The 72,089-nt window shown below is 38.8% G+C and overlaps 5 protein-coding genes across 5 annotated transcripts; 2 read left to right on the top strand and 3 right to left on the bottom strand.

Moving 5' to 3' along the window:
• Window positions 1-41,301: 41,301 nt before the first annotated feature.
• Window positions 41,302-43,034, top strand: K441DRAFT_702061 (trimeric LpxA-like protein). Its single transcript, XM_067653387.1, has 3 exons — window positions 41,302-41,458; window positions 41,811-42,102; window positions 42,251-43,034. The coding sequence occupies exons 1-3, from the start codon at window positions 41,405-41,407 to the stop codon at window positions 42,562-42,564; spliced, it is 660 nt and encodes a 219-aa protein (XP_067510525.1). The 5' UTR covers window positions 41,302-41,404; the 3' UTR covers window positions 42,565-43,034.
• Window positions 43,035-44,692: 1,658 nt separating this feature from the next.
• Window positions 44,693-45,970, bottom strand: K441DRAFT_532957 (uncharacterized protein; the record flags this gene model as incomplete). Its single annotated transcript, XM_067642257.1, has 4 exons — window positions 44,693-45,198; window positions 45,253-45,685; window positions 45,737-45,866; window positions 45,918-45,970. The coding sequence occupies 4 exons, from the start codon at window positions 45,968-45,970 to the stop codon at window positions 44,693-44,695; spliced, it is 1,122 nt and encodes a 373-aa protein (XP_067510524.1).
• An 892-nt stretch (window positions 45,971-46,862) lies between these two features.
• On the bottom strand, window positions 46,863-48,015 carry K441DRAFT_533176 (mitochondrial 37S ribosomal protein mS38; the record flags this gene model as incomplete). Its single annotated transcript, XM_067642266.1, has 2 exons — window positions 46,863-47,626; window positions 47,685-48,015. 2 exons carry the CDS (start codon window positions 48,013-48,015, stop codon window positions 46,863-46,865), a joined length of 1,095 nt encoding a protein of 364 aa, XP_067510523.1.
• Window positions 48,016-48,277: 262 nt separating this feature from the next.
• Window positions 48,278-50,143, bottom strand: K441DRAFT_650584 (guanine nucleotide binding protein, alpha subunit). Its single transcript, XM_067647058.1, has 5 exons — window positions 49,939-50,143; window positions 49,694-49,878; window positions 49,477-49,634; window positions 49,168-49,426; window positions 48,278-49,109 (listed from the first exon to the last, which is right to left on the bottom strand). The coding sequence occupies exons 1-5, from the start codon at window positions 50,066-50,068 to the stop codon at window positions 48,762-48,764; spliced, it is 1,080 nt and encodes a 359-aa protein (XP_067510522.1). The 5' UTR covers window positions 50,069-50,143; the 3' UTR covers window positions 48,278-48,761.
• A 4,906-nt stretch (window positions 50,144-55,049) lies between these two features.
• Window positions 55,050-57,025, top strand: K441DRAFT_710698 (uncharacterized protein; the record flags this gene model as incomplete). The annotated part of the gene is made up of 3 exons (XM_067653894.1): window positions 55,050-56,126; window positions 56,186-56,617; window positions 56,774-57,025. 3 exons carry the CDS (start codon window positions 55,050-55,052, stop codon window positions 57,023-57,025), a joined length of 1,761 nt encoding a protein of 586 aa, XP_067510521.1.
• Between the last annotated feature and the right edge of the window lie 15,064 nt (window positions 57,026-72,089).

Below are 72,089 nucleotides of genomic sequence, written 5' to 3'. Positions count from 1 at the left end.
GAAGCTTAAGTTTAAAGGGGGGGTACTATTATAGGATACCCCCGTAACACCTTATATACATTTATCTATTTCTACTAACTTAGTAACTATTACGGCTTGTATAAATGCTTCTAAGCCAAAGCTTGTAGAATACTATATTACGAAGATACTAAACTAAGGAGAAGGAAAAAAGGGGGTTGCTAAGACCGATATAAACAAATATATAAGGCAAGTCGCTAAGGCGCTAGCTCTAGGCGAGCTAATCGCAGGTTAGTAGAATATGGCAAAATTTGGCAGGTAATATGCGATAGCGCCGTTACATCACCCCCCTCTTTAAAAGAAAGCCTGCCTTTAAGCTTAGTTAGAGATAAAGTAGCACTAGGCTTATAAAAACATAAGATTATAGAATATAAGATAAGGAGGAAAAGGGGATATAAGTACGTCCGGACTAAGTATAAAAGGCAATTATAGGTTAAGTAAAAGTGCTAGGCTAGAAAAAGTAGCCGCTAAAAGTCTTAGCATGGATCTAACTAATTAAACAACTTTAACCGGCGGTTAAAGTTTCTAAATATCTAAAGTTTTATAGTACTAGCAGAAAACGGCAGAATATAGCAGAATTTAACAAACAGCTGTATTAGGGCTTTAGGGCATTCTTATCCCTATACTCCTTTAGTAACCTATTATCTTTATTATACTAATATTCTATTTACTTATCTAGGTACTTTAGGGGTCTAAATATATTAGGGTATTAGTTATAGAACTCTTTAAGCTTCTAGGGGTAGCCTATAAAGTTCTATATAAGGTACTAGGTTAGGTCCGGGTTATAGCCCTTCTATTAAATATAGTATTTTAATATTCCCCGTACTATCTTATAGGCCAGTATTTTATTAACTTCCTATTTATTATTACCGTTTACTTAAATTAGTAGGGGAGGCTCATTCTTTTATCTGGGCAATAGATTATTTATAGCTTTCTATAGCTTATCTAGCAAAAAGATAGGGTGCACCCTAATTAAATCTAGGAGCTTTACCTTATATAAGTTACCTATCTTCTTAAGGACCTTATATAGCCCTACTATCTAGTAGTCCAGCTTACAGCTAGGTCGTTTAGTTTTCTAATTCCTTATTATAACCTAAACTATATCGCTAGGGGCAAAGTTAGGCTCTTAGTAGTATTTATTTGCCTACTATTTTATTAATCTTTAGGCTTTTTCTAGGTTCTTATAGGCTACTATTTAGGCTTCCTCTAAGCGCTTAGCGTACTATTAGGCCTCACTATAGGATAACTTTTCTTATATAGTTTAGGGTTCTTCCAGCCTTTTCTAGTTAAAGCTTATATGGGGTAAGTATCCTATTTCCAGCTAAATTAGGGCAAACCCTATAAAGTTATAGGGTAGGATTGCTTAGGCGTAGTCTATTAAGGGTAGCAGTTTAAACCAGTTATCCTAGAAGTAATTAATAAAGGACCTAAGCCTCTAGTCCAGGTACTAATTTACAATTTCTATCTAACCGTCTATCTAGGGGTGGTAAGCTATAAAAAGCTTTAGCTTAATACCTAAAATCTAAGTAAACTTATTTTAGAAGGCTAATATAAACTATAGCCTATAATTAGATATAATTGTATTTAGTAATCCGTAAATTTAATAGATGTAGTAAATATATAGCCAGGCTTTCTCTTTAGTATTAATATTCTTATAACAGGGAATTAAAAATAGGCGTTTACCAAAACGGTTAACTATAACTATAACTATATTATATCCGTCACGGTTTATAGGTAGTTTATAAAAGTTTATAAAGATATACTACTAAGGGCGCTTTAGTATTAAAAGTGGCTTAAGTAGTCTTAGGGTTTTATCTTATAGGGTTATAGCTCTCTAGCAGTCCTCACAGTTCTATATATATTAATTAATATCTATAACTATTCTTAGCTAGTAATAGCGGCAGTTAATAATTTTACGGGTTTTCTTCTTACTGGGGTATACTATAAAGACTTAGTAATAAGCTTTACGGATTAGTTTTATCTATAAATTATTAACGTTAGGAATTATAAGCCACTCCTAGTATAGGAGCAATCCTTCCTCTATCTTAAAATTAGGGTCTCCTTTTATAGCTTAATCGCGAAGGGCCTATAGGGCGTTAGCCGTGCGGTTTATAGTTAAAAGGCGGTTAATTAGCCCTATTAGCTTATCTAAGGACTCTTCTATTAGTGCTAGCTTATTTTACTAGAAGTCTAGCTCCTTAAGGATCCGTAGGTTAAGCTATTCTAGATAAAGGAGGGCGCGTATCTAATATTAGGTCTTTAGCTTATCCTAGAGTCTTACATCTTATTCTCTTTGGGTTAAAGTATTAGCCTTAGAGTTTTACTTACTAGAATAATATATAATTATAAAGAAGAATTAGGAGAGTATTTTAGCCTACTAAGCTTATTATCTAATAAGCTGCTTTATAGTTATAAAGTACTCTAGGGCTTTATAATCTATATATATCTTAATCCGGGAGTTTATACCTTTAAGCTCTACATACTATTATAAGAGTAATTAAATAATAGCTAGTATTTCTTTATTATATACTTCGTAGTTATACTTAGCTAAGTTTATTATCTTTAAAAAAAAAAGGTAATAGGGTACCATTTGCTGTCTAAATATAACTATAATAGGATTCCCGCTATAACCCTATTAGAGACATCCGTTTCTAGCATTAATTTAAGGTCTAAGTTATAGTAATAAAGGATTAGGGAAGAGATAAGCTAATCCTTTATCTCTTTAAAAGCTTCTATATTGCTATTATTAAAGATAAAAGGCGTATCCTTCCTAGTTAGTCGTATAAGAGGTTTTACTATAATTCCGTAGTTATAAATAAATTAATAGTAGAAGTTACAAAAGCTAAGGAAGGATTAGATTTCTTTTACTATATAAAGGGGCTTCTAGTTATAAATTGCCTTTACCTTTTTAGGGTTAACCTTAATTCCTTTTATAGTTATAATAAACCTAAAGTATTTTATACGTTTTACCCCAAACTTATATTTCTTAATATTAACTTATAAGCCTATATTCCGTAGTCTCTCTAAAACCTTCTTAATATAAACTTAATACTTAAGTTCGTTATCCAAGTATATAAGAATATCGTCTAGGTATACTATATAGAATTTATTAAGGTAATTAAGAAGAACATTATTTATATACCTTTAGTATATAGCTAGTCCGTTTATTAGTCTAAAAGAAAAAACTTTATATTTATAGGAACTATAACGAGTATAAAACGTTATTAAATCTTTAGATATAGGGTTTATCTTAATTTAGTAGAAAGCTTAGCGGATATTAAGTTTAGTAAAGATCTTTACCTAGCTTAGATATATAAGGGTCTTATTAATTAAAGAAATAGAATACTGGTTCTTTTAAGTAATAGCGTTTGGCTTTTAATAGTTAATATAAAAACAAAGGCCTTTATTAGGCTTTTTTATAAATAAAATAGGGGAAGTAAAAGGGGCTTAACTTGGCTTAATAAACCCTTTATCTAGGTTATTAATTAAGTACTACTCTATTACTTTTAGCTTATTCATTAATTAATAGTAGAGGGGGCTATAGCCTAGCGAGTTATTGGCTTCTAATTAAATCTTATAATTATATATCCGGTAAGGGGGTAACTTATTTAAGGCCGCTTTTAAAAATACATCCTTATAATCTATATAAATAGTAAAAAAAGGCATTTAACTAGTTCCTTATTAATAATAATTTATTGCTTAACGTCTGATTTGGATCCCTATTAGGCCCACGCAGACTACTCCTTATATACATATAGGGAGAAAACTCTATTTAAGAAAACCCCGTAATCCATCTCCCTGCCTTTTAGGACTCGCCTATAAGGCGCCTACGAGGCGCCTGCAAGTTACCTGTAGTGCTTCTACTACCTTACTTTTTAACCTCCTTAGGAACTACTGCTGCCGTAACAAGCCTACGGATGCGCTAGTATTATATACTTTACTCTACTACTATAGAGTTATTAGNGGGCGCCNNTTNCTNGCCNCNNNNACCCTNTATTACTATTTCCNTTATAACCNNGAACTNGTTTAGTATATTTTAGCTAATAAGCTACTAGGTAACCGCCTTAAGGCCTTTTTATATTAAGAGCAGTATATTATAGTTCTCTATACTAGCTATTAAAAGCATTACTCCTTAATTAGTGCATAAGGGGCATAATAGTATTATATATTTTGGTATCTATCTTAGCTAGCTACATTTATATTTTGGGCTACCTACTAGGATACCCACCGAGTAAAGCTAGTCTTTTAGTCCTATTATTTCTATTCTTAAAAGTATTGCTATTATATTTTCTGCCTTTATTAGGCCTTCTTAGAGCCCTAGGGTATTTACCCCCTATAGCGTTAACTATGCTACGGCTTAGGTTCTTCTTGCCTTAGTTAGCCTCTATACCTTTAACTCCTATATACCTTTCTAGCGTTAGTCTAACCAGTATTATATTACAGTAGATAGTTTCCTAGTATTCTTTTATACTCTACTTTAGCTCCTTTCTTTTTCTTACTATTATCTTTACTAGCCTCTTACGCGTTTCCCTTCCTCCTTTATATAGGCCTAGGCCCTAAAGCAGCACCATTTTTATTTAACTTTCTTTACTTGTTTCTCTAATATGTCTTCCCTACTTTAGGGTTGTTAGTTTATTCTCCTATAGGGCGCCCTAGGGTCCCTTTACAGTTTATTTAGGCGTGTTTTAATATACTTTATAACATTAGAGTTATATTTATTTTACGCCCTTTATATTACAGCGGCTTTAATATATAGTTATAGGGGGGGAATATTGGCTTCCTTCTTAAGCAGTGCTATGGCTGTTCGCTTATATGCGCCTATTATACTCTAAAGGCAGGCTATTTAGACCTTTTAGAGTGGTTTAAGGAGTAACTTAGGGGGGCCTTTCTTAAATTCTTTAATGGCCTAAATACTAGACCTATACGTTATGGTTGGCCGGATAACTACTATATATAGTAGGCGTGACCTCTAAAAGTATAGACCCTATATAGAATTAACGATCCTGGATAATGCGATATACTATACTTGGCCCTTATAGGCCGCTTATACCGCATATACGCTTTACCAGAGCTTACTATTAACCTATACTTCTAATACCCTTAGGCCCTAAACTGGTTAACCCCTAAAGCCTTAAATATAAATTATGTGCTAAAGATCTGTAGATTAATTGCGTTTTCTTATAAAATAGATTAGCTAGTATTTCTCTGGTAAGAATTAGACTCTATATCGTCTTACCTATTCTATATAGGTATTATAAGCTTTCTCTAGTATTCTGCAATTCTCTGCGGCTGTTAGCCCGTATATAATTAGGTTTATATTATTAATAAAGCCTATCCCCTAGGTTGCCCCTTTCTTAAAGGAGTTAAGTAGGTTGCTTATAAAGAAAAGGAAGAGTATAGGCGAGAGGGGTAATCCTTATAGTATTTCTGTTACAACTGCGATAGGGGGGCTTTAGTATCCGCTAAAGACTAATAATATTTCTTTCTAACCTATAAACCCTTAAACAAATTATATAATCCATTCTAGGAAGCCTTTTACCCTAAGGATATATAGGAGACGCTCGTGGGGTACGTTGTTATAGGCGCCACTAATATCTAGGCTAAGTATTAATACTATAAAGTCCCTTTGCATCGCCTATGCAGATTTAATGGTAGTAGCGAGTAGCATAAGTGCTGATAGTGTTAAGCGGTTCTTTCTTACCCCCATTTAGCTCTATAGTAGTAGGGTATATTCCTTAGCCGTATCTGCTATATAGTCCGCTATTACCTTTTTTAAGATCTTGCTAAGGGTGTTTTCTAAGGTAATAGGGCGGTAGCTTCCTAGAATTAAGTAATCTATTTTACCTTCTTTTTATAAGACAACCGTTATTATAGATCTTCTAAGTTATTGGTAGTAGCCTATAGCAAAGTATACTCTAGCTATATCTGTAAGCTAGGGTGCTATAAGTAAACCATAGGTCTTTAGGGCCTTATTTAGAATCTTATTTAGTCCTAGTACTATATTATTTAAAAGGCGGCTAATAGTTCTGGCCATTTCCTCTATTATTATATCGCTGTTGACCCACAGGCGAGTTACTAGTATTTTACCTATAATGTTACTAAGGTCTACTAGAGCTAGTTAGGGGAAGAACCTTTCTATAAGAATCTTTACCTTCTTATCATTATTATTAGTGGCCTATAATTTCCCTGCTCTTTATAGGGGTGGTAGGTATAGGTCTTCTACTAATTGCCCTACCTTTTTCTTTGCCTATTTTGCTATAGCCCACAGGCCCTTATTATAGGGGAGGCTTAGGTTAAAAGTATGCTTATTTATAAATTATCTCCAGTTATTCCTTGCTTCTTTTTTTAGGGTATTCTTTAGCTAGTTTCTTGTATCTTTATATCGTCTCTTATCTTTAGGGTTGTGGCTAATTAAGTATTTCCTTCTTACTCGTTATTAGCTAGCTATAAGAACCGCGTATTATGCGGACTATACGTGTCGCGTATAGGGGCCCGGTCTTAAGACCGGGCAGTGCTCTTTTAACCCATTTTTAATTGCTGCCTAGATCCTTTCTAATCTTTAGTTAATTTCCTTAGGGGTAGCTAATAAGCCTTACTCGTTTAGTATTAGGTAGATTTCTTCTAGGTCTTAGAGTTATTATTTAACTATATTAAGGAAGCTATTTGCCTTAAGCATCCTTATTATATATCTTTTGCTATTTAGTTACGCCTTAATGTTTAAATCTAGCTATATTTGGATAGGGATATGGTCTAAAATAAGTGCCTATTCTTCTTTAGGGTTATACCTTTTAAGTCTTTAGTATAGGCCTTCGTCTATAAATATAAGGTTAATTATACTTCTAGCGGATCCTTATTGCCATGTAATTACTCTAAAGGGGGTGGCCAGCTTAAGGCCCTAGGTGTTTATAGCTTTTAGTAGGCACTTTACCTATCATTTAGCAGTAATGTAGATACCCCCCTACTATAGGTAGTGGAGGTTTATATCTCCTAATAGGATAGACTCTATACCTTCGGTTTTAAGTAAGCTTATTACTAATATAATGTTCTCTATTTATAGGACCCCTTTAACCCTAGAGTTATATATATTAATAATTTATACCAGTCCTCTATATATCTAGATTGTTATAACTATAATATCTAGATTAACTGCCTGCTATAACTATAAGGATAGGCTAATAGTCTTACTAATTATAAAGCACACGCGTATGGCTGCTTTTAGTTCGTATAGGAGCTGGAATTCTTAGGGGCAGTATGTTAATTATATATAGGTATTATAGTACGGCTCTTATATAGCAAGGATATAGTATTTCTCTAGGTTTAAACTGTCTAGTAAGGGCCTTATAAGACGGTAGTTTGTATTGCCACAGTTATACTATATAATGGATAGGTGGCGGACCCCCAGCGAGGGTCCTTTGCCTCTTTATTATTCCTTACTTCTTCTGTTTCTACTTTCTCTAGGATATTTAGAACTTCTATCTCTTATATCTGCACCCTAATTACTACTTATTTTGTGTGGAGCTTTCTATTCCCATATCTTATGTTCCTACTAGCGCTTCTATATCTAAATCTGTTATTATCTCTGGTTCTTCCCCTGTTCTTACTAGTTAGCTATACGCCCTTTAAGAGTTGGCTATAAATGTTATGTTTGCCGCGTTAAGTCTAATTCTTAATTGTCCTGGTCTTAAGCTTACTATAGCTGTCTATAAGGGTCTTCCTACAGGGCGTCCTCTCCCTTATGTCCCCTGTGACCCTTATATTTCTATACAGTCTAGTAATATTACGCGGCATCACTTCTAGCCCGTTAAGGCTTGGGATGGCTAGCCTAGCCCCCTAGTGTTAAAGGTAGGAAACGCTAGAAAGGCACCTGCGCCCCCCTAGCTTATTACCTGTTGTTTTTATTCGTATAACCTTATATATAGTTATTCCCGTAGCTGTTAAGCCCTTACCTTCCGTCTCCTATATTTAATGCAGTTTTCTCTCTCCTACGCCTTATATATGCTTTGGTGGCAGTTTACGCATTTTATTTAGTCTTAATTTAAGCAGTGTCTTGTATTATAGGGGCCTGTATAGTGGCCGCAGCATACCTATACTGTGTATGTGGATTAGGTATATCTAGTGCTTTTATTAAACTAAACCCAAACGGTTTAAACTATCTTATTAGACGTTTAATTAATATCAAACTGAGTTTATTTAGTTTAATAACTATTAATTAAACCAAACCCGATTGATCTAGTTTGACAATTAATTGCTTATATTACTCTAGCTATAAGCCTATAGCTATAAACCTTCGTATAGGCCTGATTTTAATAGCATAAGCGCCTCAATTATATTAGGCTTGAGGCTATTGCGCTTATCTGTAAAGATATTAAGAGCGTCGCTAAACTTGCGCTCCAGGTTGCTACTTTCTAGCGGCGCTGCAGCAAGATTAAGAGCTATTAAACTAAGTATAGGATACTTATTACGATGGTTAAACCACCAGTTAATTATATTAATATTAATCTTTATTCTATCGCTTCTTACTAGCCTCTTTATAACTAGGCTATTAAGATAGCAATTAATCTCCTTAGCAATAGGATCTCTTACCTCCTTACCCTAATTAAAATTACTGTCTTTGGGCTGATACTTAGTATAAGGCTTCCGCTTGCGTAGCGAGCTGCGTATAGCTATTACCTTTAGTACAGGAGGCCTGCTCTTAAGTGAAGCATAAGTAAACTCTTTAAAGTTGTCCTTAACAGCTTCTTGCCATTTAGGCCTTAAAGCCTAATACGTCTTAAACTACCAAAACTTCTTACTAGGATGGAGAAGAATAGCTGCTTAGTAAGCTAGTGTTACATTACTAAGGCTATAGTAGTAGTTAAGTTTCTCCTATATAAGCTCTACTCATCAGCATTTTGTTGGGGTGCCAAGATCCTGGAGGCCTCCTGACAGGATTTTGATTGTCCTGGAGGTCCTGGAGGTCCTGACAGGCTCCTGACAGGCTCCTGGCAGGATTTTGATTTTCCTGATCGTCCTGGTTGTCCTGACAGGCTCCTACCAGGATCTTTGACTTTCTGTTAGGGTCCTGTTAGGTCCTGACAGGAAACTAGTATTTCCTGATCGTCCTGTCAGGTTCCTGGCAGGATACCCCTAAGCGACACCCCTCCTAATACCCCCCCCAAAAGCGACACCCCCCCCCCACCTTAGGTGCGCGCGCGCGCGCGACACATATTGCTATCGGGCGCGACACACAGTGCTATCGGGCGCGACACACAGTGCTATTGGGTCCCCGCTATATTCCCGATAGCCTACACGTGCCTCTGCCAAGTTACCCCCTTTGTAGCCACCTTATTTTTTACCCTTCCTTACATCCTCCCTACCTTAGGAGGCACTAGAACAGCAGCCAGTAGAGGACCGTCGCTAGAACCAGACGACCGTCGCCAGAACTAGACGACCGTTGCCAGAACCAGATGACCGTCCTAGAGCCAGACGACCGTCCTAAAACTAGACGACCGTTACCAGAACTAGACGACGACCTTTCGAACAACCAGCCAGCGAATACCACGAACGATTCAATTGATTGATCGATCGAATTAAACCAGAGCTTCGATATCGGCCCATCACCGAATCGAATCAAGGCCTCCTAGGGAGGCACCCTAGACGACCACCGTTCGAATGTACAGCTAGCGAACGGCCATAGAGAACGATCTAAATCAATTAGATCCTTCGATCGGGCCAACCCCTCCCCCGAATTGAATTGGATACTAACATAGGCAGGCAGGCAGNNGGCAGGTAGGAGAGGACCGTCGCCAGAACCAGAGACCGTCGCCAGAACCAGAGACCATCGCCAGAACCAGACGACCGTCGTTAGAGCCAGACGGCCGTCGTCAGAGCCAGATGACCGTCGCCAGAGCTAGACGACTGTCGCCAGAGCCAGACGATAATTGTTCGAACGACCAGCCAGCGAACACCACAATCGATTTAATTGATCGATTAAATCGAACTAGAGCCTTAATATCAGCCCGTTACCGAATCAAATCGAATCAAGGCCTCCTAAGGAGGCACCCCAGACGACCACCGTTTAAACGTACAGCCAGCGAACGCCCATAGAGAACGATTCGAATTAATACAATTAATCGCAATCGAATTAATATGATTAGTCGAATCAAGCAGAACCTTCGACTGGGCCGACCTCTCCCCCAAATTACAGATACAGACAGATAGGCACAGACAGGTAGGCACGAACAGGTAGGACGGTAAGACAGGTAGGACGGTAAGACAGGTAGGACAGGCAGGACAGGTAGGACAGGCAGGACAGGCAGGACAGGTAGGACAGGCAGGACAGGTAGGACAGGTAGGACAGGTAGGACAGGTAGGACAGGTAGGACAGGCAGGACAGGTAGGACAGGCGGACAGGCAGGCAGGCAGGCAGGCAGGCAGGCAGGCAGGCAGGCAGGCACTAAGCCTAGTTAGGAAATCAGCACACGGCCGGCGGATCATCAGGAACACCGCCAATCGACGATTTGGGGCCTCCGCGAGAGGCTCCTCAGTCGATCGCCCGACGCCCGAGCGATCGTAGAGCTCCTATAACAGACGCAAAAGATTGATTTGGATTATTTAGATTATATAATTAAATTAAATTTCTATTTTTTGACTAGCTGTAAATACTGGAGTGTTAATATACCCTATTTTTAAATCTAGAATTTTTATTGTTGTCCTGATGGTCCTGATGGTCCTGATGGTCCTGGAGGTCCTGGTAGTCCTGGTGGTCCGGGCGACCTCCTGACAGGTTCCTGACAGGATGCCGAGTGTGAGTGTCTCCTGGAGCTCCTGACAGCCCTGACAGGAGCTGTCAGGAGCTGTCAGTACTGTCAGGAGGCACAAACATTTTGCTGATGCTATGGTGATAATATACTTGTTCGTATACTTATTAGCTACTAGCCTTACTTTTTACTTCTCCATAAAGGTTAAGAGGCTATTAAGCTTTATAAGCCACTGCTAGAGAGAGCTAGTATTACTATAAATGCCACGATACTCTAGTTTAAAGGTTTCTTTAGCTAGAGGCTCTAATATCTTCTTAATATTATGCAGAGCCTCCTAGTAATTAGGTAGGAGTTAATCGCTAAAGATACTATAGTCGGAGGTTAATTTCTATATTCTGGTATACTTATTAATAGTAGGGCGTAAGCGGAGACCTATTTAAAAGAGATTCTATCAGTAAGGTCTTAATCTATCTCTAAAAAACAGGCTTAGTATTAAGGCTTGTTATAAAACCTAATTAATTAATTAGGCTTAGCTTTAGAAGGTAGAATAGCGGCTATTAATTATATAGTGCGTATTTAAGTTAATCTAAGTTACTAGCTAGTAACTTACCTACCAACCAGCCTTCTTACGCACTAAGATTAGGAGCTATAGCTAAACCTTATATTAACCTTTAAGGGTAAAAATAAGGTCCTAGTGTGTTCTACTAGGCAGTTTACCTACCACATTTAATTATCTTATAGGTACTATTCCATCTTGTAGCGTTCTCTTTAATAAGTAAGTATAGATAAAGGCCTTAATCGTTATTTGTGGCCCTTTAAGCATCGCGAAAGGCCTCCCTACGTTATAGTATTATTATAGCGTGGATTGCTAAGTTATAAAGCATACTAATAGGACCTTTCTAACGTTAGGCTTCGTGTTACTTTTAAACAGCCTTCTCTTCTACTTATTTAGTATGTATCTCCGCTATAAACTGCTCTGCTTCTTTATTGCTATACGCATACTAAAAAGCTGCTTCTTCTGCGGAGTATAAGGAAGCCTTTATATATATATTACTATATAGGCTATTCTTTACTGCAAGGTTAATTATATAGCAGCTATATTTGTATAATTACAGCACCTGGTGTACGAACGCGTAAATACGCGTTCGTGCACCAACTACCTACGTGCTGACTAATTAGGGGGGAGGCGCATCAGTATATAGACCACGTAGTCTGCTTCATACAATTGACAGTCACCATCCAAACAAGCATACGATACTACATGTATTTCGTGCCCGTGGATACGACTCACTCGTGCTATTAAGTTAGTACGAACAATATTAAAGCCGGAAGAGCTTCTAATTCTTATCTAGATAGTTATAGAAGTGCTATACAAAAGTGTTATTGTTTAACATATTATCTATAGTAGTATATATAATGTGGGATGTAATATTATAGGATTCTATAGTAGCAATTACTATAAAAGCGATATTCTTACTAGTATAAGGTCTTAGAAGCATACAGAAGGCAATTAAAAGGTTCTATAGCTTCCTATTTTAATTAATAAAATGCGCCTTAATACTAAAGAACGTAATATAGTTAGGCGATATCTAGATATTAAGTGTAAGGCTTATATTAAAGGTTGTAGTATAAAGAGCGTGTTTAATGCGTTTACTTATAATCTTTACATCTTTAATTAGCTATTTAGAAACTATTGCTAGCGACGTAGGGTATAGGCTTATAGCTATAGGGTTAAGTAGGCTAATAAGGCGAATAAGGCGCTCTAATAAGGCTCTAGTAAAAGAGATATTGTCTAAGACTATAAAGGTAATAAGGTATTCGCGGTATTGGTAGAATTTAACTTAATAAGTAGGTAACCCTTTGGTTATAATAACGTCCTCCTCTTTATAGAGTTCTTCTCCCTACCTATTAAAGCCGTAGGTATTAACTATATGGCTAATTGCGTGTAATATGGAGGCTGCTAATCTAACTATAGGAGGGATTACTCTATAGCCTTTCCTATTAGTAGGTTTCGTATAAGAGATTATAGGCTTATATCTACAGCAAAGCCAGTACTACTACTGCTTTATATCTTATACTAGAGTACTATACTACTAGACCCAGGCTCTACGCCTATAAGAGGTCTTACTATTAAGCTATAGAGTAAGCTAATAGCTAACTGTATCTTTAGGCCTAAAGATAAAGCCATCTACGCCATATATCGGCTGCCTTAGGTGTAAACTGCCCTCTATAGAAAATAGCGAAGGCGTAGATTAATTAGAAATATCACTAATTAATATATCTAAAGGTATTAAGTGGGAAACCTAATTAACTAAGGTAAACACGGTAAAGAAAGGGGCTGTAAAGGCAGAATAGAAGAGTCTTTAGTAGGGAGGCTGCATAAGGCTTGAAGGATTTTGACGCCTCTAATACCTATGGCTATTAGCTCTCTACTATCCTACTAGAGCTTCATTTTTACTAAGAGATTAGTTCCTAAGGCAACTAGCTTATAATAAGGGCAGGAAGGCTATTTTAGCAATTTATTAAACTAATAGACGATTAATTTGGTCTAATTAGTTTATTTAATTGGTTTAATTTATATTAAATAAACCTTAATTAAACCAAATTAATTAAACCAAACAACCGTCAATAAGGGTCCGGTTTAATGAAAGCACTATAGTATATCCCCATTATGCGCAGCGATAGCATTATTTTAGGCGTAGTCTATAATTATAGAGCCTTATATTGTATATAAGGCCGTTTATAATTATTCCTTTTTAGATAAGGAGTTTTTGCATTCCTGGTGTATATATACTAACAATAAGGGAGCTATATATTTGTCCGGCGTCTCCCTAACAAGTCTTTAGCAACCCTTATATTCTTTTATTATTTTTATTATTTACTTAGTTTATATTTTCCTATTAAAGCTATTAGATTTAGGTGATCTTAAGTCCTAGTATAAAGCGTTCCGTTTGTCTTACTATCTCCTATATAGTTACTGTGTTATCCACCTAGCGTCCCTTTTTTACTTTAAGGCTTATAGGGACCGCTAGGACTTTAACTAGGTAATCCTCGCGGAGTACTTTTATGCTAATACGTTCTCCTAGCCTATCCCCTACCCTTACGGCTCATTCCTTTGCCTATTGGTCCTTTAGAGTAACTTTAATATCTTTACTCCTAAGGTGTTGGACCGTAATAACGTTATAAACCTCTTTATGGATTTTTATAAGGACTTTTATTTCTAATTATCCCTTAAGCCCCTCTGCTTTTTCTATATTTGGTTATATTATAATTATATACCCGGTTATTATTTTAAGGGGGGTAAGTTCCCTATACTGTGGAAGCGCAGCTACGGTAGCCTAGGTACGGTTCGCCGATAAAGGGGGGTTTTATTTATTTTTAATTTTGCTTAGCTATTAGAGGATTTAATTAAGGGTTTATTAGAGAGGCACCTAAGGTTTACTAAACTAGCGGAGCTATTTTACTAGCTGCGTTAGATTGTTATGGCTAACAGTTACTCCCCTATAATTCTAGGTACTAGACGCGTCCAATAGGCTTTATATTTTATTAGATGCCTTCTTAATAAAGGTATTTCCGCTTTATAGTATAGCATTCGCCTATCTTTGTTGTAGAGGGCCATTGCTAAGCGTGGTTCTGGCGGTCGCGCGCAAGTATAAACCACCGTCGTTTGACGTGTGCCTCCCCTGCGATGTATGCATCTTAGGGGGATTCTCTGGGTGTTTTACAGGGTTCTTTTGGTTGGTTTTAGTCTTTTTTGGGCCGGGTGCAGCAAGAGCTCCAAAAAGTCCGTGTTTTTTCGTTTTAAATAGTAGGACTACTAGTTCCTTATTAGTTTCCTTAGCTAGCCTTTCCTCTCTATTATTAATAATTTAGTTAATTTTATATAGGCTTATTATAAAGACCTTATTATTCTTCTAGTATATATTAAAGTAAAACACTATAGCGCTAATTACGGCAATATCTACGGTAGGGGTTACCTAATAATAGGGGTATACGTAACTTTAGGGACTTTTAAGGTACTAGCGTTATTATTACTCCTTTTAGCTCCTATTATATCTTTTAAAGGTTATCCCTTATATCCTATTAATATATTCTTTTCTATACTAGTTAAATCTACGTAATTTAGATATTATCTATATTACTATCTATCCCACTTCTATATATAGAGTCCCCTTTAAACATAGCGCTTTAGAAAAGTATCTTTATTAGTACGGAGTTCTTTCCAGCTTTATACCGAGCGTCTCCTTAGGTAAAGGCTAAGTTATAGGCCCGGACATCCTACTAGTAGGTAGGGTTAGCCCTTACGGCTAGTATCTTATAGTTAGTTTAGATCTCCCTAATAAAGAAAAGTAACCTTAGTCTATCCTCTAGCTAAACAAACTGTCTTTATTATATATTTAACTAAATATTAAAATAAGACATCTATTTTTGTCTAAGGATTATATTATAGGACCCTAGGTCTAGGATATAAAAGGGGATACTATATTAGAGTTGTCCGTTAAAAGCAATATATAACTTTAAGACGTAGGTAATAGGCTAACTAGCTTAGCCGTTATAGCCTTTTACCTAGACAGGCTTCTCTAATTAGATAGCTTCTATATTTAGAAACTTAGTAATATTATTTATATATATAACAGAACCTTATAGCAAGGACTACGGTGGGCTCGTTAATAGGCTAGGTGTGTAGGTATTATAAGTAAGTTAACAATATAATAATAACTGGTGGAGTGGTTGCCTAATAGATTAACTCTAATTGTATTCTAAGAATTACTATAAGGAAGGAACTATCTAGGTAGGGACTAAGGGTCCTTAAATATATAACTATACTCCTATAAAATCCTTCTTATATATAATATACGTGTTATATATAAGGTATATAAGTTCCTTTTATTCCTCTTATTTAATATATAGAATATTATATAACTTGCTTACTATTCTTTATTATATAGTTCTACCGGCTCTATTCTGGACCGTACTTATATTAACTAACTAGCTTTCTCTAACTCTTCTCTAAGTAGTCGTAATATTATACTTAAAGCGTCCGTAATACTATCTCCCTCCTTTTTATCTTCGTCCTTAAAGATTCCAAATATCTCTAAGTTATTTACTAAAGGTATAATATCCGTCTAATTAATTTAGTTAATATTGTTACTTATTATACCTAAAGCTTCTTCTTCTTTATACGCGTAATATCGTGCCCGCACTATTACTGCTATATTATCGCTAGGTAAAATTATACTATTTCCGTGTTCTTATTATGCGAAAGAGGGGTTAGTTTATATTGCGCTAGCGAGTCCCTCGTCTTAGCAACTATTCTCTTACTTGGAGTGCACTAAAGCAAACATTTGTTCCTTCTATAACGTTTATTCTACTTCTAATACTAAATATACGCGTCTTATAACTCTTAGTAGTCTCTAAGTTCCCTAAGTAATTTATTATAGGGTCTTATGTTTAATTTACTACTATAAAGCTAGACGGTAACCTAGCGTAGGCCCTTACTAAGCTTAAGCGTTCTTAAGATACGGAATAGAAGGCCCTAAATGCTTACATCGCGGCGTTTACTTAGCTACTTTATCTTAAGAAAGTACGTAAGAAGGTTTGTTTTAAGGAGTAGAAACTTATAGAATAAGGTCTATAGGAACTTAGTAATAAGAGAACTAACTCTCTTCCTATAAAGGGAACAACTCTAAGTAGTTCAGCAGTCGCTCTTCCTAGGTCCCCCTTAGGTGACTCTTTCTTTGGCGATTCTTTAATATTACCTAACCTATTTTCTTCCGATACTCCTATACCTTTCCTATAACGTTCTTTAAATTTTCTAGTAGCTCCTAGGTAGTCTTATTATAGCCTATCTACTTTACCTTATACTATATTTTATTATCTACGTCCTTATAACTAATAATCTTTAAAACTTGCTATTTATCTTCCTCTTATCCTCTATATATGTCTGCTTTATAAACTAGTGGCTTAATATTCCCGTATACTAGCTCTAGCATTATAATGTGCTATATAGGGTAGATCTTTATCTTAGCTAGTAGGTTTAACTTAAATATAACTAGTAAAAATTTTTATATAATTTTAAAGGGTCTTAGTCTAACGTGGTCTAATTTCTTACTTAGTTGTTAACTCTTGAAATTTTTATATAGTAGCTATACTTTATCTCCCTCTCTAAGATCTAGTCCCTTAGATCTCTTAACATTATAGTATCTTTTTATTCTTTATTATACTACCTTAGCTGTTTCTATAAGGTCTATATAAAAATTTATTAAAGTCTTTATTCTTTACTTAGCTGTACTATTTATCTTCTTTACTTAACGTGGCGATAATAATGTTCTTAGCTTATATCTATAATTCGCCTTAAATAGTAAAGTGCCTATTTCTTTTTAGGGTGTTGCATTATATATAAACTATATAACTAATAATAGTAATACCTAATTATTCTATGCATAATTAATATAGTACCTTAGATACTGTTCTAGTATCTAATTTAGTCTTTCCGTTTAACTGTCTGTCTGCGGATAATATATAGTGGAAGTTACTACTCTAACTCCTTACTTTGCTAAGAATACCTCCTAAAATACTACTACAAATCTTAGATCTTTATCTAATATAATCTTGCTTAGTACTCTATGTCTTATAAATACTTCTTTAATATAGATTCTAGTAATATCTTCCGCTAAGATTTCTTCCGTATATGCTATAAAGTATCCCTACTTTGTAAGCTTATCTACTATTACTAAAATCGCGTTATAATCTTATCCTATAATAGGATCTCTTAATTTTAGTAACTTAATAATAAAGTTCTATAATATAACCTCCTATAGTCTCTCTAGTATTTTAATAGGTTATAGCCCTCTATACGGCCTATGCCTTATTAGTTTATTCCTTTAGTAATTTAAATACTCCTTAGTAACCTTTTTAGCTATCCTCTAGATTCCGTTAATAATATACTCCTCTTAAAGTCTTAATACTAAGCCTATAGCTTTGTTATATCCTTAAGTTAGTCCCTTATAGAAGTCTTTTATAAAGTGCTCTGCTATACTTCTTAGGATATACTTTACTTTTTGGTTTTTGTATATATCCATCTATAGATTTTCTAGCTATACTTTTAGAATTCTTTATACCTAAAAGCTTTCTAGTATCTCGTAGACTTTCTCTAACTTATCTTCTTAAGTTACTGCGATTTTTAGATAATTATACCTAATTAGTCTATCTGTATCCCTTTATAGTAAAGCCCCTAATAGCTTCTTATTATTTTATAGTTTAGCTTTTTAACTTAATGTATCGGCTTGCGTGTTATTTATACCCTTAGTATACTAAATCTTAAAATAGTATTCTATAAGCATCTCTACCCATCTAACCTGTTTTTAGTTAAGTTCCTTTATTATTAGAAATCCTATTAGGTTTTTATAATCCGTTTTAACTATAAATAGTTTCTCTATACCTTATAAGAATGCTCTCTATTCCTTTAGTACTATAACTATACCTAATAACTCCTTATTATAGATGTTATAGTTTAACTCTAGTAGTATTATCTTCCAACTATAATATGCTACTAGGTGCTATCTATCTAGATACTTTTATATAAAGTATACCCCTAGTATAAAGTCTAATACATCTATTTCTATAACCGTCTCTAGTTCTAGTTAATAGATCTTAAGAACTAGCTCCTAGGTAAATAACCTTTTAACTTCCTTAAATAGTTTTTATTATTCCTTTCCCTATAACTATAGTTTCTCTTTCTTCGTTAATCGCGTAAATAGCTTAATATCCTTTAACCATTATACTATAAACCTTCTACAGTAATTATAAAACCCTAAAAATAATTTTAACTGCGTAATATTCTCTAGTTCTTACTAATTTACTATAGCCTTAATCTTTTTTAGATCTATACTAAGTTAGCTTAGTTTAATAATAAATCCTATAAAATCGGTTTTCCTAGTAAAGAACTTGTATTTTTTTTATTACTACTAGTATCTGTTTTTCTTATAGTCTCTTTAAAACCTATTTAATATATTCTCCGTATTCTTCCTTAATTATTAAGTAGATAATAATATTATTAAGGTATACTATAATAAATTTATCTAAGTGTTCTCCTAATATATTATTAATACGCTTTTAAAACGTTGCTAGTATATTTATAAGCCTAAATTGCATAACTAATAGCTTATATAGTCCTTCCTTTAACCTAAAGGCTGCTTTTTATTTATTGCCTTCCTTAATTCTAATCTAATGGTACGCCCACCTTAAATCTATCTTTATAAAGATTTGCGCATTACTTATCCTATCTTAGATTTCGCTAATTAAGGGTAAAAGGTACCTATCCTTTTTAGTAATACTATTTAACTGTCTATAGTCAATATATAGCCTTAGTTTGCCAATTTTTTTAGTATAAATAGTACTAGATATCCTGCTAATAACTACAATAGTCTAATATATCCCTTTTATAAGTTTTTCTAAATAAACTCTTTTAGTGCTCTACCTTCTTCTTTAGTAAGCTTATAGATTAGAAAGAACCTTAGACTTATTCCTAGTTTTAATTCTATCTTATAGTCCTATACTATATACTCTAACAGCTTCTTACTTTTTAGTAACTATAGTTTCTTACTATACTTATAGTATCTTTTTGGTATATAGCCTAACCCTTTTTCTATTTCCTTATAGGTTGCTTTTACTTAATACTATACTAACTTAGCTTATTATTATATCTTACGGCGTTAAGTATTCCTAATATTGACCTAACCTATAATCTAATTAATCCTTAGATTATATTCCTATAACTAAGGTATTTTTAACACTGCCTTATTATTCCCTAATAGTAATATATTAAAAGATATCTTAACTTATCTTCCTTTAATGGTTAACTAAATAGGTCCTATTTTAAGATTAATAATACCTCCTGTTGGGAATAGGGCAAATTGCCGCCATGTGAGGCAAATTGCCGTCACGTGGGGCAAGTTGCCGTCACGTGTCGCCGCGGCGCTAGCGTGGCGAGGAGCCTTAAGCTCTTCGCCCTTCCTAATAGAACAGAAAAATAAGAACAATTATTATACTATCTACGAACCGTAGCTACGTAATATCCCCCTTGTGTAACCAACACTAATTAGTGGTTAACTTTACAGTTATACTATAGAACAGCTAGGTATTTACTAAGAAGAGATAAGCCACTATACCAGTGCTACTCGTGCTAAGGGAAGCTGTCTTTTAAGGTCAGAACTGGTCCTAAACCTTAAATAGAACTCTTCTATAAATCTAAGGATCTAAAGGCCAGAACTGGTCCTAAGCCTTCCCTAGATTATAGATTCTTGCGTCTATTACGCAGAATAACACGCTTTATAAGTCTTTGTAATTTAAGGCCAGAACTAGTTCTAAGCCCTATAATTATAAATATATGTTATAAACGCGTACCAAATAACAATCCCTATACTACTAATATTCCCTTCCTCTAAAGATATAACTATGGCTACTTTAAACGACTAGAGAGACTCCTTACCACTAGGGGTAGCTATATACGCGAAACTTATTGATAAAGATTAGGACGTATTTACCTTTAATATAACAACCTATACCGCAAAACAAGTTAACGGCTTTCTCTTATACTATATTCTATTCTACCAAGATAGCTACTACGCCGATTTATAGTTATGGGAATACTTTAGGGAGGATTTTATAGGATGGACCGCCAACACCTAGGTACTTAGCAATGTTAATATTATTTAGGATTTTTAAAACTCCCTCTAAAGGAATGGGGTATATATTGCTAAGGACGGTAACCTAATTACTAGTAATATTTACGCCGTTTTTACTAGTATAGAAGAACCAATATAGACGGAAGCTAAGATTATACGTTAACTACGGAAACCTAAAACCAACCTATATTCTTTGGAAGGCAACTTTAATTCGGAACAAAACCCCTAGAACGCTACTCTCTTACCTAAAGGTGCTCTCCTACCTAAAGGTGCTCTTCCTCTACCTTTACTACCTCTAACTCCTTTATCCTAGCTAACCAATAAGCCTTTATTTTAAGAAGTTACGAATCTAATAAAGGTATATTTAGACGAAGAGAAGAAGTTTAGAGGAGAATTATATGATATACTTAGAGCAAAACTATAGGTCTTTTATAACTGCTATAATAAGGTTAAAATTTAACGCCACTAGTTCTATTATGCTTTCTCTATTATATTAAAGGGACGGGCAGTAACGTTCTATTACGACCATATTACAGGTAAAAACTATAGCTTTAATATAATGCTTTAGCTTACTAGAGCCTACTTTAAAACCAATAAGAACCGCCAACTCTATATGTCCAAATGGCGAGAGACTATATTTTAGAGAGTTATCGCTTTTAACCTAATAACAACTCGCCTAGAGTGTCTTTAACTACTCTTTAATAAACTCTAGAAAATCTAATATAGTCTTACTAAAACCTACTAAAATAAGAACAGTCTAAGGGACCAGGTTATCTTAGCATGCTGTGGCGTTCCTAAGTGCAACTTAGCGCTATATAAACCTATAAATACATTTAAAGGAGTATATACTAAACTACGCTTCGCTATAGGNACTATAATATAAATATAAGAACCCTAATAATTCTATACTAAAAACCCTATTTAAACCGGGATTCTAAACTAATATAATTATAACTAGACTAATTAAATATATAGTGGCCGGAGTAGGGGATACGGTAGAGGGTATAATTAACGTTAACTATAAAGCAATTATGGAGGTCCTTATAGAGGTTTATTTCGGAATAACCGTTAGAAGAAGTGCTACATTTATAAGAAGCCAAATTGCTAGTTAAATAGACACTCTTTTAATAAGTAAAAGGAGGCATATAATAAGTTCCGATAGAGTATAAGAAACGTTAGAAATTATAAGGTTACTATAGCCTACTTCTAAAGCTTTCTGGTCCAATATAAAGGTATAAAAGACCTTAAGGATAAGGTTAATAAGGCCGAACAGCTCCTTATGGATATAGATATTAAGGACTACTCTCCCAACTAATACTTCACTAAGTATAGTAAGGTAAATGGCATATAAACCGTTGCTATCCTTAATAACTAATTTACGTTCCATTCTGTTATAAAGTTAGATATCTTTAATAAGCTAAAGGAAAGTTTCGCGTTCTCCTTTAACGATAAATACTCGGCGAATGTCTTCTATAGTATTATACTAGATACTAGAGCCGTAAGAGTATCTATAGCAGGAGAACCTTAAGTTTAAGCTCTTTAGCAGCTTAATAGCTCTATTTAAATCGACTAATTAACGGTAGGCCAATATATAATTCGCTTCAGTAAGGGTACTATAATCTCTCTCAGCATAATTAAGGTCTAAACCCCATTAGGATATATTACCTTCTATATTATTCCCGCAAATACCCCATTCCTATTCTATATCTAAGATATAGATAAATTAGGCGTTAAGCTTAATAACCTTAAAAATATACTTATTTAGGGAGATAATCGGGTGCCCGTTGTACGCAAGTAGGATTACCCTTAGTTGCTCCTCCAACAACTAGAAAGGAGCGTTGCTTAAAGTCACTTAACTAAGTCAAAGCTACGTTAACTATACCGTTGTTTTAGCCACCTATCTGTTCATTAACTGCTTAGGGTTCTTTAATAAGCAGGTTATAAAGTCAAGGTTAAGGCAATTAAGTATCTTATAAAGTACTGCTATTACTACTAAATAAACTAGAAGTCCCCTGGCCGATTTAAGTTTACCCTTAAAGATAACTATAACTTTAACTTCTGTATTATTATTAATGTTATATATCTTAACGGCAAGCTAGTCCTCTAAGCTATTAACTTATTAACCTCCTTCTAAGCCGCACGTTTTTTAAGGGATATGTTAGCTAGAAACGCATAAGATACCCTTTAGTTATACTAAATTAATGTCTACCTAGGACCCCCTAATTAAATTATTTATAATATAGGAAAGAACTTCTTATCTATAGAGTTCCGATAACAAATAAAGGCAATAGTAATTAAGGTTAAGGAAGTTCCTATTAAGGTATATAATAGTATTAGAAAAGTAGAGCAATATTATACGCTATTACGCCGCGTATATAAGATTATCTCTTTAGAACTAAAGGATGCTAGCAAAAAACTTACCTTATAAATAGCTATTAAAGCTATTAATAATTCCGCTGGCCCAGATGGACTCGTACCTATATTGCTAGTCTTTAGCGCCTACCCTTAAATAACTAATAATTCTCTATTATCTCCCTCTATTGTGTAATAAGCTGAGGCTATTTATAAAGTAATAAAGGAGGTATAATGTTTATACGCTACGCGCTAGGTTAATAACGCACTAGGAATAAGAAATGGCCTAAATACTTTAATTACGCTTAATCTGCCACTCTAATCTAAAGTATAGGTATAGCGTAAAAAGGGAGGATGGTTAGGCCCACATAAACTTATTATAATTAATAGTTAAACTTATACTCTTTAGATGCCCTATAGACCTACTTAATTCCGTTTAACCGTTATTAGGCCCTATTATAAAGATAACAGTTCCGAGCCTTTATAGGATGCCCTAAAAGATACCCTAGAAGATGCCCTAGAGAAGAACTATAATTAATATGCCCTAGAAGGCGACTGTGATCCTAATACAATTGTAGTAGATATGCCATAATTATAACGCGGTAGAGGTCGCCTAAAGGGATCACGAAATTGCTAATATTTTATTAATTTCGAAGAGCAATTCGTTGCTGCTATAGAGAGTAGAGTTAAGTTATTAATGGCCTTTATAACAGCTAAAGAGAAGGCTAACTTTAAGCTCGCAAAATAGCTTTAAAAGGAAGGTCGTATTATAACCCCAGGAGCTCCTTTCTAAGCATCTAATAAGCAGGAGATCGACGGTCTTATTATAAGAGGAGTCTTTAAATTCGAGAAATATGACCCTACTAAGTTTAATAGAGTTTGCATCTTTAAGTTAAAAATAGTTAACGAAATTAAGGGCAAAGCTACTAATGCCCTATTCAAGAAATTAAGGCTTATTATTTAAGGTTATAATAATAATAGTAAAGAGATGATTTTTATATAATCTCTTATAATTTAACGAGCTAGTTAGCAAGTTATTATTATATTAGCTCCCTCCTTAATAAAGAATAGAATAATAGTTTATTTATAAGATATTACTTAAGCCTACACCTAATTAGAGATGTACCTTTAGCGCTTAATATTAGCATACCTTCCGGAGTAAATTCGCCACTAGTATCCTAAAGATATAATTATAGTTGTGCTTAAGCCATTATACGGAATTATAGAGGCAGGAACTTATTGGTGGGCTACTTATAGCAAGCACTATAAAGAGAAGCTTTTAATAACTACTTCTATATTCGATCCCTGCTTCCTTATTACAACTATAGGAACTCTATTTAGAATTATCGGCATGCAAACTAATAATATAATTATCTTAGGAGATAACCAATTCTTAGCTCTTAAAGAAGATGAGCTAGTAAAAGTAAATCTTATAGTAAAGCTAAAGGAAAGACTTAATTTAATAATACCATTACTCTTTAATAGATGTATCCTTTCCCTAAACGAGGACTCCATTGCTTTACGCCAGAAGGGTTAAGGCAAGAAGATTAACATTATTGACGTTAATTCCCTAAAGTAAGGATATATGGAGCAACGCGCTTATAGAGCTTATATTGCTTTTATCTATTAGCCTAAGGCTTTCTTTAATCTCTCTGTTACCGCTTAATACCAGGAACTAACTAAGGAGGATGTCCTTACCCTAAATAAGCGCCTTTCCTAGTAAATAACCTATCTTGATTGGGGACTACTCTATATATCTATTAATCTTCCCGCCGCTAAACTCTTTATATTTATTAATAGGTTATTTATAAATAATAAAGATTTTAGCTCCTAGCTAGGATATAAGATTATTATTACGAATAAATCTACCAGAGAGAATGACTTTATAATCCACGGTAATCTTATCTATTAGAGCTTAACTAAGAGTAAGCGCGTTACTTAAAGCGTTCTAGCGTTAGAGATATATAAAATGGTTGGCGGAGTTAATATAGTAATTATAATTGGAACTACCCTTAAGATAATTATAGATCGGCTCGAACTTCCCGCTATTCCTATAATTATATATACTAACTTATATTCCCTCTATAAGTATTTAGTTAAGCTTAGTACTATAAAGGAGAAGCGTCTTATAATTAATATTATGGCCCTTTAATAATCCTATAAGCGTTAAAAACTCTTTAAGATTTAATGGATTAATAGCTAAGATAACTTAGTAGATGCGATAATAAAGGCAAACCCAAATAAGGCACTAGAGACGTTCGTTAACACAAATACTCTACGTATACGAGTTAAAGGTTGGGTTAAAAGGGAGTAGAAGGATTCTATAGACCCTAATTCTAAACAGCTAATTAGGATTTTCCATCCCCGGGATGGAAAATCGCTATTCGCTCGCTTACGACTAGCGCCTTGGCGGCCCACTTATCTTCACGTTAACCCCTAACGCCCTTCTTCTTCTTCTTCCTTCCCTTAGCTTTGTACCTTTATATAGTAGCAATTTATAAGTGTCTATAGATAGCAACTATAAAAAGAAGAGTTGCCAGTGTTAGGAATAGGGTAAATTGCCGCCATGTGAGGCAAATTGCCGTCACGTGGGGCAAGTTGCCGTCACGTGTTGCCGCGGCGCTAGCGTGGCGAGGAGCCTTAAGCTCTTCGCCCTTCCTAATAGAATAGAAAAACAAGAACAATTATTATACTATCTACGAACCGTAGCTACGTGATATCCCCCTTATGTAACTAACACCTCCTCTATAGGCTATTAGATCTCCTAAAATCGTTATTAATAGGTAAAAATATTCCTTTTTCCTATATAGTAACCCTATTCTTTTAACTGCTATTAGCAAGATATGGTTTCTTATTGCTCTACTATCTATTAATACCTTAAACTGTTAATCTTACCACTTTACTTATAAATTTAGGTGTTATCCTTAAATTCCTTTAAGGGTCTAAGGCTTTACTACTAGTTCCCTCTAGTCCTATAGGCCTCTACTTTTCCCAACTATTAGCTACTTAATTTTATTTATACTTAGTTTAACTTAAGCCAATACTTAGTTCGCTTTTTATCTTTAATATACTATAGACACGTATTCTTAGGATATTCTCACCACTATTATCCATCTAGGTATTCTTCTATAAGAAATCTTCCTAGTTAAAGTATTAAGTCTCCTTATTCTTAAACTTCCACTAAGTGCTAACTATACATATACTTAGCATTTTAATATTTTGCCTTATCCGTTATCTAATATATCCTTATTAAATACTTCCAATTTTTATTCTTAGGTGCTCTATATATATTACACGTATTATCTATATATACTATCCACAATAGTGTATAATATACTTAGTGTCTTAGGTTAACTCTCGGCTTATCTTTATCCTTAAGTTTAAACCTTTCTCGTATTAATCTAAGCGTTATAACTTTATTCGCAGGTACTAAGATTTGCCTTTTACTTCTTTAGTCCTCTAATTACTCCTTTAGATCTTTTAATATTATAATTAAGGCTCCTTTAATATAAGTTATGGCCTTCTCTATAATTGGGTAGTCTTAGATAACTTTTTTTATCTAACTATATATAGAAATCTTCCTACTTATTATTATGTCGTTACCTATACTACTTTTAATACAGCCCTTTAAGTATATACGGCTCGTCCGTAAGGAAATATCTCTTTACTACTATATTATAATAGCCTTTTATATATCGTTCTTCAAACCTAGTTAGAATCCCTAGATCCTCTTCTTATTCCAGTTTAGTAAGCCACTTAGCTCTTAGTATACCTACTCTAGGCCTATTAGCAATTCTTTATACTAGCGCTCTATCCCTTATATAACCTAGTATACTAGATCTTTTATCTAGTTTCTACTCTTGCCATTTAGTAATTCTTGCTCTAAATTCCTCTATAGTTTCTTTCCTTTCGCGTCTTATAAGTGGATCCTTAAAGTCTTCTTACCTCTTATTGGAATATATGGACAGAGGTCGAGGTCGAGGTCGAGGTCGAGGTCAAGGTTGAGGTATTCGTGTCTCTGATTAGTCATCCTTACGGTGACTTATTAGCCCCCTACTTAGGCACTGCGATCCTTATAATCCTCTGCTTTTGACACCTATTAGATAAGAATCAATTCAATAGTTAATAGGCCATACAAGTGCACTTGGGTGATACCGACATTAATTAATGGTTAACCTCACCGGTTGGCTATAGAGCAATAAGGTTCACTGCCGCCCTAGCAGCTTTGTTTAATCGCAAGCAGCAATCCAGTACCTAGCAGCAAAACCAGTACCTAGCAGCTCTAGCAGCATCTAACCTCAGCAGCTTAGAATATATGACAAATACGTAATGTATAAGACATTCTATAGCAGCAAATCAACCCCTAGTACGACCTCTTCACTAAGCGCCGTACCCCTAGCTTAACAGCATTAACCCCCAGTACGACCTCTTTACTAAGTGCTGTACCCCCAGCTTAATAGCACCAAACGTCTAATAGCCCTCGGGCAGTACCCTAGCAGCTACCCCAGTAGTACTACGGTAGCGCTCTAGCCGTATATAGCACACCAGCTTTTACAGTACCTAACATCTAACTACCTAACTGCTTTACGCAGTACCCCAGCGTAGCTACGCAACTTAGTAGCAAACTACTACCTAGTGTGCTTAGCATACAAACCAACATCTAATAGCCTTGTGTAGTACTCCAGCGTCACAGCAACTTAGTAGCCTTGCGCAGCACCCAATACCTAACAACCTAGCAGCGTCAGCAGTAAACCATCCCCTACCTACCTATAATCCCGACACCGTCTGCTATCTTCCTTGTAGATCTGCCACGTCGAATACCACGTCTAATAGCGCGCCTATAACGCCAGCGTGCTCCCTATCCTCTACCCTCTTAAATCTACTGGCGTCTGCGGCAGCTATAAACCCTTAATAATGGCACTACCTTAACTTCCTAAAGGATATAAAAGCGGGAGCTGTATGACTACTGGGCGGCCTTACTATATTAACATCTATAACAATAAAGCCTAATGGGAGTTTCCAACTATAGCCGCTTATTAAAAACAGATTCAGGATATATAGGATATTCTGGACCTACGTTGACGACAGTACAAAAGAGTTTAGAAGGCGTATTAAGAATAAAAGGAGGAGATTAAGGAGTTACAAAGTGTAGTTTAGTAATTACAGCAACAATAAGCTACACTAGCACAAGCTCTGTCTACACAAGCTCTATCCGCACAAGCTTCGTCCGCATAAGCTCTGTCCGCATAAGCTCCGTCCGCGCAAGCTCCGCCAGCTTTACCCTCTTCGATAACTAAAGCTAAGGAGCTACGGCAGCCAAGCTCGTATAAACCGCCGCAACCTTAAACCTGCAAAAAGTGCTCTACTACGTTCCCTTTGGGTTAAGCGCTCTTTAAACACTTACTAGATTATTAACCGTTTTAATGTACTAAGTGCGGATCTATATTCCCCTTAAATACTACTCTCTATAAGTATATTCGAGGATGTCGTTGTCTAAAAGATGTAAACGGGAATTCGGGTGTTAAGCTTTGTTGGGATAGAGATCTACTAACTAAACGATTGTACCGTTACGCCTGCAATCTATCTGACGCTGGCACTATACTGCCCATACTATTGACAAACTAATAGCGCCGCTATGCCTGCTATTACGATACTGATCGCGCTGATACGCCTGCGATCTACCAACCGAATAATCGTGCCTGTACGCCTGCGATCTACCGACCGACCAATAGACGAGCCCTACGTTCAACCACTATCACCACCCGACGCTTGCACCGTACTGCTATTACAATAGACTCTTGCTGCCCTGCCTGCAGCCAACTGTTTTACTACTTCCACCTCCAGCTAAACCGATACCTTGCTGCCTTGCTGCCTTACTGCCTTGCTACCTTTCTACAGCACCACAAGCATAAAGAAAGAACTGCTAGTGTTGGAATATATGGACAGAGGTTAAGGTCGAGGTTGAGGTCGAGGTCGAGGTTGAGGTATTCGTGTCTCTAATTAGTCATCCTTACGGTAACTCATCAGCCCCCTACTTAGGCACTACGATCCTTATGATCCTCTACTTTTGACACCTATTAGATAAGAATTAATTTAATAGTTAATAGGCCATATAAGTGCACTTAGGTGATACTGACACTTCTTAATCTTAACATTAACTTTTTAATCTTTAGGCTGAACACTATATTCCCCTAGTAAGTCCTCTAGGTCTATATACTTATCTCCTAGTCTAATTACTATTTATATTGCAGATTCTCTAATCTATAAAGAAGCCTCTTACCTCTTATCTATAGATACCTTTATTCGTGCTCCAAATCTTTAGTTTTTTAGATTCTTTAATTCTAAGCTTACTTCTAACTTAAGCTTAGCTCCCACCTTAGTCTAACTAGGCGTCTATAGTGTTTTTATCTTATCTTAAGAGTTTTAAATCTCACTTATCTTGTCTTAAGAGTCTTATACTATTAGGAACTCTTATCCCAAGCTTATTTATATATCTTTAAACTAAGCTACTGCCCTACTCTATTAGTTTTCGTCTATTATGGGTCCTTAAGCTATCCTTATTCTGTCTTTGGAATCTTAGATTTCTCTTATCTCATTATAAGAATCTTAAGCCTTTAGCCTTTTACCTTTATTAAGTAGTAAGCTAGCACTAGCAGTCGTCTGCTTGCTTAATCCTCTTTAAATATTACTCCTTCCGTCTTATAAAGTAATGGATGCCGTATTTAATAGTGTTATAATACCTGTTACTAATTCTTACTCTATAGCGGTCTTAGTTTCTACTTTTATTATAACTTCTCTAAGGTTTATACGCTCTTAGTAAGCTACCTTTATTACCTCATCGTTTGTAAATGTTTTACCTATATTAAACTCATCGTCTTTAATATCCGATCTACGTAATAGTTCGTTAGTTTCTCTATACTCTATAAATTTTAGCTCTTATAGCTAATAGCTTACGCTATACTTAGCGTCTTTATAAATTTGGTATATATTATTATAACAAAATGCAAAACTTCTAATTAAATATTCTTTTATTCCTTATAGTATACTATTATCCCTCTATATATATATGTCTTCTACTAGTCTGGTTCCCTTTATTATATAGTAACTCTAACCATCTTTATAATCCCTTATAAAGTAACCTTATTTTCCGCAATTTATATAAGCTCTATTTCTAAACTACTAACTTTACTATAGAGTCCGCCTAAACGTCTTCTACTGCTAAGATCCCTAGTTTAGCCTATACTCCTTAGTCCTATAATTACTAGATCCTTAACCTTTAGGCTTTTATAATTTTTTACTCCATCTCTTATAGGTTTCTTTAGTACTACTTAGGTCTATTAGCTTTGCGCCATACTATAGTTTCTAACTTAGCTTTAGTTATTACATACTTTACGCCTTATATAACTATAAAACCCTATCCTAACCTTTCTTAACCTATTCCCTTTAGGAGATCCTATTATTAATCTTTATTACTTAATTTATTAAATCCCTTAGGGTGTCCGCATCTTCTATTAGAATAATTACATCCTAGACTTTAGCCTTAAGTCCCTATTTATACTATACTATAAGCGCCTTATTATTCTACTTAACTTATATAGCTAGCGTTTAGAACTATATTATATACTTAATTATTAAAGTTTATTACGTAATGTCTTAGAGTTTTCTTTTTGCTATAGTTACTGCCTCTAGGTCTCTAAATATTTATATAAGTCGCTCTATAAATTCTTCCTAACTTAAGAATATAAACCGCACCTCCTAATTAGTGGTTGTTATTTTATTTACCTATATTTCTATAAGGTAAGGCTTAAACTATTTAAGTGCTCTTTTTAATAGGAATAATCCCGCATAAGCTATTCAATCTATAGGTATTAGCAGTTTTACTCCTTCTTATATAACCTTAAAGTGTATTTACGTAAGAAATCCTTTAAGCTTTAATCTCTCTCCTGAAAATCTCTTAATTAAAGGTAACTTAATCTTCGCTGCCCCTATCCCATTAATCCTTTATTTAATTGTTGTATTATTCTCTACTAACTGGTTAACTATCTCTTATAGCTATTTAACCGTTATAGGTTATTATAAGTCAGTATTTGCTATACTAGTGTCGCCTCCTAACCTTAAAGTAGTTGCTGCCGTTAATGGCGTTATAATAGCTGCTTTCGGTGGCATATTATTTAACTTATTAAAACCGTAACTAGGTAGTAATTATATAACGGAACCTTATAGCAAGTACTACGATAGACTTATTAATGGGCTAGGTGTGTAGGTATTACAAGTAAGTTAACAACGTAATAATAACTAATAGAGTGGTTGCCTAACAGATTAACTCTAATTATATTCTAAGAATTACTATAAGGAAGGAACTATCTAGGTAGGGACTAAGGGTCCTTAAATACACAACCGTACTCCTATAAAATCCTTTTTATACGTAATATACGTGTTATATATAAGGTATATAAGTTCCTCTCGTTCCTTATTACGGCACTGGCAGAACTTAGCAGAACTACGCACCGGCAAGTTACCACAAATTGCCGCATATTGCGGTCACGTGACGCGAAGATCGTATATAGCTTCAAGCGGCGCTCCCCTTCTTCTCCTTTCCTTTCTTTAGCTTTAGATTCTCGTTTATAGACAATCTAATCATATAGGCTTACGCGACCATTTTGCCGTACTTATGTCTCGATTAACTAAGTCGCTAACATTATCTAAAGCTCACTCTACTCTTTCTTCCTAAGAAGGAACTTAAATATATCTATAAAAACACAGAACAGGACCCTAAGGACATTACCAGGACCACAAAGACAAGACCTAAAAGAAAAAAACAGAACCCTAAGGAAAGGACCTATAAGACACATACAGACCAAAACCCCTAAAGAAATTACCCGGAATTACCTAACACCCCTACCACTATGCCACAAACCACAGTAGCAGGTAAAGCAGCTATAAGACCCTTAAATACTTTAGACAAAAAAATAATTAACATTTCAACCCCCTAGGCGGAGCTTGCGGCTGCTAATGCCGAAATTAAACAATTACAAAAGCTACTTAAAGCCAGAAATACCCCTATATCTAATAATAAGTCATTATTAAACAACTAAAGACTTACTATAGTCCTTTAGGCCCTATCCTAGCGCCTTAGTGGATCTACTAAGGCCTATATAGCACCAAAGCGGTCAGCAAAGGTCGCGGACCCCCTACTACTTACAGACGGAACCAACCCTATATTTAATAATTAGAAGCTCTAATTATAGGACAAGCTTAAAGTTAATACAGACTACTTCCCTAACGCCCAAGCCAAAATGGCCTATATCTTTGGCCATACTAGCGGAGACGCCTAGACGCATTTACGCCCGCAATATACTAAAGACTTAACAGACCCCTCTATCTCTAAAGAAGAAATAATTAAATACTTATCTTTTATTTATAAGGACCCTTTTAAAGTACAAAACGCCTACCTTAGCTATAAAAGCCTAAACATAAAAACAATAAAGACCTTTTTAGCCTTCTAAACCCGCTTTCTATACCTAGCCAGACAGGCCCAGATCCCCTAAAAAGACCTACTACCAGACCTCTTCGACAAGCTTACCCTAGACCTACAGCGGGCCGTATTACCAGCTTATACTACAGTATAGACGTTAAAGGAACTTATAAACCATTACCTAGCTATTAACTAAGGCCTCCATTAAATTAAGGCACGCGCCAACCGGCTAAAAACTAGAAACCTTATAAACTAGGCTACAAGTACTACAAGTACGGCCCATAGTGCCCCAGCATAATTAGCAACTCCTATAGCTAACCCAGTAGCTAGCTACGCAGCTACCCCTACTATAGGCCCAGTATACACCCGGCCTATATACAGCAACCCCTATATATAGGCCCTTAGCGATTAAGGAGCTTACTTCTTATACGGTTAAATAGGCCACCCTATAAGGAACTGCCTAATAAAGGCAAAGATAAATAAGGTCCTATTAATTTAGGAGGATAGTACAGAGCCGGAAAAAGAGGAACCCTAGAGGAAGACTCCTCTCTAGGGTTAAAAGGGATCGATATATCACATATCAATCTAGGTCGGCTAGTTAGTAGAAGAAGCTGCACTATCCCTTATACTTTATTTCGTAATAGATATTAAGTTTTAACCTCTGCTTTAGCTAACTTAAGAGTAAATGCCTTTACCTTAATTAATATAAAGTGCGCTGCAAAACTGGCTAACTTTTTAAATATACCCCTTAAAGAACTGCCCAAACTAATCCCTATTTACGGTTATAACGGACAGATAGGGCCACCTATTATAACTATCTTATAGATCTACCTCCGCGTTAACAGACGAAGGTAGTATAATATCCCCTTTCTTATTACGGACTTAGGAAGCTATAATATAATCTTAAAAAGAAAATAGCTAGCCTATTTAGGCTTATAGCTTAAAATATAGAGTAAACGGCTTATCTAGCCTAAAACTCTACCCCCAACCCCTTTCTTTATAAAAGAAATTAGCATTATAATAGAAAACCTTATACGGCCCTAGATTAATACTATTTACTAGGCCAATACTATGCGCAGAGACTAGGCCTTTAAGAAGGACGTATAGCTTAACCCATAACAGATCCGTATACTACGCCGCCCTTAGACTACCTATATTACGCCACCCGCACCAAAAACCTAGGAAGTTAATAGTAACCTAGCTAAGCTCCCTATAGAGAACCCTACGAAGCTATAAAGGAAAGCCAGGGATATTAGACGCTATATTAAACTAATAAATAGGAAGGACAACTTATGGAAAATAGAACGTAAGTTAAGGAAGACTATAAACCTTATACCGCAAACCATGGCCTAATAGACGCTAAAGAAACCTACGGACCTCCCACTAGTTAATATCTGCTATATTAGCGCTATAGGATTCTACCAGAACCTAGTTTAGCCTAATACCGTTACCTTTATAACTAGCCTATATAAAATTAACCGAATAATTAAGGAAAAGAAAAGCGAGCTTAGTAGATAGGAAAGCGGGCTTATAGATAAAGAACTAGTAAAGTAAAAACTGCCTAATTAACACCGGAAATTTAAGGATATATTCTCTAAGGTAGCGTCTAATATACTTCTACCCTACCAACTATATAACTATAAGATTAAGATTAAGTAAGATAAAGAAAGCACCCTTAGCTTTAGCCCTCTCTACCTATAGTTTATTGCCGAATTATAGGCTATAAAGTAGTACCTTATAGACAACCTAAATAAGGGCTTTATTAAGCCTAGCTAAGCCCCTTTTAACTTACCTATTCTCTTTATTAAAAAGCTAAATAGAGGACTGCGCTTCTGTATTAACTATTATAAGCTAAATAATATAACCCACAAGGACCGCTACCCGCTGCCCTTACTTAATAAAACTCTTACCTAAATAAGTAGAGCTAAGGTTTTTATAAAGCTTAATATCCGCCAGGCCTTTTACTAAATTAGGATAGACCCTAGGTCTAAGGATCTTACTATATTCCGGACCTATTACGGGACGTATAAATATAAGGTACTTCCTTTTAGACTAACTAACGGACTAGCTATATACTAGCAGTATATAAATAATATACTCTTTAACTACCTTAATAACTTCTATATAGCCTATTTAGATAATATTATAATCTATTTAGAAAATAAACTAGAATATAAGGAGCATGTCTATAAAGTCCTATAACGGCTCCGCGAAGCTAGCCTCTAGGCTAATATTAAGAAGTTAGAATTCAGTATTAAGCGTATAAAGTACTTAGGTTTTATTATTAACACGGACAGAATTAAAGCCAACCTAGAGAAAACAACCGTAATTAACTAGTAGACGCCCCCTTAGACCATAAAGGGGGTATAATTATTTTTAGGTTTCTATAACTTCTACTAACGCTTTATTAAGAACTATAGCAGGATTACCCGGCCTCTTAACCGCCTTACTAGAAAAGACTAGCCCTTTTACTTTAACGCCATATATATATAGGCCTTTAATAAGCTTAAAAAACGGCTAGTATTAGCCCCCCTACTTACCCACTTTAACCTAGAACGGCCCTTAATACTAAAAACTAATGCCTTAGACGGCGTAATAGCTAATATTTTTTCCTAGAAGCAACCGGATGGAGAATAGCACCCTATTATATACTATTTAAAGACTATAATAAATACTAAACTAAACTACCACATCCATAATAAAGAAATGCTGGCTATTATCTCTAGCTTTTAGCACTAGCGTATATAGCTAGAGGGGACCCCTAAACCTATTAAAGTAGTATTAGATTATAAGGCCCTAGAATACTTTATAACAACTAAGGCCCTTACGGCCCGGCAGGCACGCTAGGCAGACGTCCTATTTTAGTTTAACTTCTTAATTATATATAGACTAGGCGCTACGAACCGTGCGGATACTCTTATTAGGCGCGAATAAGACCTAGGTAACTATATAGCTGCGAAGATCTTATTATAGACCTAGACGCTATTATAACTAGAGCACCTTAACCCCTAGATATAGGCAGAACTAAGTATAAACCCCTTAGGCGCCGAGATGTATCCTATTAACCCTTTAGGACTTAACTTAATTAATAAATTACTATAGATAAACTATACAGCCCCTTCTCTACAGGAGTACTATAAAAAGGCAAAGAACGTTACTAGCCTATAGTCCCTTAAAAATAGATTACTTAAGTATTAGGAACGGCTGGTAGTGGTAAAGAAATAGAACTTATGGGCTTAGCTTATTACTAAAGCACATACCTAGGTCTCTACGGCCTACCCTAGAAAGAATAAGACCCGTAGNATTATTNGNNACCGCTACTACTAGCCNNNAATAGTTATAGATATTAACCGCTATATATAGAACTACAACGACTGCCGTAGGTCTATAATCCCACGAGATAAGACCCTAGGACTATTAAAACCCCTTCTAATACCCAACCGCCCCTAGTAACATGTCTTTATAGACTTTTATAAGCTACCTCTAAACCGTAACGGATATAATATAGTTATAATTCTAGTTAACCGCTTTAGCAAGCGCCTATTCTTAATTCCCTATTATAAAAATATTAATGCTAAAAAGGCAGCCTAATTATATATCTACTATATCTACTAAATTTATGGACTACTAGATACTATTATATCTAACCGCGAGCCATAGTTTATATTAGCCTTTTAGAATAAGTTTACCTAGATCCTAGGCATTAAGCTAAAGCTTTTTATAGTATATTACCCCCAGACAGACGGTTAAACGGAGATTATAAATTAATACTTAGACTAGAGACTTCGGCCTTTTGTTAACTACTTTTAGAATAACTAGGCTAAACTATTACCTTTAATAGACTACGCCTAAGCGACCTTACCCCATAACTCTACCGGATTTGCCCCTATTTAACTAGAAATGGGTTACCTACCCTATATAAGCTTTAACTAGGAAAGACCAGAAAGGCCCTAGACTATACGCGAAAAACTATCTTATAAGGAAGCCTAGTAGTACGCTAAGCGCTTAAAAGAAGCCTAAAAAGTAGCCCGTATAAACTTAGAAAAGGCCCAGAAATTAATAAAACAGCAGGTAAATAAGCATAGGCGTAAGCCTAACTTTACTATAGGCAATATAGTCTAGGTTATAATAAAAAACTAAAAGATAGAACGGCCTAGCCGTAAGCTAGACTATAAGATAGCAAAACTGTATAAGATTCTTAATAAAGTAAGCAACTTATATAAGGTTAAGCTCCCAAACTTAATTAAAGTCCACCCTATCTTCTTACTAGATAAGCTATAGAAAGCTATAAATAACCTACTGCCCGGACAAAAGAATGAACCTCCCCTACTAATTTAAGTTAACAATAATAATAAATGGGAAATTAAAGAAATATTAGCCTATAAACTTATAAAGGGAACGTTAAAGTATTATATTAGTTGGAAAGGATATAACCCAGACCCCACTTAGTACCCTATATAAAACTTTATAGGTAGCCCCTATAAACTTTAAAAGTTCTATAGTTATTACCCTAATAAACCTAAACCGCTAAAGTACCTAGATAAGTAAATAGAATGCTAGTATAATAAAGACGATAAGCTACTAGAAGAACATAAGGACAAAAATACCCCAGAAATTTCTTAGTTATATAAGGTATTAAGATATTTAGGAACTTTAACTGGCGGTTAAAGTTATCTAATTAGTTAGATTCTCTTACTAAGACTTTTAGCAGCAAAGCCTAAGGGCAGGCTTTTTTAGAGGGGGGGGTAATATTACGGCACTGGCAGAACTTGGCAGAACTACGCACCGGCAAGTTGCCACAGATTGCCGCATATTGCGGTCATGTGACGCGAAGATCGTATATAGCTTCGAGCGGCGCTCCCCTTCTTCTCCTTTCCTTTCTTTAGCTTTAGATTCTCGTTTATAGACAATCCAATCGTACAGGCTTACGCGACCATTTTGCCGTACTTATGTCTCGATTGACTGAGTCGCTAACATTCCTCTCGTTTAATACGTAGCATATTATATAACTCGCTTACCATTCTTTATCACATAGTTCTACCAGCTCCATCCTAAACCGTGCTTATATTAACCAACTAGCTTCCTTTAACTTTCCTCCAAGTAGTCGTAACATCGTACTTAAAGCGTCCGTAATAATATAGGCAGTATTTATAAAGGCAAAGCTATTTACTCTAGTATTAATAAGAGCGGTTATATTAACTCTATATCTATTTTAAAATACTATATATAGAACTATAAAATACTTTCCACCCATTAACTAACTAAAATTAATCTCTTTAAGATTAATAGGGTACCCTAGGGGGGAGTCTTTCTCTAGGGATTTTCTTTTCCCAACTTATCGGACGTTTCTCCTTCCTCTATCTCCTTAATATTACTTATATCCTTTAGCTCTAGGCAAAACAAGATAAAATAATCCTCCTTATTATAGTTATAGCACATAGCTAAGGCAAGATTAATTAAAGTATTATAATAAGTACTAGTTAATAGCGTAGTACGTAGCTAGTTAGGCGAGGCTCGCTAGTATATAGTTATAACCGCTTTTAGTATAAGAGTAGTTATAACTTATCTTCCTACTCTAGCTCCTATAGGTATAGCTAGTGAGTGCCAATTATTACGGAGTCGCTTCTACTAATTAGGGTAGGCGTTAATCTACTTTAGTTCTAAGTCTAATAATAGGTAATAAGCTATAAGTCTTTTATAGGTTAGTAGGTTATCTAAGGTTATAGTAATTTTTTCTTATAGCCGGATTATTAGCTTATTATATAGGTCTAATTAGTAGTTCTTAAGGGGAACCTAGCCTTCTCCTATAAGGTATAGAAATTAAGTCTAAATTTTAGTAAAGAGTTAGTTTAGTTTTATTATTAGGCGATTATAGTTATAATAGGCATCCTGTACTTTATTTGGGTTAATATAAATAGCCGCTAAGTACTATATTATCTTATTAACAAATATATATCAGATAGGGGAATTATCCTTAAACTTGGCTTAAAAGTGCCGCCAGGCATCCCTAGTAGTTCAACTAAAAAGGTAGAGCATTTTAGCTTCTTTAGAAAGAAAATAGTTATAATTAACGCGGAGCTTTTCTTATACTTAAATCCTCTAATTCTTAAAGGTAGGGTCTATCCTATTAAATAGTGGTTAGGGGTTAGGGAGCTTAATAGACTTTAATTACTTCATTATCATATCTATACTCCCTAGTATATTATATTTAGTAGAGTAAATAGGTCGGCTAGGGCTTTAGAAAAAAAAGCTAGGCTATTTTATAGGGCCGTAAGGCTTTTTAGGATCTCTTATAAGGTCTCTTATATATTTCTTACTTTAAGATAATCGGCTTTCTAGCTGGCCGTAAGGGCGCGAATCTGCTCACGTACGTCTATAATATTATTATTATCTTTAATTTCTAATCCTAATTAGATCTTGGGTTCCTCTTAGGTAAAGGCAGCTCTCTTAAATAAGCTTACTTTAGGTGCCATCGTTAGCTTCTTAGGGTTTATTAGTATTATACGCTTTAGTTTTAATTCTAAGGGTATAGGTCTAGTCCTGTCTAGCTTATAAGGTAGGATATTATCTAGGCCTTCCCAGGCAGTATAGAGTTTTTTTAGTGTCTAAGTATAGCCCGTTAATGCGTTATTATAGACAAAGTTTCTTTTTAGGGTAGGATATTATTAAGGCCTTCCCAGGCAGGGTAGAGTAAGCTTAGTATAATATTACGGCTTATACAAATGCTTCTAAACTAAAGCTTATAGAATGCTGTATTATAAAGATACTAAGCTAAGAAGAAGGAAAAAAGGGGGTCGCTAGGACCGATGTAAACAAATATATAGGGTAAGTCGCTAAGGCGCTAGCTCTAGGCGAGCCAATCGCAGGTTAGCAGAATATAGCAGAATTTGGCAGGTAATGTGCAACAGCGCCGTTATAGTAACTAGAGACTAACTATAAGACGGCAATCTACTATATTCTACTATATTTTACTAAGTTCTACTAAGTTCTACTAAATCCTACTAAGTTCTGCTAGTACTACCACCTAAATCCTATTCTACTTTATGTATATATTAACTAAGTAACCAAGTTTATAATATATACCCTTTCTTCTTATTTTCCTAACTTTTTTCCTTATATAACGTCTTAATCTTATTATACAGTTTATATATATAGCTTAATAATATATACTTTGCTATATATTATCGTCGCTTATACTTACTCCGTAACACTACCCCTATATTAAACGCCTTGCCTAAATAGATCTAGAATTCTCCTCTTTTAGTTAAAGTAGATAGTAAGGATAAGTACTTTATTAAAAGAATTATTATTATTAATTCTATTTAACATCTAATGCGGTCCCTATTTAGGTCTATTATTAGGGCACTAAGGCCCTTAAGGTTTACAGCAATATAATAATAATAGTGGAATGTAATAAGTACCTAGTTCTTAATAAAGGAGAACTATAAAACTAAATTCTACTATTCTCTGGTACGGGGCGACTATGTTTTATAGGCGCCTCGCCTACGCTAAGCTAGTTATGGTAAGTACGTCTCTATAGCCTAATATTTATATAGACTAATACTATAATATAGGTATAAAAAATCTCTAAGGGAGACGTAAGAGGTAATACTTTTAGATAGTATCCGTACTATATTAACGGGAAAAATACCATTAGTTTACTACTCTAAGACTCCTATAAGGGGACTTTATAGATAGGGGGCTATAAGGCATAATTGTAGAAATAAATAGATTATAGAGGAGACAAATCCTTAAGGAGGTAAGGCCTTTAGGATTATAGAGACTATATACTACGGGTATATACCTTTAGTATATAACCGGCGACCATTTAAGGGGCGTCTAGGGGTTGTCCTAAGGGCAACTCAAGGTAACTGCAATAATATCCCTTATAACTTCCGTATGGGAGTGTCCTAATTACCTATTTTACCTTATTTACTATTTATACTATACTTCTACTTTAAGTTAAGAATACTATAAGATTAATATAATCCTGCCCTTTTACCTTATATATATGTATATACATTGCCTACGGTCTTCCTACCTATAGTATAATTTCTACCCTAGATAGATAGCGGGACGGATGTAGTATAGAACTAGGTATTTTATCCTAGGGCCCTAACCTAGGTCCCCTATATACATCCCCAGTGTAAGGATCTTTTAACCCTTACTCGGGTGCACGCCCGCCCAGGCTAGCCTTCGGCTAGCCCTTGGCACCTCCTTATAAGCTCCTCGGGCTTGCAGCCCTCCTTCCCTCCTCATCAGTTCGTCTCTGTACGAGGCTATTGCCTACCCTCATTACCATATCGTCCTCTTCCATCGGCTCTCCTTGTGACTCATGCTCGGCTTGCCTGCTCTCTACCGTACACCTGGGCAATATGCCTTACACCCAGCTAAAGATATAGAGGAAGATAAAATACCGCGCGGCTAAGTTTAGGCCGTTAGGTAGGATAGGGAATAAAAGGCTTATTATAGGCCTCCTACCTGCGAGGTGTATATGGTTCGATTGCGCGTATAATATAGTTATACCATATAGGAGGAAGGAGTCGCCGGAGGTAGAGATTGCCGTGGTTTAATGGCTCGAATACGTATATTAAGACGTAGTAGCTATATTCCTAAGTCTCCGCTAGGGCTTACTCTCCCAGTAAGAAATTTTTTCCCATTACTACTACGTCGCAGCGCCCGCGATGCGCTGCCGTACGTAACGTCTCTGCGTTTGCTCTAATAGTCTATTAGCATAATCCTAATGGAACACCAATAGTAGCTGCTAGGTTCCCGGGCTCCACCGCGTGGAGGTGCAGAGGCCGATTTCATGGCCACTACAATTATTATAGTTAGGACGTAGCTCGTAGAAATAGACAAAATTTAAAATTTAAAACATTTAGTCACAGCTAAAACGACGCCCGTGAGCTCTCAGACGCTCGAGGGAAATTTTAAGGGGGATAGGGAGCCGTATGCACGTGCTTTCCCTGCCCCGTAACCAAATTCTACCACGGAGCGTCTGATTATAAGATAACTTTTCTGCGCACTTCGTAGCAAGTATTCCATCTATTAAACAAGCAGTCTTCAGCACCCATGAACCTTAGCTCCATCTAAATTATAGTGTTGTATTCTCATCAACCACAAACGTTGTCATCATGTCACGTCCAGCAACACGGAAGGCAGCCCCAAAAGGCGAATATATCGAGACAGTATGTACATCAATCTCTATACTTTACCACTTCTATGCATCTCCGTACTTTGAACCTTTGTTTCAGTTATTATCAGGTGGAAGAAGCCAAGTTCATGACCATGTCCGCATGTATATACCATTTCCTTACTTTCGCAGCAATGAAACCTTTCCACCGCTCTTTTAGTTCATGTCAACGACTGTTTTTCATTCAACCTATTCATGGTGTATTCTTACCATCTTGTATTCTGTTTTGGGTCAGTGATACTATTATACCTCTTGGCAGAATTTCACAGCATATCTTATCTCTTTCATCTAATTAAGAACGAGATTCATCCCGTGAGAAACATTTCATAATAATCATTCTCGTCCAGGACTCAGGCAATAAAGTCTCCCGCCGTGCTGCCATAACGGGAACCGCAAACATCACACTCGGCGGGCGAACCGTAATCCAAGCCGACGTTCATCTCCGCGGGGACCTGCACCCAACACGTCCGTTACCCCAATCTAGCGCTGGCTCCTCACGACCGGATGTCCCACCTACCTCTATAAGCATCGGGCGATGTACAGTGATATCAACCGGCTGCGTGATCAAGCCGCCCAGCAGAGTGAGCCGCGGGACAGTGCACTACTACCCCATGAAAGTGGGCGACAACGTGTTCATCGGTATGTACCGCGTGCAACATGTATATCATTTCGCCCTGTTGCATCTTTCATTTTATTAAGCGCCATGTTCTTCCGATCTCTTTCAGCTAGATGCAGCATCTGCCATGAGCAAGAGAAATGAGTGGCGCTGATCTATTGTTTGTCTCAGGTCCTGGCACCACTATCTCGGCAATCTCCATCTCCTCCCATGTCTACGTTGGCGCCAATGTCGTGATCCAGCCTTTCGCTATCATCAAAGAAAACGTCAAGATCCTTCCCAATACAATCGTACCTGCTCACATGGTGATACCATCCGGCTCCGTGGTAGCTGGGCGGCCCGCGCGCGTGGTCGGGGAAGTCGGAGAAGGTTGGGGTGTTAGCGCGGGCGGTGCTGGCAGCGGTGGGTTGGGCACAAGCAGTGGAGCGGGGAATGGATGGGTAGAGGGCGGGGATCTGCGGGAATTGGTAAGGGCTATCAAATAAGATGCATAGAGCAGAAGTTGTGAAGGCTTCCTTGGGTGTGAGTGGCTATGGGGAAATCGCCAAGGCGTGACCAAGGGGTGATCTCCGATTGCATAGCAGCCGCGTTCAACCGGCTGAGCCTGTTGAAGAATGGAGATCAAGGGCGAGATCCGGTCTCTGGGCGTGAGGCTTATTGAATCGATGATGGTCACTTAAAGTGGCGCGGGATATACCCAATGAGATAGTCGAAGTCAGGTCCCAATATATCAAGGGCAACAGTAGGTTGACACCCCTAATTGATACTCGCACACCCTCCAATTGATGCACAGACACCCCCATTGATTGGCTTTGATTCCTACTACATTTAGTTGAAACGTCATATGCATTTGACTTGACTAGGAAGGTTTTAAACTCAATCAGGAAGTATCTAAACCAAATCAAGAGGGTGTGTATGGGTATCGATCTGCTGCTGTCCACATATCAGTTCGCCCATTCCTAAAGGAACTCTTTGAGCATATCTGAAGCACGCCATATTTCATTTCAGGCTAAATATGCAAAGACGCGGACGCCACGTGCTACGAAATATCAAATTCCTTTTAAAAAAGGAAAAAGGATCGCCGTTCGAGAAGGAAGAGTCCGCGCTGCGAGTCAGCAGAGACATGATCCCCGAGCGGGCCGCAAGCCATATGCCGCCGTCTAAGCCTGGATCTGCTCCCGAAACCCTTCGAGTCAGCCCACCCGGATCTCGGCACTCGCAACCGGAAAGCTATTCCAGAAATACATAACCGGCGTACCAACGAGTCAGCAAAACCGGCCTACATGGTCCGGCATGTTTAACCTTGCCCAAGACGCTGCAAGCACGTTGAAGTCCCCATCACCCGATGGCACGCGGGAAATCCCTTGGGTCGGGTCGATTTTGAGCATCCCACCCTCCCTTCCCCCGCGGACGCCGGTCTCTGAATCACGGGCACGGCTAGCTGCTCGTAGGTGGCTACCTACCCCACCTTCTCAGCTAAACACTCCGTCTTGGCCTTAAAGGGTGATCCGCTATATCCAAACCTTGAACCTCATCCCCGCTCTCTCACACCCTCGTCCGCCCAGCTTTTTACTTTCCGCAGACCCCGTCTTCCGCGCCGTTGTCTCTGCTGCCGGCGTTCGACCCGGCCACCTGAACCCCTCCCCCTTTGTATCTCCCTCCCGACTGCAGGGGCTTTCCAGCGCCCTGGACCTGGGAGGCGAGGATCTAAGACCGGGGTCTGGTGACAGGGGGTTCAGTTGGGCTGGGAGTTTTGCAGGTTCCAGTCGTTACGTGTGTGAGGCTGCGTGACCTGGGGCTGAGACGCGCTGGGCCGAGGCGGATGTCCCCGATGCGTGGTTGCCGGAGTGTGCTCCACTACGATCGATCGGCGCTGTGGGCTTGCTGGCGTAAATTGTCGGTGAGCGTTTTGGGTATGCTTTGGGCAGGAAACAGGATGGCGAGGATACCTAACTTCTTTTGGGAACAGTGTTGAAGTGCTTTGATGTGAGCGTGTGTGCACCTAGCAAGGGTAGGTGAAGTCCTACTGATGCCGATGAATGAAGACGGAGTAAAGTAAGGTTTCAAGCTGTTCGCCGGGTTCTACACCATCCTGGCGCATCCGGTTGAAAGCGTGTGTCGATCACGCTAACCAAAATGCGTACATTTGTACCCAAATGTGGGTAAAAATACGTTTAAATGGCCGTGCTTATTACTTCAAAAGGTATAGATTCTGCCGTTTGATCACCAAGATCGACACGCGCTTTCAATCGGAGTTGACAAGATGGTGTATACAATAGAGAGCCTATGATGTTCTAGATTAGGAATGTCTCACCACCAACCTGAAACCTCACAGGCGCGCAATAATTGGGGCTTCAAATCCTAAATTGCGAAATGGGCCATGAAAGACTGGGGTTTTCAAGTCAAACCGTGGGTCTGAGTTTAATTGTGTAACAGTGTCGAGATAAATTTCCCTTTATGAATTTTATGTCGCAAAATATTCTCCATGCATCTGCAAATAATCCGCCAAGAAGTTCCCCAGAATACTACGCCACTGCTGACCCTCCATTTGACCACGTTGCTGACTGCGCCTCATGCTTCCAAGCTGTCCTGACTCCTGACATCCCAGTCCATTTAAGCTATGAATCTCACGCCTCTCCCAGTAGTGCTAGCCGAGGCCACGGGTTCCGCTGGACCACCATCAGGGTTCGTCACAGTGCCTGCGAAACCTAAAGCGGTATTCCACGCGTCTGCGGTGCTCTTATCCCGCGTTCCCAGAGCGCTGATCTGCGCTTTGGCGGCCACGCATGCGGTCTTGGCGGCGTCGTTCGCTTCGCACACGTTCGTAAGCTGGTCGCACATGCGGTTGGTGATGATGTTGGGGTTAAGCGCTTCTTGCTGTCCCCGGGCAGCGAGAGGGTCGATCATCTGGAAGGTGAACTCGGTCGCGGGACGGCCTCCGAGCCCGCCTTCGAATTTGATGGTGGGGACGCAGAGACCGAAGTCGAGGCCTGCGATGGTGGATTGCTGGACGTTGCCTGTGGAGGCGGTGGCGCTGGGTGCCGTGGCGGGTACTGCGGAGCTAACTGCAGGAACTGTTGCAACTGCTGAGCTGGCTACGGGAGCGGCGCCGCATGGAACTGGATGAACATGTTAGGGTAGGATTCGAGGGCAGGGATGGTCGAGGGACTTACCAGCTGCAGCACTAGAAGCAACTGTAGGCGCCGCGACGGCAGCGGAAGCAACAGGTGCGGCAGCAGCGCTTGAGGTCGCGGCGTTTGCGTTACCAGCAGTTGCTGTGTTGCTAGCCGCTACTTGTCTAGTGAAGTTACTGAAGCCGTTCTCGGTCAGAAGATCCGCAATGCTCCTTCCAGTTGCATCGAGTGGAGCCTTTGCAGAAGAAGCTGAAAGAGCGTTTGCGACATCTGATCCACCGACGGCTGGATCGATCAAAGGCGTGATACCTCTTAATTGCTCAGTGACTGGAAGGGTTGGGTCATCGCAAATAGTCGGAATGCTCTGAGCGAAAGGGTTGAAGTCCTTTTCTGCTGTGATCATGCCAATGGCTGCAGCGACAGCATCAGTGCCAGTGCCAAGTTCGGCAATGATTTGATCCGCACGTTGAAGCTTTGATTCAGTGAGCATAGAATATATTCTCTTGGTGGCGTTGAGACATACCTTCGCGCATGCGTTAGCTTCCGCAAGAAGATCGCTAACCGCTGCACCAGCAATTGTGGCAGCTTGTCCAGGAGCACCACCGCTAGTAACAGCAGAAATGGCTGGAATGGGAATTTGTTCCTGGCCGAAGCTATTTCTTATTAGTTTGGATATTGTAGAGGCCATATTAAGAGTGATGTACCGGGCTTCGGCGATGGCTACAACGGCCGCAATGATAATGGCTCGAGATAGCATCTTGCTGATAATGGAATATTTACAAAGTCGTTATGCGCTATAAATTAATTGTTAAAAGAGAGACCAGCTCACGAAGAGAATGACCGGCCGGCGGAGAGTAAAGAACGTAAGAAAGAATGACGAGTGAAAGAGACCAACTGAAATCGACGACCGTGAGTAACCCGGATGCACGACAATATGATGCAGGCAGGGAGGATTCTTATACAGGACCCCGCATTTAGGGAAGAGGTTTGTTGACTTGGTAACATGGTCAGAATCTCGGTGTTCACGTCTCGCATCCAGGACATTGCAGGCGATGTGTAGGATCTTCGGCGCCAAATACTGAGAATTTCACGATAATATTAGCCGGGCGGTACCATTGCCAACGAGCTCATGCGGTCTGGACTATGGCAATACTATGGTTTGCAGACTGCGACGTCGGAGTATACTAACGCAAGCGTCAGATAAATTTTTCGTCTTAATGAGGAATTTAGCGGGTCGCGACTACGGGGGTCGCATGATAGTTTCAGACGTCCTCGCGACCGCAGCAACCGCTATGAAGACGGAGTGCCCCGCCATGCGTTCAGACCCATCCTGAAAACTCGTAGCCTATCATGACATCAAAATGGAAACATCTCGTGACAATTGTGGACGTTGAGCTCTTATGCATACTTCGCGGAGAGTAGGAAGACTGATATTGAGGTTGTGGTAACGCGGGGAAGGGTCGAGTGCAAATGCTGCTACTCTCATGCATCCAAGAAACTATGCTAGATGGAGCTGAACGGCCCGACTTCGAAAGGGTGCAAGATAACAAGAAGTCGCAATGCTCAGCCATGATCTGAAGATAAAAGAAACCAATGTTGCTCAACGCCGGATCACATACTGGCCCGTCGTCACCCAGATATATTCTCCATTACGCCCGATCCAGCTTTCTCCTCAATAACCTTGTCTTCTTCATCAACTTCTTATACTTGTGCTTCTTCATCTTAAGTTTCCTTTGCCTCTTCACACTAATCAGTAACATAGTCCCTCGGTCTTTCTCTGCCCGATCCCCCCGATACTGCTGATACCTCTTCTGTCGGATTTTCATGCGATCAAGGAAAGGCTGGCGTATCTCTATGTCGGCTTGCTCCATGGGATTCTCCATCGCTGGAACTTGAATCTCCACCATTGGAGAAGTGGATGTCGAATATGTTCGCTCACCGTTTGAATCGGTAGACTCTGTAACCACAACCGTAGTGCTCCAGGCTTTTCGCTTCGGTTGGGGAGGTTGTACTTTAGCTCCCTCCCGAACCCGCTGCCTTGGAGCCGCTTTACGTTTTGACTGCGCCTCATCGAAAGATACAGGTGCTGGCGGAGCTTTGAATGGCACAAATTGTGCTATCATCTGATCCACAGATATTTGTGGGACTCCGTCTAGATGCTTGACATTTTCGGAATTGGACGACGAGTTTTGTAAAATCTCTTCTCGAATATCTCTCTCTTCCTGCCCCTGCACAGCGGTCTCTAGACTTTCAACGCTATTGGAGAGGGTGTGTATGACATCTGCGTACTTGCGATTGTCTTGAAGACGAGGTTCGAATATGGAGTTGAAGGAGGCCTCGGTAGAGGGCTTTGGTATGGAGGTGGTCACTGATATAGGGCGGTGGAGAGAGAAGAAGGATGATACCTTCACATCTGCAGATACGTCAGTGATTGCAGATATGCCGAAGGGCTTATTTTTGGGCGGACGAACCTAGTTGCTGAAGATAATCTGTTGGTGGCACATGAGGCACGTTCAGAGATGGGGTAGCCCTCTTCCGTCCACCACGTCCGGCCGGTTTCTTTTCTGGGGACCTCGTCGATGCAGTATTAGGTGTCTGCTGGGGAGAACTTGACCTATTTGAGCCATCTGGTGGAATTGATGCCTTTGAAGATGAATGCCGGCGCTGATGCGGTCTTCGGGAAAGGGCTTGCGATGCGGCGCCTATAGAGTTGACGGTCGCTTGGCGGCTTGCTGTACATACGGAGGTGCCAGAAATCGCGCAAGTCGAGCGTACGACTCTACCTAGCGCTGGAGAAAACATTGGCAGCTCGTAGGAGGAGTGCTGGTATCTGCTTTGCCCGTTTCAAGGTCGGTGGCCAGGCTTAGAACTGACTGTGGTTGGCGAGACTCTCCCTGTCAGCCACGGTCCGACGATTAATCCGGGCTGCAGCAGTATTCCCTGACGGCCGGTGCAACCCTTTCGGGCTTGTCATGCTTGTTTGCAAACCCATCAGGTGCACGCTCACGCCGTCACACGGCCATCCGCATGTTCACGTAAGACAGGGTCTTCAAGCTGAAAAAGTCTAGGGACTAACGGTGCTGCTATTTGCAACAGTCCAGAATTGATTCATGCTGTGTAATATACCTCTGAAGAAGATGAAAGCCTTGCACAGCCCACACGGTGAAACCGCCAAAATCAAGACCCCTCCGAGATTCGACTTATTTCCCCCAGTCCATACCAAATGGCAAGCCCCATGTTCTCAAAATCCAATTGCGCCAGGCCCAATAGTCATCACATCATCTGTAGAAGAACAATGATAAGAAGCGAAAAGTACCAGTCTCGCAGATCAGATTTACGGCCAGCATTCCTCTGGAATCCAGGAGTGCTCCACGGCCTCCTTGATTCCATCCTTGCCGGGTCGATGTCTGAGCTCCTGTGCTATGCCTCCCTAGCCTTGTAAAGGATGCTGAATGTATTTCTTGCCCGGTCGCTTTGTATCGTCAAGGCTCCGCCCAAAAATGAACCCAAAAGAATTTCGAATCAACGAAAATGCTTTTGTTACAAAATCAAAGAATAAGCGCGTTGAGGTTGCGCTGCACAATCATATCCTGCACTGATTCCATAGTCTTCTTCAGAAGATCAGTGTCTGTGGCATTTGTGTAGTGCACATAAACCTCCTTCTTCGGTTGGCGGACGAGGTTCCTGAATTTATTCGCAAAAAACTCTTGACCCGCTTCGATGTCGGTGGGCCTGCCAGTATAGTCTGTGAATATCCTATTGATCGGGCTCATCCCTCCAGAGATCTTCTCTCTGAACAGGTCAATTTTGTTAAGGAAGAGGATCAATGCAGACCTATCGAAATATTTCGAGTTGGAGATTGATTCAAACAGCATTAGCGCTTCGTGCATTTGGTTCTGCAGCACGTAGTTAGTTTCAAACCCACGAACAAGTTTAGACGTGATAATGGCCTACCCCATTCCGATCTTCCACCAAAACGTGGTCGTAACCGCTGATCGCGACCAAAAAGAGAACCACTTGCACGTTGTCGAAGACGTGAATCCACTTCTTTCGCTCAGACCGCTGGCCGCCGACATCAAACATACGGTAGGTCAGGTTTCCGAGATCGAAGATAGTCTCGATGATACCTGTGGTCCGTAAACGTGTGCGGAGAATATCCTGGTCGGTGGGCATGTAGTCTTTAGCAAATAGGCGGTCGACATCGGCGAAGAAGCTGCGAAATTTTAGTATTTTGGTAAAGCGATACAGTTGACCGCGACGTACTAGCTCAGGTTGTCGTGTAGAGCATACTGGTTGCCTTTGAGAATGGCTAGCTGCACACCTTTGTCTGCCCAGAGACTGTTGAAGGCGGCTAAGCAATCTAAAGGCATTGACTCCTCGAGACCAATTTCCGGATCCGCTGCGATAAGCTCTGCGTATCTCTGTGGAAAAAGCAAGTTAGGAAAACAATGTACCTGACGATCAACAAATGAGGACATACAATGTTGTCATCATCTTCAAAGTCCGTCTCTTGCTCCTGCATGGCTCCAAAAATAGTCTGGAAGGCAGAAACTAAGTTATTGAATATGATGGCCCGCCATTGCTTTCGCTCAGTTTTACTGAAGCCTCCAGCATGTATTACACGCATTTGCTTTAGAACCGTAGACTTGCCGCTCTCTCCAGCTCCTATGATCGGATCCAGTTAGCAGTAGCGGACGAATTGCTCGTGTATATAATAATCTGTACCTAGCAGTAGCAGCTTCACCTCTTTCTCCTGCCGTTTTTTATCCAGACGAATAATCTTCTCGATCTCCTCATTCCTCCTCGCGTCTGGATCCTCCGGCTTCTTTCCAAAACACATTATTCCTGGGGCCATGTATTACGTGGGCGGTGTATGCTAAGAGTGTAGGTCTATTATGGGGAAGGAAAAGATGCGAATCAATGTTACAGCTGGATAGCGGTTAGCGTTGCATTATTGTAGTCAAGAGGAACAATAGAATTAATAGGCAGTGACAATACCAAGGAGGAAGCGATTCGCAGCGAGACAATCAAGGAGAGACGAGCCGGCGTGATCAGAGGTAAGTAGGCTACGAGGAGGAATAAGAATAATAGTGAATGAGTGTGGCCAGTACCGTAGCTAGGCCTGTATGAGGTGCTTAGAACAGCCAGTGAGGGAATCGGATGACTGGCGAATCCCTGCCCGGCTTGGCGTCGCGGTTCTTTTTCAGAGAAACTAGGAAAGCGGAGGTCGCAGGCGTATTGGAATGCGGAATAGCGAATACGAGGGCGGCGGACGGCGGAGGAGGGCGCTGGAGCAAGACAAGCAAATGCCTTGCGGTGCCGTGAGGGACAGACGAGAGAGACTTGGATGAGGATGGCGAGGGATGGTGAACGGGCGCGAGCAAGATGCGAGCAAGACGCGAGCGAGACGAGAGTCAGACGACGAGCGAGGAAAACGAGAAAAACAAGTCTGATCAGGCTCGCAGATTACCACCAACAACTCCAGCTACTGCTCCGCGCTACGCTTAGGAGCGCTTGGGGGTCTGCACGATAAGATTGTGATGAGGGCTCTTCTGCACCAGGCGCAACTGGCGTGGGTCTTTTGTGGCGGTAAGCTGCTCCCGTTCGCCCCGAGTGAGAGGATTTGGATTTTTAGCTGCGTTTCATTGTCTGGTTGCGTGGCTGTCGAGGGCTTTTGAACATGGCCGCGAGAGTGGGTTCGGCAGGTTTCACTCTTGACTGGCCCAGCAGTCCGTCACAATCCGTTTCCTGCAGTCCTGGCGCATCCAACATCGCTGAACGCGGTCTTGGGGCGCTGTCCAAAGCCTGCGGATGCAGGGCTGCGTGGGAAGGATTTCGCGATGGCCCATCCGCGAACAAATTGCCCTGGTACACCCCTCACACGCCCACCACGGGCACCATGCATGGCCACCACGCCCTCACAATAATCCCCACCAGCGCGCAACCACCACAGACCACCACCACCACTTGCCCACCTCAGCATCCTAAATCCTTAGCAAACCCTGGGTGCTCTTAGCAAACCACCCCCCAGCCGACGTCCAAGCGCCTCCCCGTCTGCTTCGGGACACTCCGCTGTCTAGTCTAGTTCGCAGCCACCAAGCGTTGTCGGCTTGCCCGCCATTATGGCGTCGTCTGGTTTCTTTTGCAGTCTTTTCCTTACCTAGGTAGAGCCTTCGAGACCTCCGTGCGCCAAGGCTCTGGGAGCTCCGCTCGGCTCGTTTACGCTTCTTGCGACAGCCCGTCCCTCGTTGCTTTTTCCACAGCGCCTTGCAGACGACAGGGCCAACCATGCAGTCCGCCATCTTCCGCAGCAAAGTTTGGGACGGGATGATCCTGGATAAAACCAGCAGCTTCCTTCAGCTTGGGAATGGAAAATTTCCGTGAAGCACGTAGCTAGGATGCGGTGAGATTATTCCAACATGAAGGATCGCAGCGCTGCCCACACTGTCTTGCTAATCTTAAGATGCTCCCTTTACCCACTTCAATTGCATTTCTGCACCTCCGTTTTGCCACAATTCCCCTGTGCTACACCAGTGTAGTACTCCGTAGCATTGCATGTTTAATCTAATAGCCATCCCGGAGGGCAATCGCAAATATGGTGCTCAGACCATCGCTCCTCGCCTAAGCAGACAGTTTAAAATTCTCCGTAATCTATGAATCTTAAATACACCCCTGGTCTGACAGGCTAGTCATGTATGTACCTCCAGAGGCTATTAGTCTCATGTCCTTTCCGAATACCAGCCGTTGGCGAGCATACTCAACTTCTTGTGTTTCCCCCTTGTGCTACTTCTCTGTGTGAACCCTCTTACCAATCGATAGAAGATGTCACTGTGCGGTTAGGATAAGCTGCGTTCCTCGGGACGGCACGGCACAATGGGGTTGTCTCCGCCCGCACAGGCCGCATTTAGTGTGCTTTAAAATGCTTTTGCATATGGACGTTCTAGGTGAACAGCCACGGGATAAACTTCAGCAGCGGTCTTAAGAATATTTTTATTCATTCATTTTTATGAATATATTCATTCATAACGAATGATATGCATTGAATTTATTTTCCCCTTATGAATTGAATTATTCATAAGCTTATGAATATATATATAGATTTTTTGAAGCTTTTGTGGTATAACGTAACGTAGTCTGCGGGCAAGTGGACCATGCGGGCAAGTGGGCCACTTCAAAAACTCACCAAAAATCAGGAAATTCACACCTTAATATCTCGACAACCACTTAATAATAAATTCTAATAATTTAGATTTAGACTTTCATATATACTCTGCGGCTTCTATTAAGGTTATATAGTAAATAGTTTAGTAGTTTTAAAGATATAGTAGCTTGGCCTTATTTTGGCCCTTAAATATTAATATCTTAAAAACCACCCAACCATTTACTATGCAACTTTAATAGAAGCTGTAGAGTATATACAAAAGTCTAAATCTAAATTGTTAGAATTTATTATTAAGTGGTTGTTGAGATATTAAGGTGTGAACTTCCTGCTTTTTTGGTGAGTTTTTGGCCCACTTGCCCGCATGGTCCACTTGCCCGCAGACTACGTTAGGTGATAGAGTTATGACGGTCGGCAAAGTTATGATGGTTCCCAACAAATTTCGTCTGTGCGCAGTTTTGATGTTCCAAACCGTCATAACCGTCATAACCGTCATAACCCTATCACCTACGTTAGTAGACATTAATTTTATGAATATTGAGGTAGTAGATCATCATATAGTATTAATACTACGCCAGCCGTTCCTAAAAATACACAGGAACTCAATATTTTGGTTTCCTGCGCGGATAGTTTCATAGTTTTTGTAGTTCTACTACCCTCCAACACCACCAGTATCACAATACTATGGCTCCCCTACAGTCAGAGTCCATCATATATAGTCATGGCAGTAGTTCTAGTACTAGGTCTGAAGTATCTAAGCCTGAGAGCAACTAATTTGATGACGCCGATACCGACGAAGACTCCGACGCGTTATCCTCCAACCAATCCTCCGGTTCTCTCCCACCTAGCTTAAAGAAACGAAAGATTCGCTCAACAAATACTTGGTCCTATACAAAGGCGCCTCGCGAGGGCGAGCCAGTTAAGAATAATGGCAGGCGATAATGGTACTGTGCTAAGTGTACATCCTGGTAAGAGGTAATTACTATCAATATTCGCACGCATCTACATAAGGAGCACGGTATTACCGTTAAAGAGCAGGACTCGGTAATTAAGAAAGTTATAAAGCAGAGACTTAAGGATCTATTTTAAAAATAGGGTGAAGCCCAAGTTTAAAAGGTTAAGGAGCAGAAGGAACTTATACTAAGGGAGTCTATCAATCAACCAGTTGTTCAAGAGGCTTTGGCGCAGTTGATCGTCATTCAAAATCTACCGTACGAGGCAGCAACTTCACCAGAGCTTCAAGCGCGTCTTAACGTATTTTCTCAGGAGCTCGGCGGACGATATCCTGGCAACGAATGAGGCTTGGACCAGTGAATATTGAGCAAACGGAGTGCTTAAAGTCGTGGATAAGAATAGGGCTTGTAGCAGGATGGAGGAAGGAGCTTATATTGGGTATAAATATTGCGGTTGAGAATCAGGGCCGGGTGCAAGAAGGCGTCGGCGACGACGATTGATTATAACACTATGCCAAGACTGGTGATAGAGCTTACCCAAGCTATATTCATTATATGCATGCATTTATTACTAAGACCACTGAACTTTAGCGTTTCGGGAACTCATCGGGAACATATAGCTTAGTATATATTTCATGGCCTACAAAGGTTTTTTCTTCAATCGCAAATACTTTGCATCAATGCTGCATAAAGCTCCGAGTGACAAGAACCTGGTGCTTCAGATAGGCGTTTAAACAGTTGCGATGCTAAGCTTCAGGGCCGCCATGGCATGCAGCTAGGAGGCGTAGAACGCTCTGGTGAAGAAGCTTGATCGTCTGCAATAATCTCGCGTTCACTTTCCATAAACTCTATCAATGTTTTGAGAAAAGTGCTAGGTCTTCAAATCTAAAATTACAAATATTCTCATTGCGAGACTGGCAAGGCCACTCCATTAAATTCTCAAGTGTTTCCCGATCTCCTCCAATGTCCTTCACGAGGTCAAACTCTCCAAAGGACTGCAACACCAACCCATATGAGACTCTTTATATGAGACTGAGATTCTTCATGCTCTAGAAGGTTACAGTGGTGTGGAGCTTGTACAGCACACATGGAACGTAGGGATGGTGGCCGAGTACTTTAGATCTTCTCGGCTTAATTGTTATACTACGCTGAAGGTACCGAAGCACCCCGGAGGCATCCATCAGAATATATGGCCGGTGCACTTGGGCCGATGTTGCTACTGCTTGCTTGTTGTCGAAAACGTGTCGACTTTGTTTTCCTCCTTTCACCTCACCCCCTTCCCCTTCTGTCGTGCACAACTCTCAAACTCCCACCTTACTTTGTCATACCCCACTCCCAGTTACTTCCGGTCTGCATTACTCCTTGACTCTACATTGTCTGGACAAGTGTGAGTACCTCCACGGTTTCCGCTTGGGGTGTGGTTTACTCGTACCAGTTTTGACGAGTTGACGCCAACTCCTTCTCTTTCTCATTCCTACCTCCTTCCTTCCCGGCTGGATGGTGAACAAGCTCTGTATCTCATACTTTGCTTCCTACATACGGGTCAATAGCATTGAACTGAATCGTGATATCACCGAGCAATCAGAATCTGCTTTGGCGAGTTGTGAAGAGCAGCTTGGCACTGTGGCAGACGCTGAGGTGAGCGCATGATCAGCTCACCATATTTTCCTCTCCTAATCAATGCATTGACTCACAGATAATAGTAAGGCTGTCTTGCCCCGATAATGACTTCAGCATCGTACACTCCTACGTCCCTCGCAACTTCGAAATATGCTCCCGCAGCATCCCGTCTTGCCGATCAGAAAGAACCTCCTGCAACAATTATGTCTCACGCTCTAGTGACTAAGGAGCAACTGAACTCTTCGCACAAAGTTGAGCTTACAGCCTATGAGAACGGTGTAACACAGCTCGCGTTAGCTCAAGACGAGAAATTAAGCGGCATGATAACTGAATACAACACTAAATTTGAGAAATCCTTGTCTGCCAGCATTGGTGGCCTGCGTGCTTTGATTGAGTCTCTCCGCGATACCGTCAAAAAGACCTCGGGGTCTGATGGAAAGGGTATCGAGACTGCTAATCGTCTATGGGAGGAACTTGATCGTCTGTTCCTGCTCGCCACGGATATGAAACAGGCCGTTCCGAAGTTTCTTGACCAACAAAAGCAGAACTATGCACTATACCATCAAACCGCTCTTCATAGCAGTATTCGGCAGTCCTATGCAGAAATCAACATGCAGAAAGAGAAGATCGACCTCCAGGATAGCCTCATTCTCACCCAGCAGAAATCTTTTCTCCAATTCCAGGCTGACACGAAGGTGCAACTTGACCAGCTAGCAGAATTCCAAGAGCGTGTTTCCAGGCTGACTCTTGATCGTGGTCTACTTAAGAACGAGCTCAACAAATCTAAAGAAGACCTGGAAAAGATGATGGCTTCTACAAAGGATGAAAAGAAAACTTGTGAAGACCTTGAGACTCATCTCAAGAATCTAGTCGCTACTAAGAAGGACCTCGAGGTTGAGAATCAGACGTTGCGCAACACTTTGTATGAAAGTCAGCTGAATGCGCTCGATGCGGTGAAACAGTCCAGCGAGGCTAAAGATAGAGTAGCTGCAGAGACTACTGCACTTCAAGAGGATCTTCAAAAGGAGATCAAGCTTCGCCAGGCCGCCGAGGCTTTGTCCGTGGAGTTGAAGCTTCAAGACGGGGCTAACAGAGCGGAAACCACCCGTTTGATGAATCTTAATAAAACGCAACTGCAGAAGTACAATGATCAGTCAAACGAGTTCGGGATGTTGGCTCATGTATGCCGCTCTTAGGTTAACATCAGTCCCTTTAGACATATTGCTAACATAATCTCTAGAGCCTGAGCTTGACCAAGAAGACGATCGATGAGCTCAAAGCCCAACTCGAGCAGGCGAATACGGAGATCGCCAAATTGAAGACAGAACAGAGTACCTTCTTTGTGAACAAGGGTCTACCGGAAGACACAAGCAAGATCATTGAGCTTCAGATTGACAAGAAGTCACTCCAAAGCAAGCTTGAGGAGCTGCAGAGAGAAAATGAGGAGCTAGAGCTGGAAAACAACGAGCTTATTGCCGAGAAGGCTACCTTCAAGAATACTCAAGCATCCAAGGCCGTCCCAGACGAAGGCTTGCGCAAGATCGACGAATTGCAAGCCACAATTGATAAGCTGTCAACGAGCAATAACCATCTGGAGGCTAAGGTACAGGACGTGGAAGCTAAGAAGGCCAAGCTTGGTGAGGATTTCGAAAAATGGCAGGCGCTTGCAAAGGTAAGCGACTAATCAGTACGCAATTGAGATGTGCAGTTAGTGTGACCTGTGAATTGCTTCGGATATTTAGGCAACTGCAAAATTTCTTTTATACAATCGTCTGACGTATTTTAGACGCTTCTTTGTTAAAAATCTGCTAATTCTTCTCTTTCCTAGGATGCTACCAAGCGTTACAAGGACCAGGTTGCCAAAGCTAGGGAGATGGAGAAAGGTGCGGAAGACCAACGCGCTAGGATGGATGAGAAAATCACCCAACTTGAAGCCCAACTTGAAGCCCAGCTTGGGAGTAGCCGCAATAAAGAGAACGGCGCAAATGGATCTTCCAAGCATGAGGCTGTTACATATTGGAAGGGCCGTTACGAGTCTCTTCTGAGCAAGGTGTCTGGAATCACTAAGGAGACTAGTTAAGCAGCGCGGGGGAGTGTGGTGCGACGATGAATGTGAACGATGCATGCTCGGCGGGACACTGTTTCCCACGATTAATGATCCAATATCAGTATCAAGGACATGCCATGACGGCGTTTCTACGGGAAGAACTATTGTGTAACTCTCGTTGGTATTGCTGTCATATGATTTGCGGAGGATGTCGATGAGTGAAACTTGCATGCCTTGTACTTGAGACCACCCAAGTAGTTTCAATGAAATGGAAGAATTGGTCCAAACCCGCCATAGCCCAGATCAAATCAAAGTAGATGAACATACATGAGACCGCCAAAATTTAGATGGTGTTCCAAACGATAAACTTTAGACTGGTCCGGAGCTTCCGAGAAGATGTGACTGGCTAGCAATTTTTAGGGAGGCTTGAAGTATGAGTATCTGTAAAGTGAGGCGTGCTGAATGGATTTAGCCTGAATTCACGATTTACTGACATTTATTCATTGGTGCATCACAAGCCCAACAGGGCGGCGGAGGCTTGAAAAAAAAAAGTAGTTCCTACAATTCAATTATTAGACCTTTCATGGAAATTTTCAGTTGGTAAAAATTGCCTCGAGCATGTGAGAGGGATTGGTATCTGTCGACCTGAATCAGGTTGTCTTGTCACCGACTCAGCTACCTCCCATTGACTCAGTCATTGACTCGGTCACCTACCCCGTCTTGACTCGGTGACCTACCCCTTGTTTCCATTGCCACCCCCCTCCCCTCATTCTTTTCTTACAATCGGTGCACGGACTACCGATCGACAGTATCATCGCTACCATATTAACTGCAAGCTAGTTGGTCCTGGATCTTCCGCAGGTCCTGGGGCCATCATGATCCACAAACACAATTATCCTCTAGATTGATATGAAGCATCTCCTTTCGAATTACGAAATAACCCATCCGCCTCAAGCTCATCAAATGGGTAAGAGTATATTGACAAGGAGTGCATAATGAAGGTTAACATGGGAACTTTGACCTCTATGCTCGGAGAGACAAGAGTTGAGTTAACTACGCTCGTAAAAGTGCGAGCTCTTAATAATTCTCCGATGAGAGGAAGTGCCTCAAGATAGTCAGAATACATCTAGATATATGGATGAAATCGAGGCAGTATTTTTTTTTTTGCATGGATCTGAAGCTCACTGTTGAAAACCAGGTGGCTGGGCCCAATATACCGTGGCTGTTACCAGCCACCTAATTACTCACGTATATACGAGCTTCTTACTCCATCAAATATCATGAATCACCCTTCTATTTGACTCCCCTTGATCGTCTATTTCAACACTCACACTGGAGCTGACTAGAAGGTAGGAAGCGAAGAATTGATCAAATCCAGCCGTCCACATAGAACAATAAGATTTGTGTCCTTTGGCCACGCGGATATCAATATTAATCATGATCCTGAGCCGAACCGTCCCTCAAGTCACTTAGGCAGACGTGAGTAGTAGTGTCGACCTGAATCGAAGTTCCTTACTACCATCGTAATACTGTCTGACGACCTAGATCGTCTATACGAACTATGTCTCAGTTGTCTCGTATCTTGAGCTTGTATGTCTCATCGAACGTCTCATTACCTGTTTCTCTTAACTATGACCTACTATATGACGACGTCGTCGTTATTGTATTTGGGACCTACCTGATGTATATAAGAGAGCTTCTAGAGCCCTCTTTAATAAAACAGAGTTCTTATTCCTGATTATCCATTTAATAGTTATAAGCCCGGGCTGTTTACTATATTATCTTTAATTCCAAAGCCTTTATTCCCATTAATTTTAATTATTATCTTAATTGTAGATAACTACCCATAATAACTTCTTAATAAGAAACCCCTCCCATTATTATATTATCCGTTATCCTTATAAGCCTAAATAATTGGGATAAATGGATTAAGGTTATTAAGTTAAAAGCGAATAATAATTGTCTCTAGAAGTATATTAACCCATTAATACCTAAGACCGATCTGCTATAGCTTAAAGAACCTGTTTGTGCCTTATCTAAGAATGCTAATAGCTAGGGGAAGATAAAGCTCGCGGATCTAGATAAGAAGGAGAAGAAGGAGCTCTATATGCTTAAAGCCGACTATAGAGACAATATAAAGCTATATAGAAAATAGTTGTTAGCTCTTAATACGTTGCGTAGCTATATCCTAAGCTTTATCTTACGTACCTACCTTATCTACACGTTTAAATGCACCACCACCTATAACGTCTTGGTATCTCTTAAGAAGAGAATTACTCTGATTAACTATGCCCGAAAGCTTTAAATAGCTACTTAATATATAAGGCTTAAGAAGGCGCCTTAGAACTAAAACTTTAAGATCTGGTTATAAGAGTGGGAGAAGGTGTACACTAAGTGTAAGGAGTAAGCTCTACCTAAGGTAGATGGTAATCGTTTAGTAAAAGACTTCGCGTATATAGTTAAATTAATTATACTAAGCTGGTTAGAATATTGGAAGAACGAGCTTAATAAGCGTAAGTAGGAGAAGAAGACGCTTCCTATTTTTTTTAAACTGGTTAAAATATACTAAAACTACTGTTGTATAGACCTCGCCTAGAAGGGCAAAACCCCATAAGGAGGATTATTTAGAGTCACCTTTAAAGACGACTTACTAAATTTAAAGCCTGAATTAAAGCCTTAATTGTTAGCAGATAAGTAGAAAAAGAAGAGGCGACCGCCGCTAGAGTGCCTATACGGAAAACGTTACTACTTTAATAAGTACTGGTATATTATAGAGTTAATTTCTTACCTATTGTGGTTTAAACCAAGTAATAAAATTTAGAAGAAGGTGGATAAGAAGATTGCTAATATAACGCCTGAAATTAAGGCTTGTATTAAGCAAATTAAAAAGGATAATTAAGCTAATAAGGACGATTAAGCTAATAAAAAGCTAAAGGAAGGCAGTAATTAAAGCTTATAAGGGCCTACCGGAAACTTTATAGTTTATTATATAGGATTTAATAACACGACTTCTAATTACAAGCTTCGCGATAGTGTAATTCTTAACTTAGGAACTAGCCTATATATCTTTAACGATAGAGCTAGGTTTATTAGCGATATTAAGCCTATATTAGAACGCGTCTATATAGGCTCGTATATAAAAGAAATCGTAGGCTATAGTATAGCTATAGTTACGATTAATAACCTAAAAGGGAAGAGATAGATATAGCTCTTAGGAGCAGCCTTTATATTAGGCTTCTATACTAACTTAGTATGTCTTAATAAGCTTAATAATAAGGGAGTTTACTAGAACAATAAAGAGAATACTCTCTTTTATGGCAACGACGAGACGTACGCCTACTATGGCCGCTACTATGGTTAAAATACCATTAAATATAATAAGCTAAAAAGTGACTTACCTAAGGCTTTATTTGCGACTTAATTAAAGCTAATAAAGCATTTATTAAAGCCTCTACTAAATTAGGTAGAAGGCTATATATAGCACTAGCGAATAGGCTATATAGGAAAAGACGCGATTAAGCAACTACTTTAGTTAGTAATAGGCGCGATTGTAAAAGGTCTAATAACGGTAGAATATAAATTGTATAGAGTAAGTAAAGCTTATAAGGTGGTATCTAGAAGACCTTTAATTTAGTTGCTGGTTCCTTTCTATAGAATTTACCTTAATTTAATACCCGGAATAGTTACATTTAATGGCGATAAGTACGTGGTATACTTCCTTAACGACGCGATGCGAATGAATGAGGTAGAGACGATGGCTAAGAAGTTGTCTCTTACCTAAATTGTTATTAAATATTGTAATATTATCGAACGACGATATGGCTTTAAGGTAGCCATTATTTATATAGATGGAGAGACGTCTCTTATAGGCGAATTTAAGAAATGGGTAGCTAAATGAGGAATTAGTATTAAAAGATTAGCACCTAATACTTAATTATAGAACGGTCCAGCGGAATAATTTAGGGGGGTAATTATATAGAAGGCTTAGTGTATAAGAATTAAGGCTTATCTACTAGAGGAGCTATATTCTAAAGTTTATAAAGTAGCTGCCTATCTACTTAATCGAATGCCTAGTAGAAGACTTAGGTAGAAGACACCGTTTAAGAGAATCTAGTTAGCTATAGGTATATTACTACTAAAACTAAATATAGGCTACCTATAAGTCTACGGCTGTAGGGCCTACCCTTTTAAGTATAATATTCTATGCCTAAATAAGCTCGTGCTAAGGGCCTATATAGGATATCTGGTAGGATATAATTTGACAAATATATTCCGAATCTATATTCCTAGTTAAAAGAAGGTTATAAGAACTAGAGACGTAAAGTTTAATAAGCGGTTACTTTATAATAACTTATAGCTAGATCTAGCGAATATACTCTAAGTTAGAACTAATTAAATATTAGAAGTTATTAATGTCTATTAAATATAGGATCTTTAAGACGAATTAGAATCGTTATCTAATAAAAGCAATAAGACTTAAGACGAGATTTAAGTTAATACTAAAGGGAGACAATAGGTGGAATCTAGTAGAAATAAGGAAGAGCCTAATATTAAGAGTAGTAAGTAATAAGATTTAAGCTTTAAAGATAACTTAGCTCTAGGGCTTTTTACTCTAAATAAAATACTAGAACCTAATTTACTAGAGCCTCTACTATTATCCTTAAATACCTTAGTAAAGAAGCCGCATTATATCCTAGTTCTAACTAATAAAGCTAAGCTAAAGAAGAAGATTAATAGCGATGTAGGAGAGCAAAATGTGGTTAAAGGAAAGAGACTTAAAAGATAATTAAAGATTTACGTAGGCTTTCTTACTGACGTTACTAACTAGAGCCTTTTAGCTTAAAGATTAGCCTTTAATGTAGGGCTTATATTTTATAAAAAGCTATACCGTGATTAGCTCCTACTACTGCCTAGGAATTAGAAGGAGCTTTAAAGACATTAATATAAGGAAGAGTTCGCGGTTGCTGCCTGAAAGGAATATACGGACCTTTAAAATTAAGAAATGTTTTAAGTTATTAATAAGACGATCTATACTAAAACAGTGCCTATTATCTGGGTATTTATATATAAGACTAATATTAATGGATATTTAATGAGGTTTAAAGCTTATCTTTATACACGAGGTAATTTATAAAAGTTAGTTTATAAGGATACCTATATTATAACTTTAGCAGTAAGATCGTTTAGAGCCTTAATGGCTATTATTATAATATTTGACCTAGACTGCTAGTAAGGTGACGCTATTAATATATTTATAAATAGTATAATTAATAAGGTTGTGTATATTAAGTATTTAGATAGATTTCTAATTAAGGGTAAGTGCCTACTTCTCTAAAGAGCCCTCTACGGATTAAGGCGATTACCTCTGCTATAGCACAGTGACTTAATAATAACGCTAAAAAAGAAAGGCTTAAAGCTAGTGGTGGAGGAGCTTTGCCTATATTACAACGATTAGCTAATAGTCTTCTTCTACGTTAACGATATTATAGCTATATTTAGGAAGAAAGACCTACTTAAGCTCTAAACCTTTAAGGAGCACCTTATAAGAAAGTACGAGATAAAGGATTTAGGTAACCTTACCTAGTTCTTAAAAATTTAAATTATCCGTAATAGAAAGAATAGGAAGCTCTGGCTTAGCTAGGATTCCTATATTAATAAAATTGCAATAAGCTTTAAAGTTAAAGATTATTGTAAGATATATATACTAATAGGTATTAAGGAACTTAAGCTTAATCCAGAGTAAGCCTCTAAGTAGGATACCTACGCCTATTAGAGGAAAGTTAGATCTATACTTTATATAGCTAATATTACTTATTTAGATATAGCGAGAATAGTAAGTAAGCTGTTAGAATTCTTATAAAATCCGTTACTAATTTATAACGTAGCTGCTATAAGGGCAATTGCCTACCTTAATTAAACTAAGACTTTTGCGATTAAGTACTTAAAGAAGAATATAATGAACTAGATCTTTATAAGGGCTAGTAATATATTATTTAGCGACAACTTAGTAAGTAGAAAGAGTACAGAAGGTTATCTATTTACTTTATTTAGAGGGCTAATTAACTAGTAATCTATAAAGTAGAAGTTAGTAATAAAATTAAGCACGGAAGTAAAGCTCTTAGCCCTATTATATGCAGCTACCGAGTTAATTTAGTGGTAGCGATTCTTTAAAGAAATCGGATTTAACCCTAATAAGAAGTAAATAATATTGTCACGGCACTGACCTAACGCATACTGTTTCATACTGTCTCGTACTATTCCCTACTATTAGCTAGCCCACTACTAGCGACTTAGCGGCCGGCCCTACTATTTATATACAATACCCCCTTTCCACCTTCTTCCCCTCTTTATACTACAACGTAGTTATTCAGTCTACTTTATTACAGCACTATGACAGTTTATAGTATCTTCAATTTGCGCCCTGTCGCGATCACTAATTCCCTATACCCTAACCAATTAACCTCCGCCCTAGAGCAATCGCGACCTATACGCGCCTCTGCTAAAACTAATACGTCCCTAGCATAGTCCTAGAATAATCCTCAGTTTTTACCTAGCGCCTAGATAGGCGACACTAATAATACCAAAATAGCCGAAACCTAGAACCCCCGTGACGTTTTTGTAGACCTATTTATAGAGATATACCCTAATATTACATAGATAATCCGCCGCTCCCTACTATACCCTAAAACCTTTAAGCCTAGTAAAGCTTACCTTACCCTTATTAACTATACCAATGAGTTCCTTAACAACATTAAAGTAGGACTATAGTGTATATATAACACAAACACCGCTAATAAAAAAGCTAACGAAAACCTTAGTGCCCTTATCGCTTCCTAAATAGGAACTATTAACTCCTAGGTAAAAACTATTATCGTTCTAAAACAATTAACCCCTATAACAATAGTAGTAACCTAGCAGAAAAAACAGAAATCTAAAGACCCGCCAATATTTAGCGGAAAAGGCACCCCGCTAGAACGATAAGCTAATTTTAAGACCTGGCATATTAAGATTAAGGGAGTNTTNAACCGGGACTAGGACTACTTTAATATAGTTTAGTCCTAGATCCTTTACATCTCGGATATACTAAAGAATAAGGCCTATAAGTTTATTAAGCAGGGCCTAGAGCTTATATATAAGAACCCAAATAATATATTTACGTGAAAATGGCCTACTAAGGAAGATATATTTAAAGACCTTACTGCCTACTATAAGGTCCTTAACATAACCCAAGTCGTAAAGAATAAGCTTAACCATTTCCCTTAAGGCGAGCGTAATTACTAGTTCTAGAAGAGAGAGCTTAATAAGCTAATAGCCCGCGCTAAAAAGACAGATAAATAGAAGGTGGACCTACTCTAAAAGTTTATCTCTCTAAAGATAGAAGAGCTAGTACTTAGACTAGCCTATAAAATTAATAATAGTAACTATATAGGTTAGAGCAAGTAGATAAATATATTTACTAAGAACCTTACAAACTATACACACTAAGCCAACCTTAAGAAAAACGCTAACCACTGTTACGGCACTGGCAGAACTTGGCAGAACTACGCACCAGCAAGTTGCCACAGATTGCCGCATATTGCGGTCACGTGACGCGAAGATCGTATATAGCTTTGAGCGGCGCTCCCCTTCTTCTCCTTTCCTTTCTTTAGCTTTAGATTCTCGTTTATAGACAATCCAATCGTACAGGCTTGCGCGACCATTTTGCCATACTTATATCTTGATTAACTGAGTCACTAATATTATCTAAAGCTCACTCTACTCTTTCTTCCTGAGAAGGAACTTAAATATATCTACAAGAACATAGAATAGGACCCTAAGGACATTACTAGGACCACAAGGACAGGACCTAAAAGAAAAAAACAGAACCCTAAGGAAAGAACCCACAAGATACATACAGACTAAAACCCCTAAAGAAATTACCCGGAATTACCTAACACCCCTACCACCATGCCACGAACTACAGTAGCAGGTAAAGCAGCTATAGGACCCTTAAATACTTCAAATAAAAAAACAATTAATGTTTTAACCCCCTAGGCGGAGCTTATGGCTGCTAATACCAAAATTAAATAATTACGAGAGCTACTTAAAGCTAGAGATACCCCTATATCTAATAATAAGTCATTATTAAACAACTAAAGACTTACTATAGTCCTTTAGGCCCTATCCTAGCGCCTTAGTAGATCTACTAAGGCCTATATAGCACCAAAGCGGTCAGTAAAGGTCGTGGACCCCCTACTACTTACAAACGGAACCGACCCTATATTTAATAATTAGAAGCTCCAATTACGGGATAAGCTTAAAGTTAATGCAGACCACTTCCCTAACGCCTAAGCCAGAATGGCCTACGTCTTTGGCTGTACTGGCGAAGACGCCTAGACGCATTTACGCCCGCGATACACTAAAGACTTAGTAGACCCCTTCATCTCTAAAGAAGAAATAATTAAATACTTGTCTTCTATTTATAAGGACCCTTTTAAAGTATAAAACGCCTACCTTAGCTATAAAAGCCTAAACATAAAAATAATGGAGACCTTTTCGGCCTTCTAAACCCGCTTTCTATACCTAGCCGGACAGGCCTAGATCCCCCAAGAAGACCTACTACCAGACCTCTTTGATAAGCTTACCCTAGACCTATAGCGGGCCATATTGCCAGCTTATACTACAGTATAGACGTTAAAGGAACTTATAGACTATTGCCTAGCTATTAACCAAGGCCTTTATTAAATTAAGGCACGCGCCAACTGGCTAAAAACTAGAAACCTTATAAACTAGGCCGCAAGTACTACGAGTACGGCCCGTAGTGCCCTAGCACGATTAGCAACTCCTACAGCCAACCCGGCAGCTAGCCGCGCAGCTACCCCTACTGCGGGCCTAGTATATACCCAGCCTATATACAGCGACCCCCGTATATAGGCCCTTAGCGATTAAGAAGCTTACTTCTTATACGGTTAAATAGGCCACCCTATAAGGAACTACCTAATAAAGGCAAGGACAAACAAGGTCCTATTAATTCAGAAGGATAGTACGGAGCCGGAAAAAGAGGAACCCTAGAGAAAAACTCCTCTCTAAGGTTAAAAGGGATTAATATATTATATATTAATCTAGGTCGGCTAGTTAGTAAAAGAAGCTGCACTATCCCTTATACTTTATTTCGCAATAGATATTAAGTTTTAACCTCTGCTTTAGCTAACTTAGGAGTAAATACCTTTACCTTAATTAACACAAAGTGTGCTATAAAACTGGCTGACTTTTTAAATATACCCCTTAAAGAACTGCCTAAACTAATCCCTATTCGCGGTTATAACGGACGGATAGGGCCACCTATTACAACTATCTTGCGGATTTACCTCCGCGTTAATGGACGAAGGCAGTATAACGTCCCCTTTCTTATTACGGACTTAGGAAGCCACAATATAATCTTAGAAAGAAAATAGCTAGCCTATTTAGGCTTACAGCTTAAAGTATAGAGTAGACGGCTTATCTAGCCCAAAACTCTACCCCCAACCCCTTCCTTTATAAAAGAAATCAGCATTACAATAGAAAACCTTATACGGCCCTAGATTAATACTATTTACCAGGCCGATGCTATACGCAGAGACTAGGCCTTTAAAAAGAACGTACAGCTTAACCCGCAACAGATCCGTATACTACGCCGCCCCTAAACTACTTATGTTATGCCACCCGCACTAGAGACCTAGAAAGTCGGTAGTGACCTAGCTAAGCTCCCTATAGAGAACCCTACGAAGCCATAAAGGAAAGCCAGGGATATTAGACGCTACACTAAACTAATAAATAGGAAGGACAACTTACAGAAAATAGAACGTGAGCTAAGGAAGACCATAAACCCTATACCGTAAACCACGGCCTAACGGACGCCAAAGAAACCTATGGACCTCCTACCAGTTAATATCTGCTGCATTAGCGCTATAGGATTCTACTAAAACCTAGTTCAGCCTAATACCGTTACCTTTATAACTAGCCTATACAAAATTAACTAAATAATTAAGGAAAAGGAAAGCGAGCTTAGTAAATAGAAAAGCGGGCTTACGGATAAAGAACTAGTAGAGTAAAAACTACCCAATTAACACCGGAAATTCAAGGATATATTCTCTAAGGCAGCGTCTAATATGCTTCCACCCTACCGACTATATAACTATAAGATTAAGATCGAGCAAGATAAGGGAAGCACCCTTAGCTTTAGCCCTCTCTACCTATAGTCTATTACTAAATTACAGGCCATAAAGCAGTACCTTATAAATAACCTAAATAAGGGCTTCATCGAGCCTAGCCAAGCCCCTTTTAACTTACCTATTCTCTTTATTAAAAAGCCAAATAAAAAACTGCGCTTCTGCATTAACTACTATAAGCTAAATAATATAACCCACAAAGACCGCTACCCGCTGCCCTTACTTAATAAGACTCTTACCCAAATAAGTAGAGCTAAGGTTTTTACAAAGCTTAATATCCGCCAGGCCTTTTACCGAATTAGGATAAACCCCAGGTCTAAGGATCTTACTATATTCCAAACCTATTACGGGACGTATAAATATAAGGTACTTCCTTTTAGACTAACCAATGGACTAGCTACGTACCAGCGGTATATAAACAATATACTCTTTAACTACCTTAACAACTTCTATACGGCCTATCTAAATAATATTATAATCTATTTAGAAAACGAACTAGAACACAAGGAGCACGTCTATAAAGTCCTATAACGGCTCTATAAAGCTGGCCTCCAGGCCAATATTAAGAAGTTAGAATTCAGTATTAAGCGTATAAAGTACCTAGGTTTTATTATTAGCACGGACGGAATTAAGGCCAACCTAAAGAAAACAACCGCAATTAACTAGTAGACGCCCCCTTGGACCGTAAAGGGGGTGCAATTATTTTTAGGTTTCTATAACTTCTACTAATACTTTATTAAGAACTACAGCAGGATTACCCAGCCTCTTAACCGCCTTACTAAGAAAGACCAGCCCTTTTACTTTAACGCTATATATATGCAGGCCTTTAATAAGCTTAAAAAACGGCTAGTATCGGCCCCCCTACTTGCCTACTTTAACCTAGAATGGCCCTTAATACTAGAAACTAATGCCTTAAACGGCGTAATAGCTAGTATTTTTTCCTAGAAGCAACCGGACGGAGAATGGCACCCTATTATATACTATTTAAAGACTATAATAGATACTAAACTAAACTACCACATCCATAATAAAGAAATGCTGGCTATTATCTCTAGCTTTTAGCACTAGCGTGTATAGCTAGAGGGGACCCCTAAACCTATTAAAGTAGTATTAGATTATAAGGCCCTAGAATACTTTATAACAACTAAGGCCCTTACGGCCCGGCAGGCACGCTAGGCGGACGTCCTATCTTAATTTAACTTCTTAATTATATATAGACTAGGCGCTATAAACCGTGCGGATGCTCTTACTAGGCGTAAATAAGACCTAGGTAACCATACGGCTGTAAAGATCTTATTACGGACCCAGACGCTACTACAACCAAAGTACCTTAACCCCTAGATATAGGCAGAACTAAGTACAAACCCCTTAAGCACTAAGATATATCCTATTAACCCTTTAGGACTTAACTTAATTAATAAATTGCTGCAGATAAACTATACGGCCCCTTCTCTACAGGAGTACCATAAAAAGGCAAAGAACGTTACTAGCCTATAGTCCCTCAAAAATAGATTACTTAAGTATTAGAAACGGCTGGTAGTAGTAGAGGAACAGAACTTATGGGCTCGGCTTATTACTAAAGCACATACCTAGGTCTCTACGGCCTACCCTAAAAAAAATAAGACCCGCAGGATTATTAGTAACCGCTACTACTAGCCCGGAATAGTTATAAATATCAACCACTATATACGGAACTATAATAACTGCCGTAGGTCTACAATCCCACAAGATAAGACCCTAGGACTATTAAAACCCCTCCTAATACCCGACCGCCCCTAGTACTATGTCTTTATAGACTTTTATAAGCTACCTCCAGACCATAACGGATATAATATAGTTATAATCCTAGTTAACCGCTTTAGCAAGCGCCCGTTCTTAATTCCCTATTACAAGAATATTAATACTAAAGAGGCAGCCCAACTATATATCTACTACGTCTACCGAATTTACGGACCACCAGATACTATTATATCTAACCGCGGGCCGCAGTTTATATCAGCCTTTTAAAATAAGTTCACCTAAATCCTAGGCATTAAGCTAAAGCTTTCTATAGCATATTACCCCTAGACAGATAGTCAAACGGAGATTATAAATTAATACTTGGACCAGAAACTCCGGCCTTTTATTAACTACTTCTAGGATAACTAGGCTAAACTATTACCCTTAATAGACTACGCCCAAGCGACCCTACCCCATAACTCTACCGGATTTGCCCCTATTTAACTAGAAATGGGTTACCTACCCCGCACAAGCTTTAACTGGGAAAGACTAGAAGGGCCCCAAACCGTACACAAAAAACTATCTTATAAGGAAGCCCAGCAGTACGCTAAGCGCTTAAAAGAAGCCTAGAAAGTAGCCTATACAAACCTAGAAAAGGCCTAAAAATTAATAAAACAGTAGGCAAATAAGCATAGGCGCGAGCCTAACTTTACTATAGGCAATATAGTTTGGGTCACAATAAAGAACTAAAAGACAGAACGGCCTAGCCGTAAGCTAGATTATAAGATGGCAGGACCGTATAAGATTCTTAATAAAGTAGGCAACTCGTACAAGGTTAAGCTCCTAGACTTAATTAAAGTCCACCCTATCTTCTTACTAGATAAGCTACGGAAAGCTATAAATAACCCACTACCCGGACAAAAGAATAAACTTCCCCTACTAATTTAAGTTAATAACGATAATAAATAGAAAATTAAAGAAATACTAGCCTATAAACTTATAAAGGGAACGTTAAAGTATTATATTAGTTAGAAAGGATATAACCCGGACCCTACTTAGTACCCTANATAAAACTTTATAGGTAGCCCCTATAAGCTTTAGGAATTCTATAGTTATTACCCTAATAAACCCGGACCGCCAAAGTACCTAGATAAGTAGATAAAATGCTAGCATAATAAAGATGATAAGCTACTAGAAGAATATAAGGATAAAAACACCCTAGAAATTTCTTAGTTATGTAAGGTGTTGAGATATCTAGAAACTTCGACCAGCGGTTAAAGTTGTCTAATTAGTTAGATTCTCTTACCAAAACTTTTAGCGGTAAAGCCTAAAGGCAGGCTTTTTTAGAGGGGGGGGTAATATTACGGCACTAGCAGAACTTAGCAGAACTACACACCGGTAAGTTACCACAGATTGCCGTATATTACGGTCACGTGACGTGAAGATCGTATATAGCTTCAAGCGGCGCTCCCCTTCTTCTCCTTTCCTTTCTTTAGCTTTAGATTCTCGTTTATAGACAATCCAATCGTATAGGCTTACGCGACCATTTTGCCGTACTTATATCTCGATTGACTAAGTTATTAATAACCACCGCCTACCTACCTAAGCCCCTACCCCTATATTAACCCTGACCCTAATAGTAACTAAAAAACCTATAGACCTTAATAAAATCTCAGACACAGAGCGTAAGCGCCGCGTTAATAATAGACTATACCTTACCTATAGCCTACCCGGCCACTAGAAGGATGCCTATAACCCTACTAAGATAGTAAACTTAGTCCTAATACTACCCTATTAAATAACGCAAATAAATAACCGCGGATGCGGCGACTATAGAGTCTATTATAGACGCGGTAACCGCGGAGCCTATTATAGCTGCGGCGGACGACCCCCCCCCTTTAACCCTATAGCTTAGTTACTCTAAACTATACCCTATATAGGAGCCCAACCTATTAACAACGCCTAGTATTAGCGACTTCGCGCTAGCGAATATAAATACGGCCACGTTATTAGCGAGGTATCGTTTTCCTATACCCCAACCAAAATAGAGATAGATACCACTAGCCAGACAGACACTAGACCACCCTACTAAGACAGCCCCGTACCCCAGTTATTAAAAGGCAGACCCTTAGACTAAGTCGCGCCTAAGAGTCTAAACTATATAAGGAGGAAGACGAGAAGATTAGGTCCCTATTACTAGATTAATTAGTCCTTTCTATTAGTAAACTACTACTTAATCTTAGATTAGCAAACAGTAATAAGAAATTAATCCTTATTTAAACCTAACTCTCCTTATTACATAACCTATACCCCTAAGTTTATATTAATATAGTAAGCCTAGTGGACTCTAGTAGTACTATAATGGCATTTGCCAACGCAAAGTCTATTATAAAAAAGTATAACATTATAACTAAGAAGCTGCTAGCACCTAGGCCACTACACCTCGTAAATAGTATCCTAACTTCGCTTATTACGGACTACTTTACCGCCTAAATATTAATCGGCCTTTATACTAAAGCTATACTCTTTTTTATTACTAAACTCTCACCTACTACCCTAATTATCCTAGGCATACCCTAGCTTTAGAAGCACGAGCCCCGTTCTAGCTTTAGGAAACTCAAAATCCGCTTTAACTTAGACTACTACTCTAGGCACTACCTCCTATAGGGGATAGCTAACGTTAGCAGGGACGCCTTATATAGATACTTAGCACTACTAAGCCTAGTGCCTAGGACTATATACAAAGCCCTAATAGTAGAAGACGTTCCTAATAAAGGGGAGCCTATATAGCTGTAAAGAAATAAGATAGTAGAAGACTGGACTAACCTAGCACTTAAGACTAAAATAACGGGCTAGCTAGCCCTGCTAAGACTAAGGAAGAAGGTCCGCTTCATACCGCCACTACTAAAAAACTAACCCTAACCTAGGCACCATTTAAACCCTAGCTGCCTAGCCTAATACCCGGAACTAAGCTATATACTATATACGTACACTATAGCTTACGTTATAGTAAGGACTAGCTATAGAACTACCAAAACCTAGATAATAGAAACCGCGTCACCGCAACGCCTAACCTTATACCCGTCTCCCGCGCGTACCGTATAGGGCCGCCGCCTTATTTCCGCCCCCCTGGGCCAACTAAGCCGTGCTAGCCTAGCTATAGCACTAAAGAGCTAGACATGCCCTAACCT

Source organism: Cenococcum geophilum (assembly GCF_001692895.1).
Source record: "Cenococcum geophilum 1.58 unplaced genomic scaffold K441scaffold_1, whole genome shotgun sequence".
In the NCBI taxonomy this organism is placed as follows: domain Eukaryota; kingdom Fungi; phylum Ascomycota; class Dothideomycetes; order Gloniales; family Gloniaceae; genus Cenococcum; species Cenococcum geophilum.
The sequence above is the reverse complement of the archived record's forward strand: the minus strand, read 5'-3'. Positions and strand labels throughout refer to the sequence as shown.

Excerpts from the sequence above, each read along its gene's own strand:
- K441DRAFT_702061 (XM_067653387.1), top strand. The coding sequence starts at position 41,405 with ATGTCACGTCCAGCAACACGGAAGGCAGCCCCAAAAGGCGAATATATC. Across the intron at positions 41,459-41,810 it reads AAGGCGAATATATCGAGACA|GACTCAGGCAATAAAGTCTC; the intron begins GTATGTACATCA and ends ATTCTCGTCCAG. Across the intron at positions 42,103-42,250 it reads GGGCGACAACGTGTTCATCG|GTCCTGGCACCACTATCTCG; the intron begins GTATGTACCGCG and ends TGTTTGTCTCAG.
- K441DRAFT_650584 (XM_067647058.1), bottom strand. The coding sequence starts at position 50,068 with ATGGCCCCAGGAATAATGTGTTTTGGAAAGAAGCCGGAGGATCCAGAC. Across the intron at positions 49,879-49,938 it reads GGTGAAGCTGCTACTGCTAG|GAGCTGGAGAGAGCGGCAAG; the intron begins GTACAGATTATT and ends ATCCGATCATAG. Across the intron at positions 49,635-49,693 it reads TTGAAGATGATGACAACATT|AGATACGCAGAGCTTATCGC; the intron begins GTATGTCCTCAT and ends CTTTTTCCACAG.